This window comes from Clupea harengus, chromosome 16, assembly GCF_900700415.2.
Source record: "Clupea harengus chromosome 16, Ch_v2.0.2, whole genome shotgun sequence".
Classification (NCBI taxonomy): Eukaryota; Metazoa; Chordata; class Actinopteri; order Clupeiformes; family Clupeidae; genus Clupea; species Clupea harengus.
Window position 1 is genome coordinate 8,432,359 of NC_045167.1, and position 57,757 is coordinate 8,490,115.

General features: G+C 40.6%; 3 protein-coding genes and 1 long non-coding RNA gene across 4 annotated transcripts; all 4 read left to right on the forward strand.

Annotated features, from left to right (window-relative positions):
- Positions 1 to 5,841: 5,841 nt before the first annotated feature.
- LOC116224197 (cation channel sperm-associated protein subunit beta-like) lies at positions 5,842 to 15,526 on the forward strand. Its single transcript, XM_031583374.1, has 5 exons — positions 5,842 to 5,999; positions 6,131 to 6,250; positions 6,505 to 6,657; positions 6,743 to 6,847; positions 15,438 to 15,526. Exons 2-5 carry the CDS (start codon positions 6,169 to 6,171, stop codon positions 15,524 to 15,526), a joined length of 429 nt encoding a protein of 142 aa, XP_031439234.1. The 5' UTR covers positions 5,842 to 5,999; positions 6,131 to 6,168.
- Positions 15,527 to 15,664: 138 nt separating this feature from the next.
- Positions 15,665 to 16,379, forward strand: LOC116224009. The gene is made up of 3 exons (XR_004165373.2): positions 15,665 to 15,782; positions 16,009 to 16,041; positions 16,283 to 16,379. It is a non-coding gene; the product is annotated as an uncharacterized LOC116224009 (long non-coding RNA).
- Positions 16,380 to 16,489: 110 nt separating this feature from the next.
- On the forward strand, positions 16,490 to 21,108 carry LOC116224198 (cation channel sperm-associated protein subunit beta-like). The gene is made up of 8 exons (XM_042710153.1): positions 16,490 to 16,496; positions 16,743 to 16,789; positions 18,101 to 18,256; positions 19,070 to 19,210; positions 19,508 to 19,652; positions 20,129 to 20,280; positions 20,518 to 20,663; positions 21,048 to 21,108. The coding sequence occupies exons 1-8, from the start codon at positions 16,490 to 16,492 to the stop codon at positions 21,106 to 21,108; spliced, it is 855 nt and encodes a 284-aa protein (XP_042566087.1).
- Positions 21,109 to 23,996: 2,888 nt separating this feature from the next.
- Positions 23,997 to 31,723, forward strand: LOC105897445 (cation channel sperm-associated protein subunit beta-like). The gene is made up of 8 exons (XM_031583206.2): positions 23,997 to 24,115; positions 24,530 to 24,727; positions 25,077 to 25,187; positions 25,391 to 25,501; positions 28,292 to 28,433; positions 30,202 to 30,302; positions 30,646 to 30,720; positions 30,976 to 31,723. The coding sequence occupies exons 1-8, from the start codon at positions 24,002 to 24,004 to the stop codon at positions 31,186 to 31,188; spliced, it is 1,065 nt and encodes a 354-aa protein (XP_031439066.2). The 5' UTR covers positions 23,997 to 24,001; the 3' UTR covers positions 31,189 to 31,723.
- The last annotated feature ends 26,034 nt before the right edge of the window (positions 31,724 to 57,757 follow it).

Here is a 57,757-nt window from a genome sequence, read left to right on the forward strand (position 1 = left end):
GCTGATCTAAGATTCTAAAGCTCTACTGACTGCCTCAAGATTCCTGCACTAGCAAGAAGCCTTTGCTTGCTTACTGTTGTAGCTAGCAGTGTTGAAAGCAGTGAAAACACCCTGATCATGGAATAAATTACATTAAAACATTGACGTCAACTTTGAAAACTCGGCAGCAAGAGCTAGCTACAACAGTTAGCAAGCAAAGGCTTCTTGCTAGCGGAGGAATCTAAAGCTTGCTAGGAGCTAGCTATGTTACCTACTTCGTCATTAAATATCAGTCTTCACCATATAAACACATATGTAGCTACTTAACGGAGTTTGGTAAACGGTTGTCGTGAATATGAGACTCTCCTGCTGTCAAATCTGGACCAATCAGACTGACGCCTCGCAAAATCACATCAACCATTATTGCTGATTACAATAACGGTGTTATCCGATAGTACAGTGTCTATTTCTCGGTAACTTTAAAACAATCTAAGCGAGAAAACGCGGGAAAATGTACATTTACATACAAAACACAGCTGTCAGCGGAGTTTGGTCCGCCATATTTATTTACAATTCGCAGTTGCCAGAGGGAGCTGGCACACAGATGTATGGATATTAGGCAGCTTCAAGGCTGCATCAATACTACCTTGAAAAATGACCGTCACTTGGTCGATTTCAAGGTATCTTATAAACCCGGAAGAGACAGAATAACGGTTTTCGAGCACGCATTTTAATCGCAGACGATCATCCTCATTTAATTGCGGCAGCCAAAATCGTGATCGCGATTAAAATTCAATTAATCGTGCAGCCCTACTTATAGTGTAATGTGTGTGTGAAACCATAACATACAGATATGTATTTACATAGTTTACATTACGAGCACACAACACAGCAAAACTACCATGTAGCTAACGTTAGCGAGCTTGCTAGCAGGCTGGCTAATTTGCCAGACAAATACATAGGCAAGCCAATATTGTGGAAACATACCAAAGTGCTTACTAATAGTATTATGCGTGTCTGAAAACATAAATGCAGATATAGATACTTACATGTCATGTCTAGGACACAATCCAGCTGTTCCTCGTAGCCAGTGGTGGAGGAAGTACTGAAGTTTAGTACTTAAGTAAAAGTACAAGTACCCAGGAAGATAAAAGTAAAAGTAAAAGTAAAAGTACTACATCAACAATCCTACTTAAGTAAAAGTAAAAAGTACTTACTTTTAAATTTACTTTAAGTATTAAAAGTAAAAGTACTCACGCAATGGGTTGTCTCTCAATGTCTAGGCTGTGCCATTTTGATAAAGAAATAGCTACTGGTAATAAATGCCTCTACAGATGTCACTACTAGTAATAATTATAAGCAACAACATTTGTTAATTGGAAAGGTTGGTGTACTTATTGTGCCTACCATCTGTAATACTGTTCACACTATATCTTACAATTCTGCGGATGACAAGTTACCTACAGGGATTATTTGCAAAGTTAATACCATTAAGCCAAATCAATAAAGACACCATGTGATATCTTTAAATCTTTTATTTAATTGTAAACGTGTAAAAAAGGGAAACATGGAACATGAAAAACAAATGTGATTGTAAAACTGGACAGAACAAGGCACGCTAGCTTGACATAGCTAACCTACCAGCTTTATCTTACCACTACGTTAAATATATAATGAAGGTCCAATCATGTTTTTTTATGCTATTGCTGTATGTCAACATGCATTTCGCTAGATAACATTATAATAGCATGTCAGTAAACTAATTAAATACATATATCAATATTCAAAAGTCAGGGACATTAACTTAGCATAGCAATCACTCTGCTTACCTCGATATGCTACTTTAAATTTGAGGGCGAATTATTGAAGGCTAGCAACTCCTTTTTTTGAGGGAGACAGGAAACGCATTGAAACCTCCAGGAGTCATTCTTGGGGCCTTTGAACTCGAACATATTTTTTAAATAGGGCCATGGGTGGCTCATATCAGAGGGCTCAGTTCAGGCCGACTCTGGATCCATGTTGAATAGGCAGTAGTCAGGCTGAATGTTCAACTACAACAGGCAAAGCTACCGCTAGTGCTGCTGCCAAACGCGCAATCTGATATCATTGGAGTTGATAGAGCCACCTGATTGGTTTAAACTTCCAAAACAGCTACGCAATCCATAGTTTTGTGTACGCAACATTTTGGCGAAACTATGTTCATAAAATGTAACGAGTAACAGCACATATTGTAGAAATGTAGCGGAGTAAAAGTATAGATAATAGCTAAAAAATGTAATGGAGTAAAAGTAAAAAGTATGCACTATTATTTTTACTTAAGTAAAGTACAGATACGTAAAAATTTACTTAAGTAAAGTAACGAAGTAAAAATACTTTGTTACATTCCACCACTGCTCGTAGCTTATAGCCATAGCTGTCCATCTGATAAACCATTTTCATAGCCATCTGAATAGCGTCGCCACAAATTATTTCTTCATTTTTTAAGCTATAGCAGTCACGAAGCAAAACTATTTTGATCTTTTTGACCTTTGTGGTATGGATTGGAGAAACATTTTGAATGCGGCCATCTGTTACAGGAAGTGGTTGGTTTGTGGGCACTAGACATGAAAATTACGGTAGAACAAGGAATAAAATTGTACTGTGGCCAAAAAAAACTACACAGTTTTGCAGAAGAGATATATGGCTTTGATTATTCAGGTATGTTTTGGTAAAAAAAAGATTTATCATGGCCACAAGGAGTTCGAGAAGATTGAGATCATATGATATGGGAAATGGAGACATGTTTTGTGCTGTGATGTGAGTACATAAATAAACCACAATAATATCCTCAGTTAAACTATTCAGTGTCATCATTTAGTTGTTTGGATAGTCATCATTTAGTTGTTTTTCATGGCAGAAAACAAGACATTTTGGCAAAGATAGCATGTTTAAATGGACGATTAGTTTGAGGAGGCGTCAGGGGTGGGGCACAGCAGGGGGCACACCACGTTTTTCTTTTGGTGATTTTCTAATGAACTGTTGAACACAGGCATTTGATATTACGTGTGCTTGTGGCAGTATTAGTGCTTTTTCAGATAAAAGTCTGTTTATGGTGAAATGTTTTTTATTTTTGTGGCTACATGCACGTAATTAAGATGTTATCAGCCCGGTTGCGCCCGTGCGACCGCTAGGTGGCGCTTCTGAACTAACAGGTTAATTGTGCCCCTTGAATTCTGCCTAGCAACATGTGCCCGCTTCCCGCAAAAACTGTACCCTGACTCCGTGACCAAGAAAAAAAATAAGATAGATCTACGCAAGTAACGTTACTGCAAGTTGGCTAGTTTTGTACTATTTTGGAAGTTTTTTTTATTTAGCCTACAATGTTGACAAATTGCAAGACACTTATGGACAAACTATAATGAACTAACCCCCGTGTTTTAAGTTGCAGCCTGAAATAATTTCTGTATATGGGCCATTCTACCGAATTGGTGCAAAGTCAGGTTGGAAACATTTAGAAAATGTTTATGTTTGATTCCCAAAACTTTGTCCGTATATATATTGTACCATATCTAAAGTACACATATCTAGTCAATGAACCGTCAATTTTTGTATTGTATTTTCAGAATGTGTTGGAATGTTTTTTCCTCTCCCAAAAATTGTCACTACCGAAACATAGTAATAAACTATAGTAAAAACGTATTATTATTAGCCTTGAAGGTTTTCACAATGAAATCAATAAAAATGAAATTTTTACCAAATTTCAAAGTTCAATTTATACAATTCATCAAAATCTAAGTGCAATATTTCTTTGTAAAATGCAAAATACTGATCATATTGATTCCAGAGTTGATCATTGATGAAATTAAACATACATTAAACCAATCAGTATCATAACATTTTAGTTGATTACTCAATATACTTAATTTTTTACAAAACATCCAGTGTTTCTGTAGTGACTGCACTGTTTCGGTAGTGACAGCACTGTTTCGGTAGTGACCACAGTATTTTGTTTGCAAGGTTGTATCATATTTCCTCAACCTTTTTGCTTAATCTTAACTCATACCATGCTTTAGGTTAGGAATATTAAAATCACAAATGTTTTGTGCTTTTGCTGTCTTTTCCTCCATGATTTTCTGACCTTCTTTTGCTCCCTGTTGGATAAATCACTGATACATTTCAACTTTCCTTCTTCCTTTCGTTTCTTATTTCTTTCTCTTTCCTTCCTTAAATATTCTTGTTGTTTCACTGGGTCATCCCTCACTCTTTGTCGGTATTCTCTCAGCCTCTCTGCTCCAATTTTTCCTTTTGGCATTTTGGTGTCTTATGATTCTTTCTCAGAAATCAGCATTATCTACATGTTTACCATTTAGTCCACACAACACATTTATTTCAAAATGATGGGATTGAACTACTTACCATTCCATTTTGTCACTACCGAAACAATCATGTCACTACCGAAACTTTACCATATGTTTTGGTAGTGACTGTTTCGGTAGTGACTGTTTAGGTAGTGACAATTCTAGCTAAATTTAAGCATAAATAAATAATTCTAGCAAACACACGGCTAGCAAACACATCTTTGAAGAGGTGTACACACAAACAAACATAATACTTTACGTAAAACCCCCAAAAGTTTACTTAATTGAAGAAAAATGACAATGACAATTCTTAAGGTTACACACTGATTTTCAGACTTTGGAACACATTTATATCAAAAGTATGGGATCTAGCTACTTACCACTCAGCCATGAGGGACAGGGATGCAGTATCACTGCCTGGTTATAAATGCAGGGGTGTGACTAAAAAACAGGCGCAGCCAATGGACTAAAACTCCTGTGTTTCGGTAGTGACATGAAAACTATGGACATGATTTCTTGAGTATAGTTTATTTATTTTTTAATTAAACCCACAATAAATCTAAATCTTCCAAGTTCTGTTTAAACTTAATCATAAAGATCTTTGAAATTAGATAATTGAAAAAAATGTAAAAAGTGTTATTTACAGAAATTGGAATTTAGATGCCAGGGTTGGGGACAGCTACTTCCCAATAGAAAGTACCCTATAAATGATGATTTTGTATATATTTAGCTTATCCCTATCTCATTTACTGTCTTGGGTTTAAATATACCATAACATATTCTTAGTAAATATCTATGTCTGAATACCTAATTGTTTTGTAAATAGTTTTTCTTGTTGTGGGACCACACTTTGCACCAATTCGGTAGAATGGCCCATATAAGCCAACATTTTATGTATCAAGGAAATCTGCAAGAACATTGACTTTTTACAAAGTTTTGTTCATTTAGCACCATGATTTGTTGCTGTTATTTGTTTTTCAGTTATGATATTCACTTCATGTTGCATGCATAGGCTAAGTTGATATTCACATAATAAGAGTTAATGATTTCTGCTACTTTGCTTTTGTGATACTGACATGACGTCATACAAAATTGCCCCACTAGAAATTTCCGGCTAAAATCGCCACTGTGTCCACTTATAACAATACACGTCTCACAAAGGGTGCTAATTACTTTTCAACCAACTAGTTGAACATGATAAATATGACATCCACAGGTAATGGATTGCAAGCTGGCGAGTGAAGCAAGCTCAATTCAAAAGTATCAGCTGTATACTTCGGCTGGGTTGCTACCCAAGATGAAGATCCACAATCGCACCAACTCAGCTGCTTTCACATTCACCTTAAGTATAGTAAGCCTGAACCACACGAATGTGGTTGAATTGCTTTCTCTGGGCTGTGCTATGTATGTATGATACTCATTTGTTTTACACGGTTGTTTACGCACCTTGCAAGTTACTGTGTCATTCTCTTTAGGAAAATGTGCTTAAATAACCAATTATGTGTATCTTGTCCAGTCTCCCCTATCATCACTGGTACCTCTTTGTTTCCTTTTTTGAATTTCTATTTCTATCTTTGGTGCTCTTTAACTTCTATTCTCCCTCACTTGGTGGTATTATTTGTTTTCAGAATACATCTACATGGAGGGTTACTGTCCCTAGACACAACATAACCATCAACACAGGTGCAGATGGCCCTAGTGGACCTTTGATATCTTGTGTTTTTAATCAGTATTCCTACATCCATCTCGTCATGGCTGATATTGTTTAATCTCCCAACTTTTCTATCCCCTAACCTTCCCCTGTCCCTGGACAGGGATTGCACCCGTGGACCAGTGGTATGTTGAGATTAGCATGTTCCAAGGCTTTGAAGCGTTACATGCAAAAGCCCAGCTGCTTGAGACGCTCAAGGGAACCATGCTAGACGTGACCAGAGGTAAGGGAGATGGCCTTGAGCCACAAGAAGAAACTTCCCTGAGTTAACCATGAGACAGCATGACACACTGTTTTTTCACGCTAGCTTTGCAGGAACATACCTGATATTTTGAATTTTTAACATCAGTTATACAAGATTAAATAGAGGCACTGATATACTTATGTGTTGGATGTGCAATGAATGTTGTCGTGTCAGGTGTTCTGAGTTTAACCTGGTAAGTTCTTCGTTGTAACGTGATGGTGTTTCTGTGATAGAGCCCATACTTCAGTGGACCATTGGCAAAGAGATTTCACCTCAGGCCATCCTACTACATGAACATAGCATCATCAAAATGCGGGTCACCCAGAGTCCATGTGCCAGTGACGTGGCTGTAATGGCACCCATTTTTAAGCCAGGAGGCAACACAGGTTGGTGGGGACGCCAGGGCATTAAATTAAAAGTGGTTGTTAATATGTCCATGTTTGTTTAATGTGTGTGCGTTGTGCATTTCAGGAATTATTCTAAGTGTGACCAAGTCAAGTTTCACATCCAATGACCGATGGTTTAACGTGACGGAAGAGCTGTATAGACTACAGACTTTAGAAAAAGGACCACGAGGTAAATCAAAGATTTCTGGAGGTGTATTTCAAGGTACTCCTGCAGGGAGTCAATTCCAACATCAAGTAGAGGCAGGCAAAAGACTCAAGAGTCTCACAGGGTTACAGTATATATACAGACAATCATGGGAGGTTACCGTTGGGTCAAGGGTCAACATTGGGGAATGTGTTTACAGGTCAAGATGGGGAAGGGGGCATGTGAGTGGGAGGGGAGGGGAGGTGACCTTCCTACGGAAGGTTCCGGAACACACACACAAAGGCAAGATGGTGGATAGGTGATGTGTATCCCCCTCCCCACCTAGGGCAGGCAGGATGTCTGCTAGGGCAGGGGTTCTCAAACTTTTTGGGGCCAGGGACCCCTTAAAGGGTAGAACATTTTCCGAGGACCCCCTCATAATCGCATCCCAAATTAAACGATATAGGCTTATAGCTATTTGTAATGTGTTATGCTTTTGGACTCTTTTACTCTAAAATCATATACCGTATTTTCCGGACTATAAGCCGCTACTTTTTTCCCACGCTTTGAACCTCGCGGCTTAAACAACGATGCGGCTAATTTATGGATTATGATACCTGTGACTGTATACGGTGGCTTTGTGTTTACGGTGGCTTTGTGGAGCTAGGATGCTAGCATGGATGCAGCCGCATGGATGCTTAGCTCCACGCGATTTCTCAGTATCTCTCAATAACTTAACTAATGTCAAAATAACCACAGTCTACCAGCGTAGACAGAACACAACTCAAAACACTTTAGAAAATAAAATAAACGTTTACAACAATACAAATCCAGTCTTCAAGTTCTTTAGCTCACTGGTTTCAAACTAGCGTCTGTCTTCAATCTAACGTTCTAGCTTCTGATTGACTCTTGCGACTGTGCGCTCTTAAAGCAACAGTGCACTTATCTAACTGGCAAAACTAACTATTGTATTAGTTTTGATATTCATTTTAGCCTGTGTAAAGTTAATTTGTTTCAATGTTGCGGTAGTCACCTGCGGCTTATAGACATGTGCGGCTTATTTATGTTAAAAATAATTATTTTTAAAAAATTCAGTGCGTGAGGCTTATATTCAGGTGCGCTCAATAGTCCGGAAATTACGGTAGTACTAATATTACAATAATATAACTTCTAATTACTACTATAACTACTAACTAATATTATTGTTTTACATAATCACTGTATTACATTTGGCATTATTTGACAGTATGTAGGATAGATTTGTAAATTATCTTTTGGAAAATGTGCTGAGAAGCTAAATAATGTTTACCTTCCATAAAAACCAAATATTGATGGAATACATTTTTTTATCAAAGCAGATTGTAGAGTTTTCCAATACAACTCTACAGAGATGATTCTGAAGATTTATTTTTAACAAAGACATTAACAAACATAAAATATCCACCTAATGTTATCAAAAACTGGTATCCCGACTGACACTCCGTACAAATCTCTGTACAAAAAATATGATAAACTCTTTTCAGTGGTGGTGTTGTGTGTGTGTGTGTGTGTCATCAATGAGAAGGGTGTTCCTGTCTCTCAGCACATAGTTTGTCCAGTGCAGTTTATTGACCCGGTCTTGTTGTCACTGAACGATGGCAACCTTTGGAAGCCAGATATCTGCAGTTGTTTTATGGCTGATGTGATGAGCACTTGTCTGTATTAGCGTTGTCACAAACACTTAACAAATGGCATTCATATAAGGATTAGCCTCCAGCAAGATACTAATGAAAACAACATGGTGACATCACTGCATTGATTATACACGTATAGCGTTTTCTTTCTAGAGGCTCATTTTGACAATGAACTGGGCTACGTTCTTGCAGCCAAATTGAAAGCTAGATCAACGTCTTAAACGAGAATAGCTACATGCAATAGGGCCATCTGATATGCCTTCGGCTAACCTATCTTTAAAAAAGGGCCTTCTGCAACGATAAACACGACCCATACTGATGGAAGATACAAACTTTATCAGTACACAATGAAACTTGTACAATCCTAAAAAACTGGGCCTTATTAAAGGCCCCGTCACACCATGACGTTCTGGTCAACGTTCTCTGAACTTTCTAATCGTTCAATTTCAGGCGTTCTAGGGCGATGTGGACACATCTGCCGTGTTACTAACGAAAGAATAGCGTAGGACTGACACATGACTAGCATGGGACTGACGCATGAGGAGTGTGTAACACCGACCAAGTGACGTGTCACTGGTCCGCGACAAACGTGTGCTGACGTGTCACTCCAGCGCGACAAACGATAAGTCAACCTTAGAAGAGCGTGTTAAGCGTGTAATTCACGTGTGAATAATGACAGAAAAGCGTTTTGCTGGCGTGTGGGTTTTATGGTCAAACAGGTATAAAACGCTGGAAAATCATAGTGGATTCAGTTGATCTGAACAGTGACCATCATGCCTCCAAGACCACGAAAAGGTGTGAAGGGGGCTTCTGCTACTAGCGCTGCTGCAAGTAAGAAGATGATAAATGCTGCTGAAAGTAAGAAGAATACAAAGCCTCTTTCACTAGCAATGCCTTCGGACGATGATTTACTGTTATTATTACTGTGATTTACGAAATAACGGGCGTTATTCCTGGGGTTTGATGTTATTAAAATAAATGATTTAAATTTGACACTGAATTTGTGTTTCTCAGTGTTTATTATTAGAAAACATCAACACATCCACACACATTGTCCATGTCACAAGAGTCTTCATATCATATCCATCTGCCATGGAACAGCACCAGCTATAACAGTGCTCAGCTATGTTCAAGTTCAGTACATCTACTTCATGCTGGCTCAAGCAAGCATATACCCTCCACTCCGCTTTTCGCTAGATTATGCAATGACCTTGCATGACATGATAGCATTGAATATGTAGATGTATAGTGCACAGAATAATGTTTGCAATGATGTAAGTTGCGTTTGTTGATCATGTATGGTTAATAACATTAATTGTAGAAGGGACATGATAAAATCAAGATCTTCCCTTGGTGAAAAAACTTTCGCCGATATCTTCCTACGAGAGATGGGTTAGGTGCTCAAATTTCCCTGGATCAAAGAGGACGTTAGTAGGCATGTCCAAACTAAAAATCACGTCTCAGGATTGCTGCGTACATAAGTTATTTTGGGTGCATCAACTGTAGGTACTTAGTCTACCCTACCCAACGTCTGACTACGATAGCCAAACGCGTGCAAAGTTAATAAAACGTTCCACGAAAGTTCTCCAGCGTTTAAATTAAACGTTGAAGAACGCTGATCTCCATGAGAACTTTTGTGCATGTTCAAAACGTATTTTTTGGACCAGCGTTCTCCGACGATTACCGACGATTACCGACGATTACAGCGTTCACCAGCTTTCACACAAAGCTCTTCTGGCGCAATACCAGCGACCATGGACGATTACCAACGTTTCCTCTAACATCATAGAACGTTGACCAGAACGTCATGGTGTGACTGGGCCTTAACATTCGGTCCTTAACATCAAAAGGTGCACTTATAAATGAGCTGATAACGGACAACAACATTCAAATACTTTTCCTAACTGAAACCTGACTAAAACCAGATGAATTCCTAGCCTTAAATGACTCCACCCCTCCAAGTCATGTTAACTGCCACATCCCCCGCAGCACAGGGCGTGGGGGTGGAGTAGCTACAATTTCCCTTGCTAACCTATGTATTTCCCCAAGACCTAAATTTAAATTTGCATCATTTGAAGTCCTTGTACTTCATCTTATGCATCCAAACTCAAAAGCCACTCAGTCGGTCACTCTTGTGACACTATATAGACCACCAGGCCCCTACACTGAATTTTTATCTGAATTTTCCGACTTCCTATCCGCCCTGGTTGTAAACTCTGATAAAATCCTCATAGTGGGAGATTTTAATATCCACATGGATAATGAAAATAATAGCCTTACAATTGCATTCCCTTATTAAGCGAGACATTACTTAATGTAATGAATAATTCACTAATTTCAGGATACGTCCCCAAATCATTCAAAATAGCAGTGATCAAACCATCTCTCAAAAAACCTAACCTTGATCCTAAAAATCTAGCTAACTATAGACCCATATCTAACCTCCCCTTCTTGTCAAAAATACTTGAAAAAATAGTAGCTAAGCAACTTACTTCCTTTCTACACCAAAATAAAATAGAAGAAACCCTCCAATCTGGCTTTAGAGCCCACCACAGCACTGAAACGGCCTTAGTCAAAGTCCTGAATGACCTACTAATCGCATCCGATCATGGGTGCACCTCAATACTAGTTCTCCTAGACCTTAGTGCCGCCTTCGACACTATAGATCACCATATCCTATTACAGAGACTTGAACATCATGTTGGCATCAAAGGCTGTGCCCTATCCTGGTTTAGATCTTACTTCTCTAAACGCCATCAATTCGTTCATGTCCATGAGAAGTCATACAATCACACTAGAGTAAGCTACGGTGTTCCCCAAGGCTCTGTCCTCGGACCACTGCTGTTTTCCCTTTACATGCTACCCTTAGGTGCTGTCATAAGGAACCATGGTATCAACTTCCACTGCTATGCTGATGACACCCAACTCTACCTATCCATGAAACCTGATGAAATTGTACATTTACCCAAGATAGAAACTTGCCTGCAAGATGTAAAATCTTGGATGGCTAACAACTTCCTGCTCCTCAACTCTGATAAAACTGAGGTTATGCTTGTAGGCCCCGATCAATTGAGAATGACACTATCTAGCCATCTATCCACACTCGATGGCATCCCAATACCCAATACTAGCATCTAAAACCTTGGGGTAACTATCAACCAAGACCTCCTACTTGACTCACACATAAAACAGATCTCAAAGACATAATTTTTTCATTTACGCAATATTTCCAAAATTAGAAAAGTCTTATCCCTCCAAGATGCAGAAAAACTAATCCACGCATTTATTACTTCCCGACTAGATTACTGCAATGCTCTCCTGTCCGGATGCAGCATCAACTCAATAAAGAGCCTTCAACTTATACAGAACGCTGCTGCCCGTACACTCACCAGAACTAAAAAATATGAGCACATCTCACCTGTACTTGCCTCTCTGCATTGGCTCCCTGTCAAAAGTAGAATTGATTTCAAAGTACTCCTGCTAACATACAAAGCCCTAAATGACCTGGCTCCAAACTACCTCAAGGAATTAGTTGTCCCCTACTGCCCTCCAAGACCGCTCCGTTCCCAGAGTGCAGGCCTCCTTGTAATTCCAAGAATATCAAAAACCACAGTAGGAGGCAGAGCCTTTAGCTACCGAGCCCCCCTCCTCGGGAATAATCTCCCTGCCTCCATTTGAGATGCAGACACCCTACCGATATTCAAATCGAGACTAAAGACATTCCTCTTCAGTGCATCCTATAGCCATAAGTAATTGCGTCAACTAAGCCTAACCTTAACTAAAAATACGTAGCACATACACACGTAGGGTACACACCCGCTCTGCCCCTGATCGTCTTGAGTGGGCCTAGGGGCTGAGCAGGGGGGAGAGACAACAAGGCCAATCCCGGCATGGAGGTTGCCCTGCCCATTCTGGTGGCGCGCCTCTCATCTCTCACTCCTGTGATGCTTTTCCATAGGGCCACTTGGTAGATAGGTAAACAGATGCTAGTGTGAGACAAAATTAAACCAAAACCTACATTGAGGGCACTTTAGAAAGGTGCATCCTATAGCCATAAGTAATTGCGTCAACTAAGCCTAACCTTAAGTAAAAATACGTAGCACATACACACGTAGGGTATACACCCTGGATCCTCCACCAAGTCAACGGGAAGGTAAATACAAGGTAAATTACAAGGTAAAACAGTTCACCAAACTGTTAGGAAAGGCTAATTAGCCATTAGACAGATTAGCCAACCGAAAACCGAATTTCGCCCGAAATAGCAACCGCTAGCAGACTCAAAAAACATATGCAACTAAATATTTTACCCTATTACATACAGTACCAGTCAACAGTTTGGACACAACTTCTAATTTCCACCTTCAGTTTTTTCTTTATTTTTATTATTTTCTAAATTGTAGATTAATACTGAAGACATTTAAACTACGAAAGAACACATATGGAATTATGTACTAAACAAAAAAAGTGTTGTCTTCAATGTAGAAAATAATAAAAGTAAAGAAAAAACTTCTCAAAAAAATGAGAAGGTGTGTCCAAACTTTTGACTGGTACTGTAAACCAAACAAACCTCGTAATATGTAATACCCCCCTAATCAACTAAACTGAACTAAAATCTAAATAATATACTAAATAATATTCCCTTACACCTAGCCAGGCAGCCTCTCTCTCTCTCTCTCTCTCTCTCTCTCTCTCTCTCTCTCTCCTCTCATATCACATTGCTAATGCTTATAATAATACTGATAAAATGGCCATATTGCCTACTGTAAATCTACTACCCAAAGGTATCTCCTTATCTGTGTCTGAAATAAATGTCTACTAACATAAATGTTCTCTCTCCCTTGTAGCATGTTCCAATTGCTGATGGAAGTGGAAAAATTGCTCCTCACCCCCACTACTCCTCAACTACGCATATGGACAGCCAAACTCTACCCACTCACTCTGTTCTTTTTCTTTCTCTCCTAATCCAGACTATCTTCGCTATGGGACGCTGCTGTAGTCTCTCCACCCGTTCTACCCGTAGAAACCCTCGGCCAATTGCACCCACCGCCACGCACTGCCGTACACTTACTCTACCTCGTACCCTATGCTTGCATTTATATACAATATATAATATTGCCACCATCAACATGTTTCTCTGCTCCTACTCCCCTTACCCCTGTAACAGTAAACCTTTGAGCACAGTGTATACCCACTTAACTGGTCTTGTTTGTATCATGTATTTACCACCGGATGTCTGTATATATATTATGTACACCTACCAAATGCAGGATATGTACAACACCTGTTGTTTCCCATCCCCTTCTGCCACACAACCCTTCCCCCATCCCCCCTTCCTATCTCCACCCGGCCGACCTCAAGCAGATGGGTCCCCCCTTATGTGCCGTGGTTCTGCTTAAGGTTCCTTCCTGACTAACAGGGAGTTTTTTCTTGCCCGTGTTGCCATTGTGCTTGCACTAAGGGGGTTCAGGCTCTGGGCTCTGTAAAGCGCCTAGAGACAATTGTATTGTTATGGCGCTATATAAATAAAATGTAATTGAATTGAATTGAAGATTAAATGCATCACTTGCAGATTATGGCAGTTAACATTACTAGCGTGAAAAGTGCGGTTTAGTTACGTTAACCACACTGCATTATGATCATTGTACTACGCATAGTCAAAATTCTGTGATGGGGAAAATCGCTTGTCGCTAAACTAGGCTAAGACTACTCGTGTTAGGCTGTATATGGGTGACCTTGGGGGTGTTCATGTTTATAATCACATTTGCTAAACTGTCGGGGTGTCTGTCTGAGAGGTCCTTAGCCATATTTGACGTGTTACCTCCCTTTGCCTGAGTGGCTTTGAAGCATGTTTTACAGACGGGTCTCTGTGTGTCGATGGGCTTTCCTTCACAGTCTGCTTCGTATCCGAAGTACTTCCAGATCTCACTTATTTTTTTAAAACAAGCCGAGGACGGTCGGCCAGAGCTCCTGCACATGAGGCCATGTCTCTCCTGAGATCACTCGCTGTGAGTGAAGGCTGTCTGTTGCATGTGTGAGAGTTGGGCAGCCCCGCCATTGCAGTCAATGCGTGCAGGCAACCTGACAGGGAGCGGAACAGTGAGTGCGCTCTGATTGCGTGCTATTTTAATGAAGTAACTATACTTATACCTTTCAAAACTTTTCTAGTATCGGTACACTGTGTAACATTAGTCTACATGTTTTGTATACTGTATTGCAATACATTTAAAAATGTAAAAACCTTTGGAAGCCAGACTTTTTCGCGGACCCCCAGGCAAGGCGGATCCCAGTTTGAGAACCGCTGTGCTAGGGTGTCAAGAGCAGACATTCATGAGGCCTACTTAGCATAGGCCATGGTTGTGGCTTTCCAAGGGTGTGCCCAGACTGTCAATACACATGGCACACACACACACACACACACAGGAGAACATACTTTCAATGCGATGGTAAGTATATAAATTAATGGTAATATCAATTTCCATCAAACGTAACCAATGCCTGTGAGTCCTAATGTGTGTCCGTTACACCTGATCAGTTTTTAGTGATCTTAGACTGTTGAATACATAGAAAATATATATATAAACAACACTAAGCCTCTTATAGTTGTATTCATTATTAATATTAACATGGAAGTCTGACTGTTACAATTTTTCGCAAATGCTGAACTAATATGCAAAAATAAAAGTTATGTCACAGTCACAGTTTGTTGCTGTATGTCATTACCATTTTAATTTGATTCAGTGAAAGTTTGATTGAAAATCAAATTGCCTTCTCATTAAAGCAGCAATACGTAGTTCTGTTCCAAAACTAGGAAGGTAACTACCTAAAAGACATGCAAAAACCTTGCAAACACCACCAACAGCCCAGCTGACAGTGATAGAAGCGCGCCAACACACTAACTGGTGTCTTTTGGCAGTTTAGCTGGCAATGTCATGCGTGTGAAAGCTTTTCTTCCATTTTTGCAGAGTGTACCAGCCCATTAGAGAACTTCATATTGGACACATCCTGGATAGGAAGTGGGGATGGCACAGGTGTTTATTTGTTCTTTACATGACCATATGTTATCAAAATGAATTTGAGGATGGTACCTATACTAGTTGCCTATAAAACCATGTCTCAAAAAGTGTGAAATTGTTGCATAGTGTTACTTTAACTTGTTTATGTGTTTGCTTTGTGTTTGTTAAGTAACGGGCTGTCAGGGCATAGCCCTTGTGGACCTGAAGTTGACCAACTGTCACTTGTTCCTCCTGACCAATATGGGGCTCTACATCAGCCAGGACCTGCTGTCTCCAGTCACAGGGACTCTGAATGTACAGCACCAAGCGTTCATATACAAACAGTGTTTGCATACATCAGTCATCTCACACTTATGGTCATAAGCAGGTCTTTGGACAGTTAAGGCATTTGGCAATTTTTAATTCAGTTTATTAAATGTTCCTCATTAGAGATTTGACTGAAGTTGATTTGAGGGCCATTGATCCATTAATCAGTTAATGTATTGTTAACCTATGTCTCTTTTCTGTCTAATGTTTACAGTTCACACTACTGGTGCTCCCAATTCTGGCCGAGGTGATGGATCTTGTACATTTCTCTGAGCCTCTTATGAAAGAATACGTTGAGAATATAGCTTTGTCTGAGATTGTTTTAGTGAATGTGTTGTATGAGTCTACATTTTTTTTAGTTATTCCATAATCTTGTTAATCTCAGGGAGTATTGTTAATCCCAGCTCTAGACTGGTTCTGGGTGGATGCGTGTGTGCATGTGTATGCCCCTCTCACTAATATGCCCATCTCTGCTGGTATCTTTACAGATGGACTACTCTTCAATGACCCTTTGGTACTCCTCTCAGTGTGTCACCAACCACATGTACTTTTCTGGTATCACATTTTAATATACTATTTATACAAGCTAACAGAATGTGAACATTTATATAACAATTTTTATGAGATATGATTTAGTTAAGGGTACATGATTCAGTTGACCTCCCCCCATCTTAGATTAGGGATAGATTCAGGATATGCAGGGCAAGGCTGTGCTTCAGCAGCTGGATTGAGAGCCCCTGCTCTAGTGCATGTCCTATATTAGCCAATATTGCTAACAAGGGCCAAAATTGTTCTGTAAATGTCGCCAAAACTACAGACTTTTCTCACTAATGTCAGTTGTGACCATAGCCGTTGAAGTAATGCAATACATGTTGACGGCGATAAAGTAATCTGCGACATATTGAGACATTTAGATTACAGATGACTAACTGTGTGCTGTGCTTTTAGATGATTACATTAGCCTGATCTCAAACAAAGGAGATGGGAAAGAGCTGGTAGGTGTCTGCGCCTCTGTGTGACTTTGTCCTGTAAATGTGTGTTTAGGATGCAGTGCAAAAAATAGACTTGCTATACTCTTGCTAGCAGTACAATTTACATTGAGAAAATCTAAACATGAACATTTTATTGTGACATGCTTTAAATTTAAAAGAAGTTAAATTTAACACAGAGTGAATTCCTGTGCTCTACTCACCTGCTATTTGTCCCATGTAGTCAAATTATATTGATAGATCTGTTGTCAACCGATAAATTAATGTCATCTTGTATGATTTAAGGAGTTTTAAATCCTACAACCTCAAATCAGAAAAAGTTGGGACGGTATGGAAAATGCAAATTTATAAAGCAGTGATTTATAAATGTACCTTGACTTGTATTTGATTGCAAGATATTTCATGTTTTATCTGGTCAACTTCATTTGATTTGTAAATATACACCCATTCCTGCCATTCAGGCCTGCAACACATTCCAAAATAAGTTGGGACGGGGGCAATTTAGGGGTAGTAATGAGGTAGAATAATTAAATAATGGTGTTTTGAAACTAGTGATGTCAACAGGTCATTGTTATCATGATTTGGTACAAAAGTAGCATCCAGGAAAGGCCTAGTCCTTTAGGAGCAAAGCTGGGAAGAGGATCGCCAGTTTGCCAACAAATGTGTGAGCAAATTATTGAAATGTTTAAAAACAATGTTTCTCAAAGAAAGATAGGAAGGGATTTGGATATTTTACCCTCCACGGTGCATAACATAATTAAAAGATTCAAGGAATCTGGAGGAATTTCAGGGCACGGTAATTTTCAAACCGTCAGAGACAACATCAAACAATCTGATTGGCCGCTGCCGGGGAAAAACACTCTCATTTGCATAGGATAAAACTTTCCCCAACTTTTTTCGCTCGCTACGCCCAAAACGGTGGTCTACGTCACAATGGATTGCCTACCGTTGAAATGAATGGGATTTAGAATTACGCTTCCAACGCTGCGCTGTCATGTGTTTGCCCCGTAAGACTTGTTTGCAGGAAGAATGGGACAAAGTTACACCTGAAAGGCTTCATCACTTTGTGTTTTCAGTCCCTAAACATCTTAAGTGTTGTGAAAAGGAATGGCAAGAATTGCAAATGTTTATTTAGGAAAAACAATCAAATTCATCAGGTAAAACATCAAATAAAGTGCTGTTGTATTGTTTTTAATGTTATACAGGTCAAAGAGAATTTACAAATCACTGTTTTCAGTTTTAATTTTAATTTAACATACCGTCCCAACTTTTTCTGATTTGGGGTTTACCTAAACCTTGTTCTTCCTCTGTCCTCAGCAAACAAGGTGTGTATATAGTGGCTATCCCTTCAAGCAGTGGTTAGTCTGCAAGGAATCTGCCGTGGAACTGAAGAGGACTGACGTCACCCATCAGTATCTGTCCTTCGTGTATGACCGATGTCAACACACAGGGCTGCTGCTGTCACATTCAGAGGTATTGGCACGCCTACACAGACACACATATTATTACCTAACCCAACAGCATAAACTGGACCAACATACAGGATTTCTGTGGTCATAATGTGGTGTGTAAAGGAATATGCTCTTTGTTTGCATGTTAAAGTCAGCAAAGGGAATGAGAGATTGAGGAGAATTTTGAACCATGTGCACTGATATAATTGGTCATCAACGCTGTCTAAAGTCACATTACAACTCCTGCATGATCTGCACACTAGGGTTAGTCAGGTTTTTACTGTCAGACTCTCACAGTTCGTTCTTGAGATCGGAGTGCTGAGTCAACCAGAGGTCCCCCGTCACACTCGTTTTGTGAGGAGGTTGAGGCCAGGGAATTTCCCTGGGGTGATCAGTCACCTACTGGTTCAAGGGTCCAGGCGCCTCAGTAATGCAAGATCAGTCTGATAATTAGATATTAGTCATGTCTGTGTTTTACCCATTGTAAACCACCTATCATGGCCATTAGTTTCACATCCCCATCTAACTGATGTACATCTTCAAATTTAGATGCCTCTTTTCCCAAATGTATTTTAAACGTTTGTTTCAAAGTACCATAAGGAGACAGGAGAAAACCAATTTCCCCCCCAAAATGTTCTATGTTCGTCAGAATATGAACTGAAGTTACCTCAGTAATATAAGTATATTTATTCAACAACAACAAGCTTCACATTTCCTTATCACATCGACCCCGGGATGTTACCATACACAGTTCCCTCCGTGTGTCTTCATGACTTTTGGGATTCCTGTTGCTTAATGGCATGTGGTATGTGGGTGTGTTTGTTGTGTGTGTTAGGAAGAGGGGGCCTTGTTGTCTGTATTTACCATCCAGAAGGACGGTCTAAGCAACAAGACCAAGTCCTCCTCACGGCGTATGCTCTTTCGACCAAACGGCATCTTCCTGGGGGACAACCATGTCATCCTCTATGGCGCTGAGGTACAAAGAATGTGCGTGTGGCCACACGCACACACACACACACACACACATAGGGAAACAGATATACACATTCTCTATGGTTCTAAATGCTAACAGTATTTAATGTTCATACACATATAATCTTGCATCCACATAGTTGTATTACTATTGTAAAATTGTACATGTTTGAAGGACATGAAAAATAAATGGAATCATGACACTGTAAGTTGCCTTACAGTCCCAAATAGCGCCCACCCACCCCCCATATTTCAGATGAGCTCGTCTGAAATGTATGTTATTTTATGTGTGTGTGCTTAGGTGTGGTCATCCTCAGACCGGGGCTTTACCTTTAGGCAAATCTTCTCCCTGCAAGGCGAGGTGGTGACTGATGTGCTGAGCTGCAACTACAACGCTATGCTGGTGCTACTGACTGATCAGGGGAGTATTTACCTCATGAAAACAGGTTAGTCACACACACGCACATTTAACAAAAGGAGCAATGTGGTTCAAGCAGCAGAAAAGCTGTTGTCCACACTTATTTTCTCCAGTTCTTTTCAGTATAGTGCGACATGTTTCTGGAGTTATGGCACAAATGTCATTCTCTGCTACTACAGTCTTTGGCTCATATACTTTTGCAATTCGCAGTAACATTTCAGCATTTCTGTATTTCTCATGCACAAAAAAATGATTTAAATAGTCTTGTCACAGTTTTTTTGTACTTGTGTGTTGAAGATGAAGTTATTAGATAGAACTGTGCTAGTGGCTGTAACTTCTGCCATTTATCTATCTATCAATCATCATCATTATGAGTGGTTTATTAGTATTATTGTTTCTGGCTCAAAGCATCACATACCTATATTCTTTTAAGTATTGGCATCAATAGCCACAGATCCGCTTCAGGTGAGTTCGTTTGATTTGCATGACTGCTGCCCCCTGCAGGTCTGGAGAGGTTTGCCAGGTTAAATGAGACCCTAAACTCCAAAACCTTTCTGCTGTTCGATCACATGGGGATCCTCATGGCTGTCGAACTGGATTCAACTAAACCCAGCAGCCTAAGATACAGGATCATCTCCGTCAACAAACTTATCCAGGTTGTCATTTCTCTCTCTCTTTCACACACACACACACACACACACACACACACACACACACACACACACACACACAAACACAGTCAAAAAGGCCAGTCCTCACAGGTGAGAAATTCAGCCTGCACTGCCTTACATAACAACATCACTTGTATACATTTTTTGTGGCATACCTTGTGTGCACCTGCTTATTCGTTTGTCTGCTTGCGTGTGTTGGTGTGTGCGTGTGTGCTATCATAGGAGCATGATATTGCCTTCAAGAGGTCAATAGCCTTGCAGTACTACACGACTGAGTATGTCCTGCTTCATGAGTTTGTGCCAGACATTGAGGTGTCCAGCAGTTTTCGGTTCCACCCTCACCACGTGGGCAAAATCTTCAGCCTGAGGTAGGTGGGGGTTGGTTTGGGGTGAGGCTCAGTTCTTTGGTTTAGCTGTGATGAGAGTGATGAAAATGATGCACGGATTGTTTCAGTTGCTGAATTCAAACACACAAGTAAAAATGGTTCATGGTTGATCAGAGCAAAATTAATTTGTTTGAGGTGAGTAGTCTAAGGCAATGATTCTGTTTCTTTTTCCAGATTTTTTCCAGAACAATTTCACCCATCCAATCTTTTACCTGTGTGTGTGTGTGTGTGTGTGTGTGTTTTGTGTGTGTGTTTTGTGTGTGTGTGTGTGTGTGTGTGTGTTGTTTTGCAGTGAGGGGGGTAAAGTGGTCATCACCAGTGTTTTCCAGAGAAACAATCTGCTAGGTTTTACTGCCTGCGCCACAGGAGACATCCTGGAGCCAGTCCGTGCTCCCTCAAAGACCGCCGAGCCTGTGCAGGAAAATAACCTTCATTATTATGCAGGCAAAGATAGCGCCACTGTCATACTGCGCCCAAGAGTACCAGTAACAGGTGAGACACATGCACGCACACAAACACACACACACACACACACACACACACACACACACACACACACCTGTCCTTTTGGTGTATTTAATCTTACACACACCAACATTGGGTAGCAATCAGACATACAAGAGATGGTGGAGGCAGAGGCGAACGCTGGCAAGGTGTTGTGTTCCGCTTTGCCAGTACTGTTTCATTGATGTCAGTGTGATTGCCACTTTACTGTCAGATACTTCCAGTGTTGTATAGTAACGAAGTAGAAATACTTCGTTACTGTACTTAAGTAGTTTTTTGGGATATCTGTACTTTACTTTACTACTTATATTTCTGTTTACTTTTACTTTTACTTTGCTACATTTTGCAAAGAAAACTGATACTTTTACTCCGATACATTTCCCCTGAAACCTTCGTTACTCGTTACAAATTCAAATCATCTTTAGAAAAAAAATGAATCATGAGAGTGATATGAGACCAACGACGGGGACTGTGGTAGAACACAGACTGCAAGCAGGTTTGGCGAATCAGTGGTCCTAGCGCACATTAATGCGCCCCGTCCTCTTAGTTACTGTTGCTACGTCTTTTGAACTCGCTCATGCACAACACTGTCTGTTAGTGTCAGTGATTCTTTTTGGAGTAATATCTCCGCGATATCCTCCAGAACAAGGCAAAATGGACTGCAATATGCAGTGGAAGGATATATCCAAAACATTAAGATCAACAACGAAGGGGATTCCAAGCTAGCTACCTACAAAGATTATTATTATTCTTTATTCCATCTCTGGCGAGGTATCTATCGTAAAGATACCTATTAACGCCCCAGCTATTAAAAAAGTGACAAACAGTTAAAAACATTTATAGATCGAAAAATATTGAATCAATCAATCTAACATATTTCAGATTAGAACTGGTAACTTGTTTGGATTTCAACTGAAACGTGTTTTCAGTTTTTTTCCGTTGTGTAGACCGACACGCAAATTTTGCTGATACAGGAGGTGGAACCCATAAACAGCCTTTCTGTATATATGTCTATGGAAAGCTCTATGACCCTCACAAATTCTCGTCGCAAAATCGAATTCGTTCAGTTGGTTCCATGAGGGTTTGTACACACAGAAATAAATCGCTGTCTAGTACACTAAATAACGCTGTACAACTGCATTTTTTTGCACACATACAAGTTAAATACCCCTTTTGGGTAGGAGCGTATGGTGTTTAAAATCCGTTATCCTGGTTGATACAGAAATCAATATTAAGTAACGTTTACCCGCGTGAGGGCGTTTAGGTCTCGGGCGTTAATACGGGTCGTTGCGATAGCTAGCTAGCTAGGATGGTGACAATCTAAAGTACAGTACAGTAACGTAGCAGTGTGGAGCAAGATAGCTTCTAGTAACGTTATTGTTCAAGGGATGTGTGTGCATGTTGCTGAAAGTATTTCACAGTCACTGTACTGATAACTTGCTTGTAAAACTGATGATCCTGCTATGGCTTTGTATCAGATCGCCAGGTTATTGCTCTCAGGTTGTGCCTTATGCATACCTTGGGATACTCAGGACTAGGTTGCCCATTCACTAAATGTTACAATGTCCTGATTTAGTATTGCCTATTGTGTATACATTCTAGACAGAATAAACTTCATAATTCTCAAAATTCTGTCTCTTTGTTTTTTTATTAACAGCATTTACTTGTACTTTTACTTTCAATACTTAAGTACATTTAATATCAGAAAATTACTTTTGATACTTAAGTACAGTAAAGATCAGATATTTTAAGACTTTTACTCAAGTAGTATTCTAAAAGGTTTCTTTTAAAGTATGGCTTTTGGGTACTTTATACACCACTGGATACTTCACCATACTTCAACACCTACAAGCAAACACACTCACACTCACTCACAGACACACACACACACACACCCACATACTAAACAAGCAGATATGCGTTAGAATGTACATGACATTTCCAACTATGTGTGTGCGTTTGAGTGGTATTTCTGCTTGTGTGTGCCATCAGGGAGTCCAGCCCCACCAGCCCATCGTTTCTTTAAACGCCACATCGGCATGACTGTGGTGTCCCCCGGCTCGACCAGCTTCTTTATTATACAGGTGTTACAAGACGGGTCAGCGTGGGGTCAGACCACCGAGCCCACTCTGATGAATCGAGGATCCTGGGTGCTCTCGACGGGCTCCTGGCTGCTCTTCAACACCGTGATGGGCAGCTGGACCCTGCGCGAAGGGCACTGCCGCCACAAACTTCAGTCGTTGGACAACCTGCGCCGCAACGCACTGGTGCGCATCAACGTGCGCGAGACGCGCACTTTCACCTTCAAAGCGTTCATGCCTGACTACTGTAAGTAATAGTGGTACTGAACTGTGTAAGGGGTTGTTCACAAGGTAACAATTTTTTTGACCTTCTGAAGGCTTCAGGCATTTAAGTTTCTCTATGGAAAAATGCAACAAGGACGTAGCTAGATTGTCGCAACATGCCACATGCACAACACATGTGTTTATTTGAGGCACAAGTGGAAAAGGACAGAGGCACCTGGTACTCCATATTAAAAATAGTTCAACTTTTGTGACGATTTTTTCAACAATGGGTTGTTGCGTAGCTCTCTTAGTTAAATATAATGTTTCATAGCAACGCACAGATATGTGACCTATTTCCACGTGGCGTTTTTTTTTTTTTTTTAAGCTCCCATTTTAAAGTAATAAGACATTATAGAGACAAAAAAGCATTCTACTGTGAACATCCCCCTAAGTGTGTTGAAGATGCCTTAGTAAGACAGGATTTTCATTGTGCTCTTCCCAGCTCTTTCTCTTACCCGTAATAAGAAGTTCATGAAAGTGGTCCTCACAAACCCGAATGCCATGAGGGTGACCGCCCGACACTACTGGGACAAGGCCAACAACCACATGCTCACCCTCACTGTCTACAGCCACATCTGCAAGAAGGTAGCCCAGTGATCAGAGTTGATAGCCTAAGTAGTGTGATTAAAGGAGTAGTCCGTGATTCTGGCGAAATATTGTTGATATAGCCTATGGAATTATACCCCTCCCATCTGTGCTCCTGAAGCAACATGTTGATTGGCTGGAATTGTCATTGTGTTTGTTATGTTTATTTCCCATTTACAGGGCCATGACTGTATGAACATCAGAGTATTTTGAGTGCAAACACAAAATGGACAGCTAGAGGATTGTACAAAGCAATTAGCGGACAAAAAGTTTTGGATCAGAATAGGACTTAAAATAGTCAAATAGCACCTTTTTGTTTACCACTTTCTAATGACGAACTGATTGCAGACACTCTCTCAAGGACATATCTGAAATGGCTGTATGGCACTGTTCTCTGATGTCCCTTGTGCTCAGGCCATGACCACGGTGATCGTGTTCATTCCGGAAGCTTCTATGCTGTGCAGCTCGACCAGCTTCTCCTTCACCCTGCAAAACTCGTGCCCAGAGGGGCTCAGTATTGTCTACCTACCAAGCCAGCCCATCAGTGACTACGAGTGGATATACGGAGAACCGGAGGACGACATGGAAAACGAGAGGCTCTTCGACCTGCCTGTGAGTAAGACAGAGAGGTCAAATAGATTTCTGTAATTAAAGATCACAGCTTCTCAATGGCAGTACAGTATCAGTACCGTTCTAGTAGACCTTGCATTGTTCAGTTACATCTGTGCATTTTACATGATTTGACCTCTCCACCTGTCTGTAATTTATGTCTAGTCTCACATTGTAATTACAAGTACATCTGAGTTTAAGTGAGCCGCAGCTAAATAAAAAAAATTGTGGGCGAAATACTGGTCAATTTATTGGCTAAATTCTCTTTAACTGCAGATTTCTTTTGTCTAAACTCTGTTTAACTAGACTGGACTAGTTAAAGTTAAGTGTATTTCGTGTCTGGGCGTCCCAGGTCAACTATAGGCCTCCGTCCCAGTTGGGTGTGTTGATCCCTACTTCAGACAACATCTACAATGCAGACCCCAGCCAGCCCCGCCCACGGGAGCATTATCCCGTGTCCAAGGTGAAGGGATGCCGCACCTACATGGCAAGACAAGCCCAGTCCCCAGCCAATCTCTGTTTTAGACACTGTAGTTGCGTGTGTTTGGGGGGGGTGTAGGGGGTGAAACAAGCAGTTTTACTCTTCTCGTTCATGTGTTTAGCTGTGTCTGAATTATTGTGTGCATCTCTGTGTGTTTGTGTGTGTATTGGTGTCTGTGTGTGCAGACCACCGGCCGATATAAACAGTGTGCTGGAAAGGCATCTGTGGCGGAGTGCGGCTGCACAAATGCTCTCAAGGTCTCTCCCCTAGCCATCAACTCTGACTGCAGGAAGAGGGTAAGCAGACACACTTAAAGCCACAGGTTTTAATCCCTAACTGTATACTCTGAACAGACACCCTAAGGAGTTTGGCTGTCTTGTCTTGGGGTAGAGGCCTAACCGTATACTCTGAATAGACACACTAAGGAGTTTGGCGTTCGTGTTAGATTTGGGTGAATATCATATCATAATTTTACCTACTAGACAAAATACCAATTCAACCTCCACAAGTTAGTTTACACAGCACCAGGCTAGAGCCATCAAGGTGGCTCCTGGCCTTTTGTCTATGTTCATGGGCCATCAGACCCAGTTCCTGACTCTTGTGTGACTTGCAGCCAGAAACATTAGGTGGCTTTTGTCTACAGCCACGACAAGATGGCTGAAGCCAACGGTTATTAGCATTTATATAGCCATACCTGGTATGACCATATATGGCCCTTGGACAAACTTTAATTTAATCCTCTAAACACTTCTCGCTCAGTATTCGTTTGTGCAATTGGCTGTCAACGGTCGATGCTGCTGATTGGCGGCTCACTGGCATGTCCCGCCTCCTGCCAGTGGCATGTACTTCCTGATGCCACATGCCAGTTAAAGATTTAACTCCCTCTTTGCATTTGCTCACTTGCTACTTAACATCACGCCTAGTCATCACTATCAACTCATAACATAGGCTACAAATAATCACAAATACCGTACGTTCTAACTAGCGCTAGTGTTCAAATTAATTAGCAATCGTAAATCAGCTAGCGTCAATTTTTACATTACATTGTAGAGGCTCCGCATGGTGAACTGTTAACATGCGGATGTTTTCTGGTGAGATGTTGAAGCATTGATGAGGTGTTGTTAACACGTTAAGAGTACGCCAGGTCCGTTTTGCAGTATATACACTGTACCATGTTGTCCTCTTTTCTTAATTTGAAATTATCCCAAACTGCTTTTTACGGCCCGTCTCTTGATTCTCCGCCACCGCATCACCTTAAATCTTTGAATGCGCGTGTGTCAATAATAACAGTATGCAAGAAGCAATGATATTGGAGAGACTTTTTAATAGAGCAGTCCCCCCAGGATTTCGTGGCCTAAAATTCCTGATTTTGTGGGAGCTTTCCCAAAAAATTGCTATGAAAGTTGCTGTGTTTTTTAGGTGTTTGTTGCAATGAAATTGTGGCAGGAAGTGAACGTTGCGATAAAAAGTTGTGAATTTCCCTCTTTGTAATTATAATTGAGTAATTTGTAACCCTAGAACAATAAGTAATTAATTAACAAACATTAACTAATGAACAAAACCACTGAGAAATGGTCCTTTAAATAACCTTACCAACATGCCAAACAAAAGATGTACAAAATGCTTTACTTATCCACAACGAAGTGCACCTGTTGGTATTACAAAATGACCATCAGTAAGACTGAATAAAATGTTATGAATGTCTCAGCCTTCACATATGATGAGAAAAAAAAAACATCGCAAAATCCTAGGGGGTCTGTTATGTTCGACCACAATGTTGCATGCGGTGCAAAATAGTTTCCCTCCGCTTTGGTGACGTGAATTAAACGAAGCCTTTTGTACTCAAATTATTCAAGTAATCGTTTCAGCCCTAGTCCTAAGTATAAAAGCCTAGCTAACAAACTTACCACTCTCCCACTTCAGTTTGTTTTCAGAATGAGAGAATTTTAGGAGGAGGATGCCATTACTGTGGCTCAACTAGATGCAGGAGTCAGGTGCAAATGGGCCTTGTCCTGACAAGCTACTCAAAGAGTAATGTAAAGGGAAAAGAATATGTGTTCCCACTGTCACAGTTTTTTTAGAACATGGAGAAGCTAGGCCATGCCCGATGCAGCCTCTGTTGATTTTCTGTTCCAATAGTTGGCCCTTTTTTTTGCTTAATACTTGTTGGAGATCTGTGACGTAATGTGCTTTAGTGAGGTGGACTGGAGTGGGTGGTCGGGAGGGTATTGGGGCTGGGTGGTTGGGTTGGCCTGTGCCCGTGCAACATTCAAACACAGGAATGTTTATAATTAAACTGTTACCAGAGCACAAAATTGTTTACAACAGCACAAAGTTCTTCATAGATATAGCCTCTTAATTTAGCTGTCAAAGTGCACCAGATTGATGCATTTAACTTTAAAATGTGCAAAATGTTCTTATATATAAAAATATTCCCCGGGGAGCATGCCCCGGACCCCCCTAGGGGGTTCGGATCGTTGTCACCTTTTTCATCCCTGATGAGTTTGCACCCCTAATAGACTCACTAAGGAGTTTGGCTTTCTTGTCTTGGGGTAGAGGCCTGCACTCCCGCAGGAGTATCGCCGGACTAATTTTGACGGCGGAGTGCGGATGGGAAGAAACTGACTGCGTGTGTGAGAGCTAAAGAAAGAAATGACTCACAGGACTCCCGTGAAATATACATATATACATATAAAATGCAATGAAAGTAGATTTGTTTTTCTTAAACTACAGAATGTTATTAATGTTTTCACAAGCAAACGGCAAGAAATAACCCATGATTTACATAACAGGCGCAAGGTTGTTTTTTACACATGGCACATTTTCACAAGAGCGGGACGGAAAAATTAATCCCACGTAAATGTCCACTTGCAGGATTTATGCGGGTGGAAAAATCCACCCCACGCTAGTCTCTGTCTTGGAAAACACACCAAGGGTTAGAGTCCAGTAGCAGGAAGCCCCATTGTGAACCCCACCCCACTGTAGGTGATGGTAAAACACGCTCACCAAAAAAAGCGGGCTGACTTGAGTCAGTGGGCCCCATGTTGAAAGCTTTAACCTTTAAACTCTCCCTGTCTCTTCCCTAGGTTCTGAGAATGATGTATCCTCTGATCAACTTCAACATCACGCTGTTCCTCAGGCGTGCTAACCACCAAGACCAACCGCTGCGCTCTCTGTATTTTGTCACAGTGACCGAGGTCAACAACCGCACCAGCTGGGCCATCACAGGTTAACTTGATAGAAAAATACTCTTTCCTATAGTGGTTGAAGTGTTGAAGTTCACTAATGTTCTATTTTGATGTTATTTGTTTAGCAGTGACAAAAAGCTCAGCTGTAGGCATTAAACTGAGCTCAGCATGAACAGTTAAACCTTTTAAAGGTCTATGAACAGCATCTAGGATGAATGCAGCATCCTGACGGAATGTCCCTGTCTGTCCATCTGCAACAGTGCACCATGTTGACTGCACGCCATGATAGTAACATTTTCTACCTTTAAAACTACCTGGAGTCATGACTTACAGTACATCTACACTGTATGGTGTAATGATTGGAATGGATTGGAATTCCATCTTCTACAGCACCTCTAAGTGCACCTTCTACAGCACCTCTAGGTTGTGCAGACAGCTGTTGTCCAGGGCAGTGCGGTGACTTCACTCCACTTAGCGCTCTACTATTACCTATACAGTTGTCTCACACTGTTCAAGTGCAGAGAGCAGTCAGTGAAGCTCGCAGTGGGAAGATTTTGTTTATTAGGATTCCTCCGTCAGGAGGAAACCTATTGTTATTGTAGGTTTTATTATTATTCTTGTGCAATGGGAGTCAATGGCAGCCCCTAGAACCGTATGGTAACTTTTTCTGAAATTTGGCACACTCATTAAGGACAGTCCCTTCTTTACTCACACCAAGTTTCATGTCTCCCACTAGACCACACTAGCGCCACCAACGGGTCAAAGTTGGACTTTTGTTAACACACACAACTTTTGAACCGTTTGACCGATTTTCAAAAATGAGGTACCATTGGATTCCTTGGATCAAGACGAATTCAACGTTCAATGGCGCCAATTTTCGGTTGTATAGATTTTCCGCTATTACCGGTTTTATCAAACTGCTTTGAAAGCCTACGCTTCCTACAATTTTTCTCAAATCCCATATGGTAACTTTTTCTGAAATTTGGCACACTCATTAAGGACAGTCCCTTCTTCACTCACACCAAGTTTCATGTCTCCCACTAGACCACACTAGCGCCACCAACGGGTCAAAGTTGGACTTTTGTTAACACTGTAACTTTTGAACCGTTTGACCGATTTTCAAAAATGAGGTACCATTGGATTCCTTGGATAAAGACGAATTCGACGTTCAATGGCGACAATTTTCGGTTGTATAGATTTTCTGTTATTCCCGGTTTTATCAAAAAACCTTTGAAAGCCTACTCCTCCTACAATTTTGGTCAAATCTTCAGAGATGATCTTCAGACCAAGCCTCACAAAAAACTGCGAATAGAATTTTGATCCTCACAACAGTTTGTCCGGTACAGCCACTCAAATTCAGCAGTAAAGCCGCCAAACAGGAAGTGAAGTGATATCTCAGCAAATCTTTCAGATATGAACATGGGTGACAGTGGCGCAGTAGGTAGAAAAGTCGTTTAGAGATCAGAAGGTTGTTAGTTCAATTCCCTGTCGAAGTGTCCTTTAGCAAGACACTTCTTTCTTTTCTTCTTTCCTTTCTTCACTCTTCTTTCCTCTATTCTTTCCTTCTTCCACTCTTCTTTCCTTCTTCCACTCTTCTTTCCAAAATTGTATATATATTTTCCCCTGGTTTCGCAATCTTTGGAGGAATCCGCATCGCTGCTTGCAGCTATATTTTGTATTGTTATTCTTATTATCATTATTAGTTATTCATTTTCTTGTCTTGCTGTATTCCAAAAGTAATTCAAACTCACTGTTCAAATCATTATTCTGAAATCATGTGATGTTAACCCTGATGTGCTGTCTGACAGGAACCCTCATTACTCCTACAATGGAGAAGATGAGAAAGTACTTGAAGCGCAGTCTCAATCAACCACTCTACAACCCTGAGGGCCTGCAGATCAGTTGCTATGTAAGGCCATGTCTACTGGTCATGGTTTGGAAGTTACTCTCCGAAGTTTCACAGTGCTGCAGTCTACCATTAAACATGAAAATATTAAATGTAATATGGTAACATTTTAATAAATTTCACTTAAATTGTACATTTAAACAATTGTTTAACAAACTCTTTTTTTGACCCTTGTAGCACTTAAGAAGTACTGCAATTTATGCTTAATGAAGTTTGTAAAGTCTACATGAAAAGGCTTAAAACCTATCCATCGTGTTTTAGGGTCGGCCGGATTCTGAATATTTCAGAATCATATTAGATTGACCGTGTCTGGTTTCTGTCTGACCTCCCTCTTCTTTTTCTCAAGGGGTCAGAACTCTTTCACTTCCGCATCTCCGTCATCCCAGGAGTCGTGCTCTGTGACCTGGTAGAGGAAGTGCAGGTTAGACCCTATTTGATATGTTCCTTTTTTGGGTGTTTGTTTTGCTGTGAAGTGTGCATTTACTGACATTGAATAGAAAGCCTTTGTGCAGCAAGGTGGCATTTTCCAAAAAGGGTGGACATGCACGAATAGCCAGATGAAATCAATCGGAAATAGATAGCAATAAATATATAACATTGTGTAGAACATGTTTTCAAACCACAAGTAATGTGCACTCATCCCATCATGCCTCTCTCTGCTCCGTCCCTCTCTCAGATCTATGTGGACAATCCTCCCCTGGCGTTCCCTGCTGCCTACCTCATCAGCTGCATGACGGCCATAGCACTGGGTGGCTTCATGCTGCTCGGCTTCCTGCTCAAGAACGTCTCTCCGCCCACCACCAGCACCGTGAAGGCCTTTCTGACGAGAGAGAATTCAAAAGTGTCCCCAGAGTCCGAGCCCGAGCCCGAGCCTGACATTGAAGACTAAGACCCCCAAATAATTTGTGTACAATTTGTGTTTCTTTTTTTTTTAACACTTAGATTTGTATTGTATTTTCAGAGCATACAATGAAACACAGAGAATAAGAAAGAAAAACAGAAGAAAAAACAAACATAAAACTTGTGGGATAGCACATTGGTAAATAAAAATTACAAATGTTTAGTATTTGCCTTGTAAACTGATACTTAACATATACAGGGTATGAGTCAGACTCCTTCTAATTTCTCTTGATAAAGAGTCCACTTCTGCCACCTCTTCTCAAACAAGTTTTGCCTCAGGCCTAGAATATGAGTCAACCTCTCCGTTGTCCAAAGTTCCTTAATGGTGTCCATCCACTGATTCTGGGTAGGAGATTAAGGTTTATACCCGTTTCGAGTTATAGTTTTTCTAGATGCTGTTAAGAGTATCTTTGTCAAGCACCGATCCTCTGTTAGTATTACAGGTGTAATGTGACCCAAGTACAAGGTGGTACAAGAAAAAGGTATTTCGTAACCTAGCACAGCAATAATAACTGAATGTACACTTTCCCAAAACCCCCTCACAGCTCCAAAAGATGTGCGTGTGATGAGCGTTTAGAGAACCACATTGTCTCCAACAGGGCTGATGTGATGTGAATCTTAGGCGTAATAAAAAATCAAATCAGATTTTTCCAGTTGAATACCCTCCATTGGTGTGACCTTGTGGAGGTATGTTGAATTGCACACAGAGATTTCCACATTTAACTCGTCTTCCCACTTTGATTTTACATATAATGTTGACTTGCCTTTACATTCCATAATATTCTCATAGAATCTTGATATTACTTTGGTACAATTACTATTAGGCTTATATGCACTCAACATACAGAATTCGTTTGTTGTGTGTTTTCAATCTTCACTTTATTGTAATAGTCTCTAAATTGTATATATCTAAATCAGTGGTGGCTCCTGAAAACATTCTCAGGGGGGGCAATTTTTTGATAATGATTAAGGCGACCCATTCTGGTAGGTACATTAAGCAGGACAATTTTATCTATTTGTTGTGAGCTGATTAACTCATACAGGGTAATACCTTTTTGTCCAGTAGATGGCAGCACACAACACAAATATTTCCCCTCTAGCTACATAAGTTACAGGTGGAAAGCTATGGAATAAAGTTGCATGCAGGAGCCTTCAAAAGAAAAAGTGAGATGGCTCCACAATAAATTGTCCCACTTGTTCATTATTCACATTACCCAAATGTTGTATGATGTAAAATAGCTTAACAGGACACATATGTCCTGTAACAACATAAAGAACGGCAACATATAAGTCAAAACCAACCATATTTATTGACTAATGTTTACAAAAGCAAAAAAAGTTATGGCATAGAAAATAACTGTGTTTGTGCAAGTAGCATGCATGGAGTGAACAATCTCACAGACAGACAGGGAGAGAAAGTAATATAGGCAGACAGACCGACTACATTACTTGTACTGAAACTTGACATGCAGTGATGTCTGTCATGGTGCCTTCGGGGTGGAAAAGTAGGCAGGGATAGTGATGGGCAAATTAAGCTTTGGTGAAGAATTGAACCATTTAGGCACATTGTTTAAAAAATCGGTTCATTACTTGAAGCTTCAGTAACAGTGACCTCTCCTGCCAAGGCTGCGACTAAATTAGCCCAGCTAGACAGTGGCACGAGGCTTTAAAACAATGACAATCTAGTGTGCACGCATCAAATCACGCATTCTCTCTCCATTTCCTCCTTTAGAAGCATCACCTGTAAATCAATGTTGAATGTATTTATTAATAGCTCTACTGATGGCTGTAATGTGTCCTCAGCTCTCAGTACGTAATTTCAATGTCAGAGCAGGTATGTGTCACTGTCAACACTGTTTAGCCGTATGACTTTGTGAAAGTTCGGTTGACAAGTCAGTTGAGTATTACAGTTTTTCTCAGTTGTTAACACACAAAAAGCCAAAATTCGGCACAATTTGCACAACCTTCTCTTCATGTACCAATCGCCCGACCCAATTTGGCACTACTTCACACTCCCTTATCTGCATTAGACTCTGACTTTCCTTCTTTACACTCTGATGTCAATTACACATCACCTTGTTGTCAAAACACTACACACAATTGTTAGGTGAAAATTCACCCTAGTTACCTCAGGACTCCGGAGCTGCATATAAGTATATTTATTAGACAAACAACAACAACAACAATTGCAATCGGGCTCACTCCCAGCACAAGGCTGTGAAAGTGAAGCAATATTAAACACATCGCACAAGGTTTATATAGACAGAAGTTTAGCGTTCAGCAGGGAAAACCACGTGGTGGATTTCTGACGTCCGAGGCAAGGATGGAAGGTCGGAGGAGGCACTGTTCGACCCTTCTTATCACTTCTGGTCTAAACATGCTCTTGTACATATGCAGACTAAGTGGCACCTAATCATCTAAGTTACACACAACGCAGAAACCACAGAAAAAGCCATGTTCCTGCTTACATAAGTACTTGATTCATATAAGGTAATATGTAAGGTTCTCCTTCTCTCATTCTACCCTCCAACACTGGTCATGGTTCTGTAAATCTCATCCCAACCTGCATTTCCCTCACAGATCGGTTCTAGTCACATGTCATGTAAACTCATGTTACTTAGTTGAGCATAACTTAATTCATGAAAAAGCAAATACGAAGTTTAGTTTAAATTTCTAAAATTCTGTTAATTTCATTTGAACCTACATTCCTCTTGCAGGTCTATTAGTCTCAAACGAATCTATGTTCCTCTTGCGTCTCTATTACAGTTTTTCTTGATTGTTTACACACAAAAACTGGAACTTATGACACAATGACCACAACCTGTAACTCATGTGCCAACTCCCTAAACCAATTCTGCTAAACTATAAGCACAATTATCTGCTTTAGACCCAGATTTCAATTGTTAGCCACACTTTCTTCAAAACACTACACACCATCCTCTCTACTACACACCTCATTGTGTTCAGACAGAACACACTGCTATTCAAATGGCAAAACTTCCATTTCCAAAGCTGTTGTGCAATTTGGAATCAAAGCTTTAGCAATATAAGGGCCACAGGTGAGCTCCTGATTTGTAGAACAATGGATGACAACATGGAAGGTAGAGGAGATCAGAGAGGCAGAGGAGTGAGGGTAAGAGTACGAGGAGGAGGACGAGTGAGAGTAAGGAGGAGGGCTGTTATCTCTGATGAGATTCGGGCCACTGTGGTCGACCATGTCCTCAACCATGGTTTGACCATGCAGGAGGCTGGCCAGAGGGTGCAACCTAATATAAGCCGCTTCTCAGTTGCATCCATCATCCGGACGTTCAGAAGAGAGAATAGGTAAGAAACACTACTATGACAGGAAATCACTAGTTTGAATGCCTTATCAGGAGCATAGTGTTCTTGTATTTACTGTATAGTATTTTACATTGTACTGTATTTGTATATTTTGCTGAACTGAAAGATTACCCCGGCGTGGTGGGAGGGAGCGTTTGTTTACAGCAGAACAGGAGACTGCAATAGTAAACATGGTTCTGGCAAATAATGAGTTAACGATAAAACAAATAAAAAGTGCCATAATTGATGACCGGTGTTGTGGCTTTATGCTCTATGTATAATTACTGTTATAGTTATATACTATTCGTGGGTTATCTAAATCACTGTTAGATACAAATGCACGGAGACGAGGATGCAGCACAAGTTAGAACCTTTACTGGAGGGCCAATCTCTCAACTGCCAGGCATGAACAAACTATCACAGAACTCCGTAGTACTGACAGTCAAACACAATCGAGCACCGAGTGCTCGGTCCAATATACCACATCCCTCTTTTCCGACTGAGAAGTGGCATACGTATCAGTTACCTCAACAGTTAACTCTTTACTTACCATTAACGCTATGGCATCAACATTAAACTTGTCTTTTCTACTTGCATACTTCTATGGTTAATAAAGCATGTTTTCAATAGACTTATGGCTTTCATTAAACATTACAAACCACTTTCTTGCTAAGCATTCTGTAGAAACATTTAAGCATTTAGAACATTCAACACTCTTGAAACATTTCAGGTTAAACACTACTCATTCTCTTTTCTCTTTTTAAAAAAAAAACACATTTGAATGAGTATATAAAACATTCCTGAAATCAGTCATTGAATCTAGCAGGGGGTCTAACCGCTCTGCCGCTCCTTGTGTAGCATGTGGGTGTACTGCTCGTAGTCACAGGAGGAGGGTTGTGTGGTGGGTAGGTCATGTGGTGGTGGAGTCCACTGACACCAGGCGCTTGAGAGGGTTGTATCTCTGAGTCCAACTGTTCATCACGGTCAGTGTCTATGAACAGACTCGGATGTATCTTCCTCAGATGTCGCCTTTTCCTCCTTTTCCTCCTACCTGCCGGCGTCTGCACAGTGTAGGAGCGTGGTTCATCTCGCTGTCGGATGACAACAGCAGGCTCCCAGCCGCGCCGTGTGTGCATGTGTACGGTGTCTCCTGAGGTCAACACTGGCAGGGGCTTTGCACGCTGATCGTAGTGTTGCTTTTGGCGGAACTGTAGGTTCTGTATCTTGCTGTGAAGATGCTGTGGGACTGACTGTGTCAGCACGGCACTGGAACACGGAAGTGTGCTCCGTAGAACTCTTCCCATCAACATCTTTGCAGGCGACTCATTCAGTCCTGTCACCGGTGTGTTCCTCAGTGACAGCAACACTAGATGTGGGTCAGTGCCGGTCTGCGTTGCCTTCTTCAGCGCATGTTTTACAGTCTTTATGGCTCTCTCAGCCATTCCATTTGAAGAGGGAAAACCTGGGCTGGAGTGTGTGAGTTTGAATTCCCATGAAGCTGCAAATGATTTCATCTCATAACTGGCAAATGGGACATGATCACTCACTATCTCCCTAGGAATCCCGTGCCTGGCAAAAACAGACTTCATCTTCTGGATCACTGTGTAGGCGGTTTGATCAGACAGGTTAAGCACTTCAGGATATTTGGTCAGGTAATCAACTAACAACAGATATGATTGACCATGTAGCTCGAAAATGTCGACTCCGACTTTCATCCATGGCAGTTCTGGAATCTGATGTGGTATGAGTGGCTCAGCCTGGTGTTTGGGCTGTAGCTGCTGGCACTGCATGCACTTTTCCACCATTGCCTCGATGTCTCGTGCCATGCCAGGCCAGTAGAGGGAGTTTCTTGCTTTGGCTTTTGTGCGCTGCACTCCTTGGTGAGCAAGATGCAGCTTCTCCAAAATCTTACTCCTGAAGCTCTGGGGTATGATGATTTTGTCTCCGATCATGACAAAGTCATTCTCAATGCTTATATTGTCCTTGACTGACCAGTAGCCGTGTAGTTTCCTGTCCAGACTTTTCTTTTTCATGGGCCAGCCATTCTTGTGTTTCTCACACACAGCTTGTAACACGCTATCTGCTGCCGTTGCCTTTTTCAGTTGGCTGAGTGTTTCCTCGCTCAAGGAATCAGTGGCCTCCAAGGCATACACAACTCTCTCATCACAGGGGTTCTCGTTAATATTTTCACCTTCTCTGCTTGCAGTGGCACGTGAGAGTGTGTCGGCAATGTACATGTGCTTGCCTGGTGTGTATGTTACTTGTAGATCATACCTCTGCAGTTGTAGAAGCATTCCTTGCAGCCGCGCAGGTGCTTTGCTCAGCGGCTTGCGCACGATGACCTCCAGAGGCTTATGATCGGACTGCACAGTTACTGGTCTGCCATAGACATACTGGTGGAATCTCTTAGCAGCAAACACTATGGCCGGCAACTCTTTCCCTATCTGCGCGTACCTCTTTTCTGTGTCGGTGAGCGCCCGTGAGGCATAGCACACTGGGCGGCCATCCTGCAGCAGACAGGCTCCCAGTCCGACTTTTGAGGAATCAGCTTGTAGAGTCAGCGGCTGCTTGTGATCGTAGTACCTCAGCACTGGGGCTTGTGTGAGGGTGGACTTCAGTGTCTGTAGTGCTGAGCTGTGGTGTGGGCACCACTTCCACGCTACATCCTTCTTAAGCAGCTGTCTGAGGGGTGCTGTGAGTGAGGCTTCATTCGGTATGTACTGTGCCAGGAATTTTGTCATTCCCATCAGACGTTGGAGACTTTGTTTGTCTTCTGGGGTTGGCATATCGACAATTGCTTTGATCTTTGTGTCGTCAGCCTTCTGTCCTGCTGCCGTGATGATGTGTCCCATATACTTTACTGTGTCAATTTTGAACTGGATCTTGTCTTTGTTAAACTTCACATGTGCAGTCTTTGCTCTCTCCAACACTTTCTGCAGGATGTCATCATGTTCCTGCTCTGATGACGCTGCGATGATCATGCCGTCTGCTATGACATACACACCTGGAATGTCGCCGAAGGTCTCACAGTTCTTCTGTTGGAACACTTCGCTGGCAGACCTGATCCCGAATGGGAGTCTGAGGAAGCGGAACCAGCCCCACGGCGTATTGAAGGTGCATAGCTTAGACGATGGCTCATCTAGCTTGATCTGCCAGTATCCATCCTTCTCATCTAGGATGGAGAAGATGGATTTTCCTGCTAATCTCTGCGCACGTCTTCCGGTGTAGGAATGGAATAGTGCTGACGCTTAACTGCCTCATTCAGGTTGCAAGGATCCAAACACACCCTTAGCGCACCGTTCTTTTTCTTTGTGGCAACAAGACTGTTCACCCATTCTGTCGGTTCATTGACAGGGACTATCAATTTTCTGTTCTGTAAGTCTTTGAGTGTCTCTCTCAGTGAATCCATGATGGAGAGGGGCACATTTCTGCATGCATGAATCACAGGCGTGACGCTGGGGTCAATGTGTATGTGATGAACACCGGGGAACTCGCCCAATCCTGTGAAGACCTCTGCATACCTCTGTAGCATCGACTCTTTGGTAGCTGGAGCTTTTCCTGGTTGCTGGGATCTTGCTGTGAGTGCCTCAACTCTTCTCACCAGCTGCCGCTCCTCACATGCATCTCCACCCAGAATCGGCTTGTCGGCCCGGCTTGACACATGAAAGTCCAGCATAGCTTTATGTTTGGTCGTCCTGCATTCTAGAGATGCAACACCATCTGTGGGTAGGCGGGCTCCACCAAATGCAATTAGGACAGTCTCTGTGGGCCGTAGCTGAATGGGACCTGGTAGCTGCCGGTACATGTGCTGAAGGGACCGGCATAGGTCATAAGAATATGCCATAGTCAATAATTCAATGATATTATACCTAGTTATAATTGTTACTTTTATTTGGATTTAACTAGCATGTAAACAGTTCCTGGGTGAATATACTCTTGGGCTGACCTGGGGAGTGAGGTGTGATATTAGACTCTCACCTTCCCCCCCCAGGTCGAGACAAAGAGCCCTGCACCCATGGCCCATTTGAATAGACGGTAACACCCCTTGAATATGAGTGTATTTAACAGACTGTTCCTCAAGGAATAAGTTAGATATGCTGAGGTGAAGTTCTGTGAGGGAGGATGGATCCTCAGTCTCTGTCTCACAGTGGTCGGCCGCCATTCTTCAAGAATAAACCTGAATCCTGACTGATCAAACCTAAGACTGAATCTTCAATATATGGTATAAATGATATCCCATCAGTGCATGGGAAGCACATTTGCATCGGCGCCTGTGTCCAGCTTGAAATTAATTGCTACGCCTCTGACTGTGGCTGTTTCATGCCATACAGTGCCTTTAGCTTGGTGAGCTGCTTTCTTTTTATATTTTCCAATCATGCCTATGTATAAGGAGTCAACTTCACTCTCCAAATTATTTATTGACTTTGTCTTGTAGTTGCTGCTTTTCTCAGTGCTAGCTCTACATACCTTAGAAAAATGGTTGTTCTTGCCACATTTATGGCACACTGCACCATAAGCTGGGCATTGACGGGGCTCATGCTTGTTTCCACATTTATGGCAGACAGTTGTTGTTGCATGCCTCTTGCTGCCTGTTTGTTGTAGCTTTATGCTCTTGTTCCAGCTGCCCGTGCGCCCTGTTGCTTTCCTTAAAGCATCTACTGAGGTGTCTTGGACAACCTGTGACGTCTGCATCGCTTGTATTTGTGACTTAGCGAGCTCTGCTGATCTGCATGTGTCCATGGCTCTGCGCAAAGTGAGCGCATTATCACGCAAATGTCTCTCTTTCCGACGAATATCGTTTATGCTAAACACTAATTTATCCCTAATCATGTCATCTTCATTTCTGCCAAACTCACAGTCTTTGCTCTTCTGGCGTAGCTCTGTGATGAATCTGTCCACCGATATTCCTGCTGACATCGCATGTGACCAGAATTGATGGCGTTTGAAAACCACGTTCTTTTGAGGTCTGCAGTAGTCTGTGAAGGCTTGGAGAACTTCCTTTATTGTTTCTTCATCTCCATCTGGGATGATGGTGAGTGTGTTATACACTTCTAGCGCCTCCTCGCTGACAGTGTGGAGCAGAATGGCTATTTTAACCGTCTCTTCCTTATCCAACGCACCTGAAGCGGTCATATACAGCTGGAAACGCTGTTCCCATCTTCTCCAGTTTTCAGCTATATTCCCGGTAAGTATCAACGGACCGTGGACCGTGTTTTAAGACGGAACGAGCTTAGAATGAAGCAGGTCTACCGGGTGCCATTTGAAAGAAACTCCGACAGAGTTAAACAACTACGCCATGACTATGTGCAGGTAAATCCTATATATTCTCTGAATGCGTCCTATCAGCACGGACACATTACTGTACTGTATTGTAATACAATCCTATGTTATTTTCAAGTGTTTCGCAATAATGTGTAGGTCTATTTCTGATACAATATTGTCATGTTTGTTTCAGAGAGTTCTTGAGCTAGAGGCAACTGAAGAGGTGCATAAATCCATCTATATAGATGAGTGTAACGGTGCGGCTGCCCGTTACCGCTAACATTGTACTTGAACAGGACAAATGGAGTAGCCAGAGCGAGATACAAACACAATGTTTATTTTTGCACACAAACACGACAACTACATTTCACCACAATCACCGCATATGTAAGACACAAACATATAACATACCGTCACGGAAGAGCCATCCATACATCGCATGGCAAACATTGTACATAGCTAAGACAATGGCGAACTTCTTACCATGCGGTGGCACGTTGACGTCCTGCGTCAGGACAGAGGGAAGACCCGACGTAAAGTCGGAAGGGTCTTTTGAGCGTTGGCGCACGGAACGTAAGACGTTGGTGGTGGGATGATAGGGGTGTTTGTAGTATGTGATTACTGGGGAGTTATTTAGAGGGCTAAATAATTATGTAACATGATTGTATTGGTATTAACCTGTCTGTATTATTATAGTGAATGTATTTATTGATAGTTAGGCAGAATAGGTATTATTTTAAAGATAATTCATTTAGGATGGGTAAAATGGTTTAGCCTGCGCAAGTAAAATGCCAGAGCAGAGCATGTGGAAGTGAGATGGGTCTAAGGTGAACAGCAGCAGCCAACACCTCTGACAGTTGAGTGGAAAATTACATGGAGCTTACTTTTGATTATTGAAAGTGTCTGTTATTTTGAAGTTATTTAGTTATTGGGAATTATTGTTTGGAGTTTTTTTCCTTTTCGATGTTTTTCTCCATACTGAGATGTTTGCCTTCTGCCACGGGCGAGTAAAACCTTTTGGATTAATCCTAAATCTTTGAAACACTGCCTCACAGCCTTTATTTCACTGCCGCAAAGTCAGCTATCCTACAATGAGGTTGATTTCAACCTGTGTAAAACAAGGCGTCGGGGCAGAAATATTATCGGCCAGCGTGCCATTGTCAATGTCCCTGGCCAGCGGGGAGGGAATATTACTCTGTGTGCTGCCATCAATCACCACGACATCCTCCATCACCACTCAATCCTTGGCCCCTACAACACTGCCCGTCTCCTCACATTCTTGGACACACTCCACAACATTGTAATGCCACCAGACCAGCCAGATGATGCAGAGCAGCCCAGGTACGTTGTTATCTGGGACAACGTACGTTTCTACCGGGCTACTCTGGTGTGGTTCATCAACCAACCACGGTTCTTGGCACTTCCCCTCCCACCATACTCTCCCTTTCTGAATGCAATAGAGGAGTTTTTTTCGGCATGGAGGTGGAAAGTTTATGCGCGCAATCCTCAAGCGCAGATCCCATTGATACAGGCCATGGAGGAGGCATGTGGCGATATAGCCCCAGAGGCATTCCAGGGCTGGATTCGCCATACCAGGCGATACTTCCCCCACTGCTTGGCCAGGGAGAATATAGCCTGTGATGTCGATGAGGTCCTGTGGCCAGACAGGAACCAAAGACAGGATGAAGCATAATTTTTTTGTCCTTTTTTATTTTACATTTTGCTTTCTTTTTTTTGTTGACTGTACTGGTCTATTTTCTATTGTTTGTTCTGTGCAAAAATTAGAAAAAATAAAGAAAAATTTTTGTTGTTACTGTATATTTGTGTGTTTTATATTTGAGTTAAAACATTATACAGTTACAATATTTTACAACAGGAGAAAGCGTACAGTAACACTGAACATGAAAAGGCATAATGCTCCTGATAAGGCCTTCATACTGGTGTTTTCCCATTCATAGTAGTGTTTGTCATTTAGCACATCAGTGTTCAATCAATGCTTAAAAATGTCTACTCATATAATGGTCTGTGTTTGTCATTTGAAAACAAAATACCCTTTTGATGTGACATAACATTGTTTTGAAAGCAAAGTAGCATTTTGCAGGAGATATAAAGGGTTATGCATTTTGTGTGAGTGGTTTTGGGATTTGTGTTTAGAGTTTTGAGAAAATGAGGCATGCTTTCAAAAATGTGTGTAAGCAATTGAGAAAAACTGTAATCTCACACTAATCCTTCCTCTTCGGTTCTGTTGGTCTCATCCGGTTCTGTTTCCTGCAGCTGTCAGTGAAGGAGCAGCAGGACCAGAGCTGCAGAGCGCTGTCCCACCTGATCCTTCGTCCACACCCTGGAGGAGCAGAAGAATTTCACCGACAAGGACAAGTGAGTGTATGTCTGAGCGCAGGAGGAGAAAAGAGAGAGAAAGAGTGTGTGTGTGTGTGTGTGTGTGTGAGAGATAGAGGGAGAGAGAGAGAGAGAAAGAGTGTGTGTAACAGGATGAGTGAGGGTGTGTGAGTGCTGAAGTGACGGACAGTTTGTTTTTTCCTCCCACATGAGTGTCGCTGGTGTGTAGTTAGTGTGACAGGGTCGTATGTGATTGTCACTATAGGGTGTATGTGTCACTATAGAGTCGTATGTGTCACTATAGAGTCGTATGTGTCACTATAGGGGCATATGTGACCTGCAGGGGTATTCAATTCAAATTCAACGAGGTCCAGTTAGAGTACATTTCCTCAAGCAGAGGTCCAGAACATCATAATGTCTAACTTGCGTTATGATTCAGTGCCATTTATATTAAAGTAGCCCAGTATGTATCAACGTCTATCAAATAAAGAAAGTACAATTCAGGGGCTCCATCTGTGGTTATTGAAAACACTTGTTTCGGCTTTATTCCCCTCTTTGTTAACATCTCCTTTATGGCCAGGTAGATGTCCTCTCCTCTTGTACTGGTCTGAAGGGGTGTAACACCTAACAAGCCTTCCCAGAACTCTTTCTTCTTCTGTTGAAGAACCTTACATAAACTAACAGCTGAGCATTGTCACACACATCAGTGGACTCATCTACAGCTAAGCCTACACATGGTGCTTTATGAATTGCTTCATCCAGCGGTGCCAGCACATCCTGGGTTAATATTTCAGTTTTCTTTGTGGCTGATGATGCGGACATAGGTATTTGTTTGATTTTTTCACAAAACTCTTTTTGTTTTCCCTCAAGTAAGGCTTCAGCTACCGCACTCATGCACTCCTTGACAACCCCTCCAAAATGTTTTTTTTTTTTTTTTATGTTGACCCAAAATCCAAGCAACTCTAAGGGAACATTCGTTAGCACGTTGTTGGTCAGTGAATGAATGTGTTAGGATTCTGGTGGATTGATCATATTGGGCTCTTAGATTGTCTCGGAACATATGAGACATACTGGTTTTGCCCGTGGGAAGAATGACCATATAATAGTCTGTCCATTCTTGATTAAAAGCTCTGTTTTCTGTCTACTTTTCTCTTTTTAGAGCACGCCATGTGAAATTACTTTTCTCTCTCAATTATTTCTCCGACTTCTGTCTCGTCTCGTCTCTCCACTGAGGGTATATCTCACTCACCGACTCATGATGCTTATCGGAATGCACAGATTTCATTGGCTGTGTAGCATCACGTGAGATTATTTACAACAAATGCAATTTGTCTGTGAGTTCCCTAGGCCGCTAAACCAGTGCCGGTTTAAATAGAAAGGCTCCGTCCAAATTTAATAATTCTCACTAACTTATCGGTTATAGGTCCAGGTCCGGATAGGATGGCGTCTAGGTCTAGACACGGACCGCGGTCCGTCTATTAGTGACCTTGGCTCTAGCCACTTGGCATACAAAGGCAGCACACACACACACACACGCACAAACACATGTACACACACTCACACAGCCATCTACAGATTCTCAAACAAAAGACTCTTCTGTAACAAGAGAAATTAATGAACAACCATAACGAGTCTGTTCTCCTCTCTCTGACTTGGTTTTGAAACTTGAGTGAAGTGCATCCTGTGACAGCTCATTATTTCTCAAATTGATGTTTGATGCTAGCCAGCTCTGCATTTCATAAATGTGCATTGAACAAATCAATACAGTTTTACAGCTTTGCTCCACATGATGTGGCAACCGAGGAGAGAGGGAACTGAAAGCAGTCATCTGTCTTCAGAGCAGGCCGCAAGCAAAGCTACTGCGCAAGACCACATTAACACCAAGCACAAGTCTTGCTAAAACATTTTTTTTTTTTAAAGCTCATAGACCATGGTTAGAGCAGACTATTTGACTTAAGTTGTTGCCTTGTAATACAGTTATTTACTTCTTGTTAATGTGGGGGATATAGCTTTAGCCTATGGGACGGTGTCTCAAAAACAAAAAGTCCAAAAGAGATTTAAATTCACTTATTCTACTTCAGTTATTGTGTTGATAAAATTGAAATGGACAGGTAAAGAAAGACTGAACCCATTTCTGATATGCACAACTGTACTCTACCTCAGCCTGTGGGACTATGCCTCTAAAAAGTTTAAATTCAATTATTCAATTATTAACCATTCAATGGCCAGATAAAAAAAAAAGACTGCCTGACTGTTGCAGACACTCAACTGTACCATTGCATAGCCAGAACCGCTTATGAAGCTAGTGTGCCCACGTGCAATATCCAGTGTCTGCAGTTTTTCAGCTTGATTATGAAATAAGCATGTGGTCACTGAGTTTTTTCTTAAATCACGCAGAGCTGGAGAGAACAAGGAGAGAGCAAAGTAGCAGAGATGATAGAGAAAGTGGCGTGTGGACACAGGAGGTTGCGTTAACACTTCTGGTGTTACCATGTGACCATCACGCTAGCAAACAGACAATGTGACTTGTAATAAAGTTATATGAACTCTGAACTAGTTCCTACACTATACACTATATATTGTAATAGGATTATGTTATCGGAGGAGGAGTTAAACATACACAAACACAGAATACACTTTTACTGTTTATTTCAAGTCATAGTCAATACATACAACCCAACTACCCATATTTACACTACCCCAAACACAACTGAGCCTCTCTATGGCCGACTTAAACTAGGGGAGGGGAGGGGACTGGCCATTAACCTCGGCCGGGGGCTAACTCACCCTGCACTCAAACACACGGTCACACAATAGTCCACAGACGGTTAGGGCTTCTCTTCTTAGTGCTGCCAAGCGTTCTCTCCAGCGCCCAGATTCAGACTGTCTTTTACATCCTACTCCAGGAACAATCACACACCCTTAACAGGCAACAGGTGTCTCACGCACCTGCAGCCTGTCATAATTAATCCATTGGCGGGGCGTACCCACTGCAGCCAGTAAACAGAGTTCATTACAATATATATATATATATAGTGTAACACAGTGGTTCTCAACCGGGGGTACGCGTACCCCTTGGGGTACGTGAAGGCAGTCCAGGGGGTACGCGAGATTTATAAAAAATATATTTAAAATTAGCATCCATTAAAAAATCCTTTAAGTAAGGGATAATGTATTGTCCGGAGGTCATTATCCAAAAATAAATCCCGACGGGGCGAACAGCACCCCGACGCACAGCGACACTTGTAAAAAATTATTATACGGCTCTTCAGAATGTTGGTACAAATGAAGCGGTCAAAAAGCTATATGCACTCTCCCTCTGTCAAGCAGCACCTGACACCTGCATGACCTTTCCCACCTATATTGGGTGAGCCCAATTAAGGTGGAGCGCCATCTAGTGTCCCAACAAGATTAAAACATGAACCCCAAATGGCTCCTACAGTCATTGTAACTTGAAGTCAGCAAGTAATGGGTTGCTATGCAACACTTGAAACTTGAAAGTTCTATTAGCCTGAAGAACATTTTTTTTCTTAGCGGAAATCACGAAACGGCAACAAAATCATTAAAAAGAGGTATTCTGGAGGAATGTCTTCTATCGTTTTGGCAAGTAACTGTATAATAAGCGGGAATTTTTTCGCTAAAACATGGGAGCTGAACACATACAACTGCTGCTGCACACAGAAGTGCGTTGGCTCTCTTGAGGGACAATACTCAACCGGCTGTTGGAATTACGATCTCAAGTACATACCTTCAGTGTTGTGCAAGTTCATATGGGGCGCCGTTTGTAAAATGTCGCACGTTCTAAAATCCTGCTCAGTTTTGGTACATTTAGCATTATCATATGGGGAAAAAAGCACAACAATATTCAAATGTCACTTTTTCAAACATTTAGAGAGATATTCATGTAAGGATAATGTTTGGCAGTAACACAAAGTTGTTGAATAATATAAATGTTTCATCTAAATGTAAATGTTAAATATAAATGTTTCATCTAAATGTAAATGTTAAATATAAATGTAAATGTTAAATGTAAATGTAAATGAAAATGTTAAATATAAACGTAAATGTTCAATGTTATATATAAATGTTAAATATAAGTGTTAAATGTAAATGTTAAATGTAAATGTAAATGTTAAATGTTCAGTCTACATGTCAGATTTGAAGACTGAACCTTACAATATTTCATAGTTTTCACGTCACGTCAGAATTACCAGCTTGCGGGCAAGAAATACACTCCACAGCTGTCTACCACTGGAATTTATACAGGAACTGACCATCTTTCATTCAAGATTATTTAATATATCCGCTTTAAAATTGTCTGACATAGGTAGTAAAATGCCAGACAATTGTTGCTCGGTTGGCTGTTCAAATCGGCGAGGAGGCCAGCTGAGCTGATTGTAGACGTCTTCTGGGTCAACTCTCAGACGCGCAGTAAAGTAGCCTTATTTTTGGAGCTTGCAATAAAATCAGTAACCCTGTTTTGGTCGCCTCATTTATCAGAATAACTACCTAAAACGGGAATAGATCAAGGAATAAAGTCAAGAAACAAAGCATCAACACGATTAAAATTGGATTACCCGGTTTCTGCTCTGAGATTGCGACAAGTACCTAAGCAAGTAGGCTAGGCTACTGTATTTTGTCATCCAACTGGTAATACTACAATGCCAGTAGAAAATACTTGGGAAGATAATTTCAGTTGTCATTCGCCAGACCAGGTGGTTGTACTTGTGTTAACCAGGAAATTGTGTCAAATGATAAAGAACAGTGTTGGGTAGGCTAAAGGCTGCTAGCTAACAGCATGTAGCTCGCTAGCTGGTAGCTAGCTATTAAATGGCAATCATCTTTGCTCTGATAATGAAGATGTTTATTAGTTTCCACCTTTCAGACGACATCGTTATGAACCCATCCCCTTATGAAAATTACTATCTGTGCTTTTGGTAGTCTTTCAGTTTTTGAGGTGTGTAGGGGGACAGATTTTCTATTAGATAGATGTAAATATCTCCAAACTGGAGCTCAGGCAGGGACTTCGACGACGTTATAGAAATAAAAATATCAGCGGGTGCAGTAAAGGGATCACAGGTTCCCAAAATGTAATTTTTTTTCTAGATATCTCTGTCTGGCTATTGTGGTATGATCTGTGTTTGATGGCGATCGTAATTGAGTAGGCTGCACTGCTCGAAGATGTCCACTGTGGTCGACATCTTCGCTTTTGCCCGCAAGGTATCCCTTGTAATGTGACTGAAAGCTATGAATTACCGTACATATTATAATGTTCTGTCGTCTGTCTGACATGAAGACTGAACATTTACATTTACATTTACCATTTACATTTACATTTAACATTTACATTTAACATTTAGCATTGGACATTTGTATTTACATTTAACATTTACATTTTACACTTATATTTAACATTTATATATAACATTGAACATTTAAGTTTATATTTAACATTTATATTTAACATTTAACATTGACATTTAGATGAAAGATTTATATTATTTAACAACTTTGTGTTACTGCCAAAGATTATCCTTGGAAAAGTTATCGCATGAATTTACATGAATTTCTCTCTAAATGCTTGAAAAAGTGACATTTGAATATTGTCGTGCTTTTTCCCCCATATGATAATGCTAAATGTACCAAAACTGAGCAGGATTTTCGAACGTGCAACATTTTACAAACGGCGCCCCATAAGTTCATAGTTCAGTTAATTTCATAGTTTTAAGGTGGAAAGTGAGAATGAAAGACTTAACTGAAAGACTTACTAGGGCTGGGCAACGATTACAATTTTTAATTGCGATTAATCGCATGATTTCCCTGATTAATCACGATTAATCGCATTTGTATACGCAAAATCCAATAATTAATTAAAAAGTAGTGTATAGCGCACTTTTATTTTAAATGTTCTGCCATATGAACGAAAGTGCCATAACATTTGTTGTGCAAACACTTTTAACATCAGCATTTTAATACAGTAGCAGTTAAATAAAATATTCATTTTAAATCTCAACTTAAACAATGTTATCAAAGCAAATACAAAATTAAAGCTCATTGCCACTGCCAGGGCATTAATGTTATCCTGTTCGTTATGAAAAAGAAAAAAACTGGAAAAGAAATCCTGAGCCACAATCATATCATTAAAACAGGCAGTTTCTGAGGTACCAGCAGAAACATTTTACTTTCATCAGGGAGCAGCGTAACCAGTCTATGTTCAGTACCAAATGTCCCTGAGTGAGAAACCAGAAAACACTTTCAGTGCAGTTTGTCAATTCCTAGAACTTGACACTGTTATTCTAAATGTACTGCCATATGAACTAAAGTGCCATAACATTTGTTGTGCAAACACTTAACGTCAGCATTTTTGTAAAGTAGCAGTTAAATAAAATAAATACTTTGTGTAATTCTCAACTTAAACAATGTTATCAAAACAAACACAAAACTAAAGCTTATTGCCACTGCCAAGGCATTAATGTTAGAGTGTAGTGAAGCACCAAAAAGTTCACTGCTGGCAGTTACTCTGCTGTACGTAGTCTGCCGAAGCCTCCCTCCACTGTCTGTTTCCTTGAATGATTTGCAATTATCACATGTATGTATGTATATATGTCTATGGCGATTTTAGCCTAGATTCTAAGTAACATGGAGACCAAACTTAGTTTGGTACTCCACGTAGATCATAAACCCTTGAATATACAAACGAGTCAATTAAATCGGTTGAGAAATGTAAACGCTATAGTGCTTTTTATCCAGCTCCACCGCAGCTCCACCGTTCACTTGCGTTTGTTTACAGTCCAGCCTTTACCTTCCCAAGATGGCGGCGAGTTGGCACGTTGCAGCAATCATAGACATCATAGACATATATATATGTCTATGGCAGCAATGCCCTTTTCCATGTTTGTTTATCCGCCCATTCTTTTCTTTTCCGGTTCCGCAGCAGTCAGCAGCAGACGTTACAAAATAAAAGCCTGTGAGCAACAGACTTTTACAATAATAAAATAAATAATAAAACCTGCGTTAACACGAGATACAATAATTGTCGGCGTTAATTAATTGATGCGTTAACGCAATAATAACGCGTTAACGTGCCCAGCCCTAATTTTTACTTAATTCTTAGTCATGTGAATTTCTTTAATATGTGCCCTTATGTCTGTGTGTTTGTTGTGAGAGAGTAAGAGAGAGGGAGAGAGTGCATGGCAGAGAGAGGCAGACATTTTCAGATGCATCACAGACATTTTGACTTAATTCTTAGTCATGTGTATTTCTTTAATATGTGTCATTAGCTGTGTGGTGATTTGGGAGAATCCTGTGTGTCCAGCTCTCCGCTCACTTGCTGCTCATCGGGCACATCTGAGAGTATCCTGGGGGTTCACCCTCAACATCTGAGAGTATCCTGGGGGTTCACCCTCAACATCTGAGAGTATCCTGGGGGTTTACCCTCAACATCTGACAAGGCAGGCTGCCGGCTGTGGAGCTGATGCATGATCATGGCTGCCAGGATAATCCCGGTGAACTGAAAAGGATTTCCAAAAGAAGTTACATCCATGAAACAAAATGTCTTTTTAATCATTTTACTGTCTATCTGCAGTCCGTTTGGTTTGTCAATTTATGTTGTTTACATACAGTGTGTGTTTGTTAATTAAACTCATAGTAATAGTACTATAAATAGTATAGAAATAACTGCCTGGAAAATGATGAAAGAAACGTCACAATAAAGTAATTTTAGTTTAGATTAATGATGCAGCCTTTCAAAAGTAAGTGCACTGTTGAAACATGGAAATACCCCTCAAACTATGCTCTCAGTAAGAACAGAAGTTCAGTTTTTCCCAATTATTTTCACACTTGTTACAAAATGAATTCAATGACCACTTCTTCCGAAACTCATGGATACCTGTCTCTGCCAATGTTCACCACCAGCTAAACTCTGTGCAACTACAGCCATTTTTGCCGACATTCAGATACTCTGTTCAAAACAGTTAACTTTCAGTTCAAAACCAGACAAAATTTAGATAATTGTACATGGAAAGATGCTGTATTTTGACAGACAAATGAAATTATACACTTGAAATAAGGCAAATTATTCTATATTTTTTTGCTGAAAATGTATTTTCTACTTTGTTTCGTTGGTTTGCAGCCTTGTTACCAACTATACAACACAACTATACAAAAGTAAAATGTGCATGTGTGAAGGAAAAATATAGATGTAGTTGTCGCTGAAGATATTTTCCCACTATTCCTGCTGTATATGTAAGTCAAAGGCTGAAATATCAGGCAATATTCTTACTTACCCCCAAAGCGGCAGGTACAAAATTGATTGCTAATTTACAATCTACAGCCAGAGTTCCCTGGAGGAAAGGGCCAGACAGCGTGCCAGACAGCTTGTCAGACAGCTTGTCAGACAGAATGCCAGACAGCTTGTCAGACAGCTTGCCAGACAGCTTGTCAGACAGTGCGCCAGACAGCTTGCCAGGCAGCTTGTCAGACAGCTTGTCAGACAGCATGCCAGACAGCGTGTCAGACATTGAGTATGAGCTCACCTGTAAAGGTTGACATTCAGTCAGAAAAGCACATATGGCTTTAGGCCCTGGCATGACACTAATTAGGAAGCTTAATATTTCGTATAAATGTACTTTTCATATTTTACAATGTCTGGACTCTGGAAATCTGATTCCAAAAATCATAGAATGTGTATAGTAATCTAATATTTTAATACCATGTGTTAGCATACAATAAAACACAATATCATTACTTTTCAGTGACAGATTTCTTGGCCTGTGTATGAATCACAGTATATAATAACAATACAGTAGATGTATTAAATATGTTTTGCTTTACTCAAAAAGGTGTTATGAGAATGAAAGGTCAATTAAAGTTAGGTGTCTTAGAGTACAGGAGACATACCAGTGTTCTTTCCTTTACAAACAGTGCCCCTTGAGTCAGAAACATGATCACACCGATCGCATTGGCTGTAATATACTGCAATGAAGAAAGGGGTGACTATCATGAAGACACCAGCATATGGCACACATTTATTTCTCATCTTATCCTCGGTGTAAAATAAAGTGGTAGCAGTAAATCTATTTGTTTAAATGGTGTGAACAAACACTTCCTTTAATAAGAAATGGCTGATGGAGAGGAAGAGAGGGTGTGTGTGTGTGTGTGTGTGTGCGTGTTCAAATGTAATATCCTCACCGCTATCAGGGGCCACTTCTTGTCTTTGCTGGCACCATAGATACCAAGAGTAGCAGCCACACAGATGCCTGTCACCCTGAGCCAGAGTGGTGCCTACAAGAAAAAACAAATATGATTCTAAAACGTGTTCAATTATTATTCTGTGTTACTCAACCACCTTGTGTGCCTTCAACCACTGGACATGGTGAATATAGATAGAGTTGCGTACAAAATGAACATGACAGGAAATGTACTGACCTGGTCCTGACTGTTAGGTCGGGCGTAGACATGCATCAGAATAATGAATGCAGCTATCAAGCCAGCCACAATCTACCACGAAACAAAAGAGGTTGAAAGATAAAACTTCACTCATTTGTTCATTTATTCATGAAATTACCAGTGAAACCCACGCTGAAAAAAACAACATTCATTCGTTACAGTTTTTTCCAATCATTTTTCACTCTTGTCTCAATACCATGAACACTTACTGTATCTCAAACACTTCACACAGTGGACTTTACAGACACACACCTCAGCATATCAGTTAACCTTTGGTGCTGCCGTAACTTAAGCATATGTTCTAAGTACATAAGTACAATGTACAATGTACATTGTACAATGACCTAAAAAACACTAACAACTAGTGTAACATTGCAAAAAAGAGAAAAAACACACACAGACAAACACTTCTTTGGACTACAGTTATAAAGTTTGTGATATTACAGTAAACAAATAATTCAAAAATGCTGCAATATGTTTCATTACAGCCATATGCTAAAATTGCACGTGTTACTCTTTGACGGATTATGAAACCATGGGCCCCTGGGCCTCGACATGTAAAAGGCCCCCTTCATGCACGCATGCACGCGCGCACACACACACACACACACACACACACACACACACACACACACACACACACACACACACACACACACACACACACACACACACACACACACCATTAGGCGTACACAATGTGTTGGATTTTACGGTCAAATTAGTTACTTTGGCTATTGTATTGGTAAAGTGACTGGTCAAAGAGAAAGCTATCAGAAACATGGATAGCACTCTGACACGGTAACGTAAACAGACGGTCAAATTGCTGAAGCATTCTTAAGAACACTGATGAAAGGCACGATTTGGTGCGGCGGAACACAGCAGCTTTAACTACATCTGAAAAACACATACACAATAAAAAAGGCGTTCAGCGGCGGCCTGACTCCGAAATGATAACAACCTGTTAAATAGGGCCACGGCAGCTTGAATGATAGCAGCTGGGCAGGAGACGTTGTTGCTATGTCCCTATTGTAGTGGTCATCAGCTCGTATGCGATGATGAGCTATATGACAAGGAAAAACGTCTGGGACAGGGACATAGCAATAACGTTTCCTGCACAACTCCTATCATTCAGGGCCTGTTTTAGAGCAGAGATTGCTCAGTAGTCCTCAGTCTCCCAATTTGCCAAGATGCTGATTGTGGATTGTCACTCCATAACATCCACCTTCGGTGAGGTGTGCACTGCCCTGCTATTGTTTCTGACATCTATGACAGTGGCAACAGCCGAGTGATCCTTTTCCAAATTATAACTCATTAAGACCTACCTGAGGGGCAGCATGGAGCAGGAGAGGCTGAATGGGCTGGCTATCCTGTCCATTGAAAAAGCATATCATGCATCACCACTTTTATGTTTGAAAGGCATCGTTCGGCTTGCAGGTGTGCTGTGCCTCTGGTTGTGCTTAGTCAGCCTGTCGGTCTTGACGTTCAGATTTTGCGCCTAAACTAGCTATATCGTATCGTCTCGTCACATGATCAAATACAGACTTGACATTGGAAAACAATTTGGACATCCCAGCAATCATCATTGCATATCTGTATATGACAAAAATACCAAAGAAAATAAGAAATGATTCATTTAATTGAATAGTTTTTTTAATAGTTTCCATAGTTAATGTAGGATTAGTATATAATTGTGTTATAGATTGGTTGCTATTGACTATTTCCCTCCCCCAAAATAATGAAAAAAATGATAGAGATAGATTTGCCATTTCGAGGGGATATATAGCATAAGGTACCTTCTACCTTTAAGAAGCTTTTGAAGACCCAACTCTTCAGAGAACACCTCCCTTCCTAACTGGCACTTTGACTAGTGCTTAACTTGCACTTACAGCAGTTACATTCCTGCACTTCTTTTTCTTTTCTATTTCTTATGTAAAGTAGTACTTATTGTTACACTAGGTCTCTATTGCTCGTAGCTTGACTGTTCTCTCCCTTGTACGTCGCTTTGGACAAAAGGGTCTGCTAAATGACTAAATGTAAATGTAAATGAGTGTGGTAAATTTACTGTAATTGCATTCTTCAATCACTGTCTTTCACTGATAGCCTATGATTTACATATAGAGCAGTACTGTAATAGTGGAAACAACTCTTCAGGAACAGTAACATCTAGGTTTGCCTTCTGTAGAGATAGTAAGAAGTCTGCAAGCCAAAAAAACTAAATAATCTAAATAAACGTTCTGCTAAAATAAGAATACTTTTTCTTATTCAAGCATATAACTTCATTTGTCTGTCCAAATACAGCATCTTTCCATCTACAGTGATCTAAATTACTGTAAGTTAGGTTTTGAACAGAAAGTTAACTGTTTTGAATAGAGTATCTAAACATAGGCAAAAAATGCTGTAGTTGCACAGCGTTTTGCTGGTGGTGAACATTGACTGAGACAGGTATCCATGAATTTCGGAAGGTGTCATTGACTGCATTTGTATCTAAGCATAGGGGCAAGTATCCACAGTTTGGTTCACATAGTGTACTGGTATGCTCGATGTGTTGAGTGTTTTGGGAATTTTACATGGTATTGATACAAGAGTTAAAATTATTGGAAAAAACTGTAATTAGAACAATGAAATACTGTTTCAGGCTGTGTAACCCTGGTCTCCAACCCTGGTCCCTCAATACCAAAGCACTAGGCTCATTGGTGGGGCATTCCAGACTCTCACGGTACTCCGTCACACTGCTGTCTTCTTTTGAACGCACACCAAAGCACCTCACACACACATCGGCCTCCCTCAGGCATATCCTACGCTGTGCTTCTCCCATCCCAAGGTGCCACACACACACTAGTGCTTCACCTACCACTGGGATCCCTCACACTGGACACCTATACTGGTGATTATATGTGATCACCATGGGCAGAAATCTCATAGCATTTGGGGGGTTGGCAATAAAGGTTGTGTTTTTCAAGACTTTTCCGAGGAGGACTTAAAAAGTAGCACCTAAACTACTGCTGCCGGTGACGTAATTAGTTCATGGGAGAACGCATAAAAAACCTAGTATAGGTGGCATCTCCCTACGACGAATCTCAAAGAATATGCTGCTAGCTAGCTGACATACAATGGATTTGCCAAACACAAAATATGTCACCCAGTTTTTTTTACAATTACAGTTAGACTGTAATGTATCATAAAATAACACAGTGTATGTGCATTATTTAAATTTTCATCGGCAAATTAGAACAATGAAATACAGTTTGTCTGTGGGAGGAGAGCAAACTCAGACAAAGTTTTTTTTTTTTTTTTTTTAATAAGCTGCATTTAAAACACAGCCAGTTAGAATGTTTAAGTTAGTTAGCAATATATCACTTAAACAATGTTGTTTTTCAAAGTGCAGAGAAACTATTTTAAGCAAATATAAATCTTTCACTTACTGTCAAAAGGATGTTTACTCCATAGAAGAGACCCTTTAGACATTTGTTGACCCCTGCCATTTTGGAACTCTCTGCACACAAAGCACAAACTGGTGATGGCAGTAGATGTAACAAACTCAAGACTGGCCACTCCTTCTACAACAATGGGCAGTACTTTGAGAGAAATTAGACACCATGGGATAATTTGCTTACAAAAACATTCACTGCTTTCATTTCTCTTTCTTTCTCTCTCGCACACACGCACAAACACACAGACATGCAAACACACACAAACACGCTGTGTATTTTTCAAAAGTGAGTGGTGAGAAGCCAAAGACACTTATGCAAGTTCACACCTCTCATTAACTAGTTCAAAGTTCAGTTCATACAAGTAAACATGAATAGTTCACGTTCAAGAGTTCACCATTTAATTCTGAACTAGTTTCATAGTTCAGTTCATTTCATAGGTTTAGGTAGGAAAGGAGAATGAAAACACTATAACTTGTTTTTTAAACACTTTATCCAATCACTACCCCTTTGCCTTAAAACTGGCACTTTCAATATTGGGAGGACATGTATCGAATTCCGAAAATAAATGTTTTTTTTTATTATTGGCAAATTTATTCAGGAGGACATAAGATTTGCACAGAAAGGGGAGATTTTTACTGTCGGAAACTTTATCAGACAGTGTGTAAAAATCCCCCACATAATAATTATAAAGGTGCATCGGATGTACTCGCTTGAGTCTGGTCTCTGGTTTTTAGCTTTCCACCTATGCCATTTTTATATAAGGACCGAAGAGCTGTTGTGTTGGAATACGTTGCTTGTTTGGTATATATGTGTGTGCGATGATTCATGGGTAATGTAGTGCGAAGTCGAGTTAGTTGGTTTAGGTATAGCCTATGGGGCGCCGTTTGTAAAATGTTGCACGTTCGAAAATCCTGCTCAGTTTTCGTACATTTAGCATTATCATATGGAAAAAAAGCATGACAATATTCAAATGTCACTTTTTCAAGCATTTAGAGATAAATTCATGTAAATTCATGCGATAACTTTTCCAAGGATAATTTTTGGCAGTAACACAAAGTTGTTAAATAATATAAATCTTTCATCTAAATGTTAATGTTAAATGTAAATGTTAAATATAAATGTAAAAGTTAAATGTAAATGTAAATGTTAAATATAAACGTAAATGTTCGATGTTAAATGTAAATGTTAAATGTAAATACAAATATCAAATGCTAAATGTAAATGTTAAATGTAAATGTAAATGTAAATGTTAAATGTAAATGTTCAGTCTACATGTCAGACTTGACGACAGAACATTAGAATATTTACGGTAATTCATAGCTTTTACACTACCAGGGATACCTTGCGGGCAAAATGTGTCGACCAACAGTGGACATCGTCGAGCAGTGCAACCTACTCAATTACGATCGCCATCAAACACAGATCATACCACAATAGCCAGACAGAGATATCTAGAAATAAATTACATTTTGGGAACCAGTGATCCCTTTACTGCACCCGCTGATATATGTATTTCTATAACGTCGTAGAAGTCCCTGCCTGAGCTCCAGTTTGGAGATATTTACATATATCTAATAGAAAATCCGTCCCCCTACACACCTCAAAAACTGAAAGCCTACCAAAAGCACAGATAGTAATTTAATTTTCAGAAGGGGATGGGTTCATAACGATGTCGTATGGAAGGTGAAAACTAATAAACATCTTCATTATCAGAGCAAAGATGATCGCCATTTAATAGCTAGCTACCAGCTAGCGAGCTACATGCTGTTAGCTAGCAACCTTTAGCCTACCCAACACTGTTCTTTATCATTTGACACAATTTCCTGGTTAACACAAGTACAACCACCTGGTCTGGCAAATGACAACTGAAATTATCTTCCCAAGTATTTTCTACTGGCATTGTAGTATTACCAGTTGGATGACAAAATACAGTAGCCTAGCCTACTTGCCTAGGTCCTTGTCGCAATCTCAGAGCAGAAACCGGGTAATCCAATTTTAATCGTGTTGATGCTTTGTTTCTTGACTTTATTTCTTGATCTATTCCCGTTTAGGTAGTTATTCTGATAAATGAGGCGACCAAAACAGGGTTAATGCTTTTTATTGCAAGCTCCAAAATAAGGCTACTTTACTAGCCCGCCTGAGAAAAGTTGACCCAGAAGACGTCTACAATCAGCTGGAAACAGCCGGGCTTGTCTCCTCGCCGATTTGAACAGCCCAACCGAGCAACAACTGTCTGGCATTTTACTACCTATGTCAGACAATTTTAAAGCGGATATATTAAATAATCTTGAATGAAAGATGGTCAGTTCCAGTATAAATTCCAGTGGGTAGACAGCTGTGGAGTGTATTTCTTGCCCGCAAGCTGCTAATTCTGACGTGACGTGAAAACTATGAAAGCAATTACCGTAAATATTGTAAGGTTCAGTCTTCAAATCTGACATGTAGACTGAACATTTAACATTTACATTTACATTTAACATTTACATTTAAACACTTTAATTTAACATTTATATATAACATTGAACATTTACGTTTATATTTACATTTTCATTTACATTTAACATTTACATTTATATTTAACATTTACATTTAGATGAACATTTATATTATTCAACAACTTTGTGTTACTGCAAACATTATCCTTACATGAATATCTCTCTAAAATGTTTGAAAAAGTGGCATTTGAATATTGTTGTGCTTTTTTCCCCATATGATAATGCTAAATGTACCAAAACTGAGCAGGGTTTTAGAACGTGC

Coding starts and splice junctions, on each gene's coding strand:
- LOC105897445 (XM_031583206.2), top strand. CDS start 24,002: ATGAAAGTGGTCCTCACAAACCCGAATGCCATGAGGGTGACCGCCCGA. Junction 28,434..30,201: donor CACCAGCTGGGCCATCACAG/GTTAACTTGATA, acceptor GCTGTCTGACAG/GAACCCTCATTACTCCTACA. Junction 30,721..30,975: donor ACCTGGTAGAGGAAGTGCAG/GTTAGACCCTAT, acceptor TCCCTCTCTCAG/ATCTATGTGGACAATCCTCC.
- LOC116224197 (XM_031583374.1), top strand. CDS start 6,169: ATGTTCCAAGGCTTTGAAGCGTTACATGCAAAAGCCCAGCTGCTTGAG. Junction 6,658..6,742: donor TAAGCCAGGAGGCAACACAG/GTTGGTGGGGAC, acceptor TGTGCATTTCAG/GAATTATTCTAAGTGTGACC. Junction 6,848..15,437: donor TTTAGAAAAAGGACCACGAG/GTAAATCAAAGA, acceptor CCATTTTTGCAG/AGTGTACCAGCCCATTAGAG.
- LOC116224198 (XM_042710153.1), top strand. Junction 19,211..19,507: donor TCATCCTCTATGGCGCTGAG/GTACAAAGAATG, acceptor GTGTGTGCTTAG/GTGTGGTCATCCTCAGACCG. Junction 19,653..20,128: donor TATTTACCTCATGAAAACAG/GTTAGTCACACA, acceptor TGCCCCCTGCAG/GTCTGGAGAGGTTTGCCAGG.